Source organism: Diabrotica undecimpunctata, chromosome 11 (assembly GCF_040954645.1).
Source record: "Diabrotica undecimpunctata isolate CICGRU chromosome 11, icDiaUnde3, whole genome shotgun sequence".
Classification (NCBI taxonomy): domain Eukaryota; kingdom Metazoa; phylum Arthropoda; class Insecta; order Coleoptera; family Chrysomelidae; genus Diabrotica; species Diabrotica undecimpunctata.
In genome coordinates this window covers 7218843-7290931 of record NC_092813.1, presented here as the reverse complement: position 1 = coordinate 7290931, position 72089 = coordinate 7218843, and the positions used below count along the sequence as shown (strand labels likewise).

The 72089-nt window shown below is 34.1% G+C and overlaps 2 protein-coding genes across 2 annotated transcripts; both read right to left on the bottom strand.

Annotated features, from left to right (window-relative positions):
* Positions 1-25920: 25920 nt before the first annotated feature.
* Positions 25921-47964, bottom strand: LOC140452623 (uncharacterized). Its single transcript, XM_072546943.1, has 3 exons — positions 47712-47964; positions 47130-47591; positions 25921-30692 (listed from the first exon to the last, which is right to left on the bottom strand). Exons 1-3 carry the CDS (start codon positions 47962-47964, stop codon positions 25921-25923), a joined length of 5487 nt encoding a protein of 1828 aa, XP_072403044.1.
* Positions 47965-69953: 21989 nt separating this feature from the next.
* Positions 69954-70535, bottom strand: LOC140452622 (uncharacterized). Its single transcript, XM_072546942.1, has one exon. It carries the CDS (start codon positions 70533-70535, stop codon positions 69954-69956), a length of 582 nt encoding a protein of 193 aa, XP_072403043.1.
* Between the last annotated feature and the right edge of the window lie 1554 nt (positions 70536-72089).

Here is a 72089-nt window from a genome sequence, read left to right as displayed (position 1 = left end):
GGAGGTTTTCATTTACTTCTTCTCCTGTTTCTTGTCGTATGTTTTTGTTTCTAAGTTTATTTAAATCTAGTGACTTTCTGTGTGGTCTTCTAATCTTTTTTGGTCTCGCCTCTATCACAGTAACTACCGGGTTATGATCTGAGCCTATATCAGCTCCTGGGTACGTCTTAGTACATTTAACAGCATTATGATACTTCCTTGCTATCATAATGTAGTCTATTTGATTTCTTACTATTTTTTCTTTGGTATGTTGTGGAGATGTCCATGTATATAACCGTCGAGGAGGTAATTTGAAAAAGATATTTGTTATTACGAAGTCTTCACTTTGGCAAAATTGAATCAATCGATCTCCTCTGTCATTTCTGTTTCCAAGCCCATATTTTCCTACTTGTTCTCCTACCTTACCTTGACCCACCTTGGCATTAAGATCGCCCAATAATATGTTAATGTATGGAAAGACTGACTTAATAAGTGAAGACAAACAACCTGCAACAAAAAGGTTCAGACCTGACAGTGAAGTCGAATAAATGAACCAAATTTTAACTTAACTTAAAAAATTTATAGACAAAAAATCAAATTGTGACAATAAATTATTGCTTAAAAAAAACGCAAGGTAAAACTAGGAGTATCTTTTCATCTATTCATCATCTAGTATCCCCCACCTATGTCTTAAAAGCTTCAGATATCTGCGAAGCATTTTTCCACCTTTTTTTTTTTTAACCAGACTGGGCTATAATACGATTTACGACTATGGTATTAATTAAGGTATCTACATCGTTATAGTGCATATTACAACTCGGTACATGTTTACTTGACTTTCTATGGCTGATTTTACTTTAAAGTTTTTTCAAATGGTGCAAATTAATTGTTGGGATAAAGGCAAAATAGAAGGAAAGCGAGGAATTGGAAGAAAAAAATTGTCCTGGTTACGTAATATCAGAAACTGGACAGGACTTGGATTTGAGGAACTCTTAAGAACAGCTGAAGATAGACAAACGTTTGCCACCATAACCGCTAACCTCCATTGATGGAGACGGCACTTGAAGAAGAAGAATTGTTGGGATATTTCGGTTAAATATCAAAACTTAAGTTATAAATCCTTATCAGAGTCGTTTGCATAGTTAATCTATAAGTAAATTGGCAAATAAACATCTAGTAACCCGTTTATTTATGCATTTAACCTGAGATTTAGAATTACAAAGATGCGAAATAATTTAGTATGTGTCAGTTGCCTTAAATTTACCCACGATCTTTATTTTAAGCCAGTGAGGTACAGTCAAAATGTAAATAAAGTCATTAGAGGCCGGCGCCTGAAACTTCTCAATTACACGCAGCTAGCATGTGATTAGTTCAAAACACATTTCTAACTTAATGCTTTCGTGGTCAATTTATCTGGGGATACCTAACGTTATACCTTAATTAACTAAAACCTCCCTTAATCATTAGACGACCACTTTCATGAATAGATTTAAAATATTTTGTCCCTTTCCTATCCCCGTGGCTGCAGAGTATATACCTACAGCACATTTATATGAAATAAACTGCCTTGGATAATTTTAAAAGGTTTGTTCTTTCTATCTCATCTATCTTAGATTGCCCACGTGGCATTGAAAGGGATAAAAGTGATTTTTCGCCAACGATAATCCCAAAAATTTCGAGTTGTTGCAAAGATTAAATATTAACTGGCAACCCAAGTAATTATAACGTCAAAGCAATAAAATCCAGTGCCAAAAAGTAACATTCATTGTAAAAAAGCAACACAGCTAATAATAAAACGAAGGAATGTTATATTGGTTAAATAAACAAATAAACAAACGAAGTGTGGTACAAATATAAAGGGGTGTTGATAGGTCTCAATTAAAGCAAATAGTTGTTGGAAAGCGTAGCTAAACAAACTTTGGGGAGAAATTATTTGTAATTGAAAATAAGGGTAACATTAAGAAAAGTTAAACCTTATAAATATGACAGATTTAGGGGATACGTATTCAGATGAAGGGAAGAGAAAAGCAGTAAGTTGGGATGATGTATTCAAAAAATCCAAGAAAACAATTAGATCCCGAAAAAGGTGATGAATCAATCCCAGATATGGGATTAGCATGGCATAAGCATTAGGTTATTTAGAAGCAAAAACATATCTCGATGCTTGAGGAAAATAAACGTACCTAATGCTTTGATAAAAATTATAAAAAGTACTTACAAAGAGGTAAAAGGAAGGGTACAAATAACAAGGGAAAGATCGGAAGCATTTAATTGGAAGAGAGGTAAACAAGGAGATAGTCTCAGCCCTTTGCTATTCATAATAGTAATGAATGAATTGATAAGAAACGCTAGAGTCAGAACCAATCAACTACAGACAATAATAAGTTACCGCAGATTACAACCGGTAACAATAGAGTCCTTAATGTATGCAGATGACATATTACTAATAGCAGATTCCGAGAATAAAATGTAGAAACTAATGGATATATGGGTAGAACAAATAGAAGAACTAAAAATGGAGATAAACGAGGAAAAAAGTAAGATAATGATAATCAGTGGCAAAGGAGATAAGGAAGATAATCAAATAAAGATAAAATGTAAAAACTCAGAATTGGAAATAGTAACAACTTACGAATACCTGGGAAGTATAATAACTAATGACAGAAAAATAGACTGGGAAATAACAAATAGAGCAAAGAAATCAAACAAGTTATATTATGCATTAGCCCCAATAATGAGAAAAAGAGAACTTGCACGAGAAACAAGAATAAAAATATATAACACAATAGTGATACCGACTGTGCTGTATGCAAGTGAAAACTGGACAATTCTGGAAAAACATAAGAGCAGGATAAACGCAATGGAGATGAGACATCTAAGAAGGATAGTTGGAAAGACAAAATGGGATAGATTAAGCAACGAGACTATTAGGAGAATGGCCAACCAGGAACCGATAATGAACAAAATAGCAATGAACTGGTATGGGCGTCTGATGAGGATGCAATCCAATAGAAACAAGAAAAGTTTATGAAGCAAAAAACATCGGAAAAAGAAAAAGAGGCAGACCAAGAAAAAAATGGATACAGCAAGTAGTAGAGGCGGGAAAACTTGAACAAAAATCACTCGAGGAATTGAAAATAATGGCAGGAAACAGAAAAGAATGGAAGAGGTGGGTAAATGGAAATTAAAATAGCTAGCCCAAATCCGACACCCTGATAGGGTAAAAGGAAGGGGAGAAAAAAAGAAAGAAAAAAACATATCTCGAAGAGCAAAACTAAGGACCTACAGGACCGTAATAACGCCAATCATGACATGCTTCTGAAAGATGTGAAACTTACAGTGAATGATGTTTCTGGTGATAAAAACAAACCAAACTTTTAATATTTTAACATTAGAAAGTAAGCATTTTATTTTGTAACCTAAGATTTATACCGACCATGTAAAGCTGTAATACCAGTGAACCAACGATTCAGTTATAATTTGGATGAAAATGTGATGTATTGGGTTTTGCAAGTTTACGAATTATTGAAACAAGACAATTTTAACTGTTTTTTCGAAAAAAAAACTGTGCTGACTTGAAGAGGACTAAAAATGTTTCGAGAGGACTTTCAACTAGTTATCAGTAAACACTTATCTGGAGCCCAATAGACGAGGACGATGAAAGAGGCAAAAATAGCTGTTGGAACGTAGACAACGGTAAATCCACATAAAACCAATGCACTATAGACATATGCAGAGACCTAGAGATATTAACATCCCCCACCTTTATTAACATTCTCTAAAAGACCAGGGAACCCTAACAAGCGAACTAGATTCTATAGCAATATTACAAAAGTATTCAGGATGACGGTGGCACACAGACACTGACAATTTACTACTTAAATAGGTCAAGTTCAAGCAGAATTGATGATCAACAAACTGGAATAAGCAGTCGATGAGGCTGCTATCAGAAGTCAGTTCCATAAAACATCATTAAGCGCTTAATAAGTACACATAAATTAACTGCTGATGTGGTGAGGACTATGAAGAACCTGTCGTTGGAAGCAGAGTTAAATATGGTCATAAATGTAAAGATCATAGAGAAAGAAAGGTCGACATTTTTCTCGAATCAACATACCTTCAATATTATGATCTTGAAAATTGAGAGAATGTCTTAGAATGTAATGAGAATGTTTACCATCTGAACTTAAGCAGCATAAACACAAAATAAGAGGTAAGTCATTACTACAGTTTGTTATGGAACATGATTTATATATACTAAACTTAAAAAACAAAGAATGAAAGAAAGTACTTGATGTAACAGTAGCTACAATTCAGAGGGTTAGAGCTGTTAAATCATGGCATTTGTCATCCATAAGCCTGGATCCGAAGGAAACAAAACAGTCACTGGGAAAACAAACCCAGTCAAGTACACAGCAAAATGTATATTGGGCGGATATATTTTTACTAGCAGATATTGCGGAAAACAAGCAGGAATCAGATAAGAGTCATAACAGGCTTTCTTATTAGACATGTGTCAGTCAAAGGACAACTGTATACAACGGGACTGTTTCATGGATACAAGCTATAGACCCTATGGCAGATGACTAAACAGTCAACCATATTTTAATAGACTGCGATGGTACCCATCGTCTACACCTGTAAAAGAGAAGATATACAATAAGCGAACTAGCTGCAGCATGACCGGTTTACAACAAACGCATTCCAAAACAAAAAAATAAACTGAGGTCATATCATATGAGGTTATTATTTATTTTTACTGGAAGTAACAAGGCAAATGTCCTTCACGCAGGATGGAGCTTTGTCTCACTTTCCATTAGCTGCGAGAAATCAGTTAAAAGAAAGAAACTCTACGTACCATTTACTTTATTTTTATTTTTGAATTCCTTAGTTTATGTCAATAAAATTAACGCACCAGTCAAACTTTTTTACACTTCATTAATGGACGGTACGGTGTTACTGGTCTATTTAACAAATGCGACACTCGGCATAAGGCCGCTTTTAAGTGCATTTCGTCGCCTGTTACGTAGCGATAAAACGCGGTTTTTGTAGACGAAATACAATGGAACTTTAGTTCAACGTTTTTTGGCGCGTGTGAGATTTGTTAACTAATATATAATAAATAATAATTTGTTAAATAGATCAGTCACAACCGTACCATACAATAAGAAAGTGTGTCTTGGTAAAAAATGGATCCGTGTGTTATATAATTGGTATACAAATATAGAATTGTTCACTCAATAAATAATGCAAGACTCCCAGACTATGGTTTTTGAAATCATCTGATGATGAATGTCACAAAGATAGCCGTTTTCAATTTCGTCACTAAATAGTTCACTATTGAGATATTCAATAGCGAAAACTTAGGTCTTCACACATCGATACATGTCGGCAGGCTAGCAAAATAAGTTCCTATCAAAGCATCAGTGACAATAAATGCGTTGCATAAAAGCACTAATTTAATTCAACGCATTTATAAAATGCCTGTCGCGACAGGCGACACGTTCTCCAATTCAGAACGACATTATATTACTTGAGAACGCCGCGACACAAGTTTAGTATCAAGCGGCTCACCGCCGTTGATGCATAAAAGGGTACGTATTCACGTATAAGGGCGAAGACAGACACAGCGGTTTTCGCCGAGACGGCGGCCGATTCGTTCGCCGAATCGACAATATTCATCCATGCTTTGAATAAACTCCTTTTACCCTATGAAGGCCGATATGTAATTAAGATATGATCAGTGGGCCTCAAACAGTGGGGCGTTAATATTTAATTCCGATCGCTTGAAAAGTAAAAATATTTAATTTCCTGTATTTTATGTTCAGTAATGCTATTGGATTTTACTGTATCAAAGGCAAATAAAATGAATATAATATGTATATACAGGGCGGTTAAAAGAAGTGGGACGGAATATTTCGAATACTCGAAATTATTTGTCGACATCAAATGTTCATCAATGTCTCTATAAGTCTCTATTTTGCGTAGAGTGAAAATTATACGAATGGTTTTGCATGTAGTTAAATTGGAAAATACTTGCCAAGTTGCTGGTGTGTCCAAATTTGAATAAAATACATCCAAGCCTTTACTTTCTGCAGACACTCTATTAAATATAACCTTGAAACAAATTGGCACTAAATCACTTCCGAGTTTTCGGCAAAATAAAATGTTTAAACACGTGTAGTCCAGTAATTAATACCAAAGTTATTGAGAGTATGCAGTCCAGTAATTAGATCGAAGGTACTTTATCGTTTAACTAAAACACACCACAAAGTCCGAACTGAATTCCCGAAACACTTTTTTGTTTCTTCTTTTTAGCAAACGATTTGTCCTATTCACTGTCTGATATTTCACTAGCAGAGTCTTCACTATCTGAATTGACTATCCGAATAATTAGAGGCCGGACCTCATCTATAACTCGCTCGGTTTGAAAAGACTGAACGATTATGTCTTCCGTATGTCTAATATAATTTTGCCATTATTCTGACTTTATTTGTTCTAGCGATTCTTTCCATAAACCAAGAACGCTAGCGTCATCTTTTGTTTTGGATGCATGTTTATCATAAAATTTTTTTGGCTGTACCCCAAACTAACTCAATTGCATTATAGTGGCAATGGTAGGGCGGAAGTCGAAGAACTTCATGGCCATATTTAAGAGCCATTTGGTCAGTAACAAAATTCTTTTGAATTTTGTGCTCTCCACACCTTTGAAGTAAATCGACTATTAAAAATATGTCACTATGATAAATTTTCTTTTCTGTGAAACAACTTTATTTCTTCTTTTGTCCAGCTGCTTGAAGGAAATCTCTCTTCTACTCTTGAGTGGTAGGATGCATTATCCAAGACAATTACGGATGGTGGCTCCAATTTTTTTAACAAATTTTCTTCAAACCATTCTTCAAAAATATTTGCATCCATATTTCCATGGTTATCACCTGTATTCTTTGTGGACGAAAAAATTAAACTAGCGTCAGGAATAAAACCCTCATCATTTCCAGCATGAACTATAATTTAGCGTTTACCATTACCGGAACGACTAGAAGAATAACATTTCGTGGTGCCATCTTGCAAAGATGATTTTGACATATTTCCTTTAGCGAAAATCCAAGTTTTATCTAAAAATACAACTTGCCTCGGACTATCAGACATTTTATTGTTCATGTATTTTCTTAAAAAATGCCATCGTTTTGAAACAACATTAGAGAGTTCACACAATAGTCTTTTATTTTTTACAACACAGCACTAACTGTTACATGTTCTTTAACTTTATATATATTATACGTAATATTTTTAATTACAAGTTTAATTCACTAGTGCAAATCTAAAGTTTTTGGATGTCGACGATTTCTCTTGCTTACTTTATTTATTTCATCCTCATTTATGTTATTAATTCTTCGGAATGTCCTCTCTGAGATACCGCAAGCATCGCATGTGCGTTTCTGAACTGCAATAACAGATGTCAATGGACCCATATTATTTTTTTCCAAATTGAAATAACTTTCGACTTTCAGAACTAAACGCCTCTCAAATTACTCATTTTGCTTTAAAGTACCGCTTCACTACACTGCTATAAAAAATAGGTACTTATATACAACTACTGCACCCTAAAAAGGACGAGGGTTATACAACAGACGAAACAGTCGAACACAAATTATTTAACAGCCAATGCTAAACAAGCATAAACACTGCATTGATTGTGATTGCAAAAACCATTCGCATGTTTTAAATAAGATTTTTGCTGATTATGTATTTTGTTAAATTATTAAATAACACCATTACAACCCACGACCATCAATTAATTTTTAACGATAAACAGAAGAGAAATATGATGACGTTTGAATTTGACCTACTTTTCGATGATAGTGTCGTTAACGGAAAGATATTTTTAAACAACATGAATCATTTTCCAATGATTGTGTGGATTTAAGAAATACATTACTAAAGAAATTTTAAAAGTGTGTATGAAGGAGATTACAATTATTATGACATATGGTATTTACTCCTTATTTTTCAAATAATATGTTCTTGTAAAGGCATAACTTTGATTATTGGGAAACCTACATTATACAATACGTCAGAAGAAATTTAAAAAAACTTAACATGTAATAAATTCACTGTTTAAATAAATATTCCGCTCTCGTACTATTGCAATAAAATATTAAAACTAATAAACGATAACTTGTTGAGCAGTGCTGATTGAAACAACAGAGCAGTAAAATGTTATTCATAAAGATAGTGTAAAATATATCGCCGCTTATCTGGTCCGCTAGTAATAAAGTTGCCAGCATTTAATTGCAAAGCGGTCTTCTTATATAAATGCTGTCTTGTGCTCATATAAATTGTATTTCTTGGTTGTTGTATTAAAGATGTGTGTTAATCTTTGGAGCTCGTTTTCTGTCTCGGCGATTAATGCGGCGTCGTCTGCATAACATAATATTTAAATTTTTTTGTTCCCCATTCTGTAACCATAACCTTTACGTAATGCTTGTATTATTTCGTCCATTATTATATTAAAGAGAAGTGGGCTTAATGAGTCACCCTGTCTGACTCCGCTTTGTACTGGTCTACTATGTATTTGTTTTCCATTTATCTTTGCCCGTATTAAATTACGGAAGTAGATGTTTTCGATAGCTTGTATAATATTGCTTGGTATGTTTCTTTTGTACAGTAGGTGTAAGACGTCTTCGACTTGGATGCGATCGAAAGCCTTCGTCAGGTCTATAAAACATAGACATGCTGGTTTATTGTACTCGATGGCCTTTTCTGTGGGATAAAAAAAGGAATATCATCAATTAAAATATTTGTGGCAAAAAGGTTACCTAATGCCATCCCCTCCTTCTGAACAAAAATACATAAACTTTCACCAATTTCCACCAAAAAGCATCCGGATTATCCCTACATAAAAAATTACCTCTGGCAAAAAAATTTGTATACCTAAAGTATTATCATATTTGAGGTCATAGTCACTTGTTCTTAATTTGTTTATCGTCGCTTTCTAATGAAGATGGACTGCATAAAGTTTTGCCTTTTTATCTTTTAGAAATTATTGCTACACACTAAAGTCCTTTTAGTCCTCTATATTTTCATTCTAATTTGCGATTTAATCTTAAACTGCGATACTAGATTTGTATCTTGTTTAAACATAAACTCCCAAACTAAATAATGGTTTTTGACCAGTTATTTAGTAATTTATTTTATAGTTATGTTTCCGTGACGCTATTATAGAAATAGATATGGTTGTCAATTTTATAATCAGTTTTGACGATAATAATAACGACGCACACACAATTAATTTTATCTTATATAGTTTCTGCAGTTTAATTCCGTGATAAGGAGGAATTAACGCTGATTTAATTTTCGATTTATACAGGGTAGTATGAAATAAATTCACGCATATGGTATTTAGATATGGTAAGTTATGTTTTTTAACAAATTCAACAGTATTCTTATATATTGTATGAATCATATATGCTGGCTTTGTTTTAAATGTCTTCATATACCCTAAAAAATATTAATCTTCCCTGAAATGCTCTAGATGTAAGAACAAACAGCGTACACTCTTCACTTATAAAACCACATACCTCCTAAGGCGGGTCCATTGTATTACCCCTATCATCCGAACCAGGCCCATAAGCACCTAATGTTCGGCGTTTATGGGGTCCAGACTGTTTAGGGCTCCAATATTTGCTAGAATCAGCAGCGGCTCCAAATCTGAGTTCTTCCTGCCGTTCCGAACGTCTAATACTTTAGTACTTTGGGCGCTTCCAGAGCCTTTAGAGCAGATAGGGATGATCCTGTCTGGAAAAGTCTATTAATTATCTCTCCTGAGCATAGACCAGGATCACAAAGACGTCGTCCTAAAAGACTGATGCATGGGAGCCGAAACCCGAACTTGACTCAAATCCGTTCCTACGAGCATATGTGAAACTGGTGAGCCTGTTTGAATAAATCAGTATAGGTTTTCGTTCCACCCACTCATCATGGTTAGGAAATTAAACCAAGAAGGATGATCAGAACTCAAATTTAGAAGCCATGCTGTCCTGTAGTATAGAAAGCACGGGAGAGATCTCGATAGTCTTTGTCCAAATGTCATTCGAGAATGGGCTACTATCATGGCTTCGTACCCTAAAATAAGATGTAGTGGGGAAAGGGGTAAAATTAACAGAGTCTCAAGAGTCGCTGTGGAAGTGTTCCTCGTAGCTCTTGAAATACCAACGTATACCAACCTTGGAGGTGAGCCTACTGCGCCTTGGCCTGAGCTGAAGCTAGTTTAACCCGGGGACACTACAAAATGGCCGAATACGCCAGCACAGACTTTATCATATTGTTTTTCATATAAATCAGTTAAATTCCTCAGACCTGAATGCCATCTCTTCCCTCATGTCTTCTGCAATCTCATTTGGTGACTGTTCCTCGAAATAATGATCATATCTCAGCAAAATTGATTTTAAATAGCGAATCTACGACTAGTTTTAATACGAAGAACATCTCTGCCCGTTTGAAAATATGTAATATTTCTTGTAATTTTTAAATCTCAAATCAAATCCCCATTGGTAATGCTAATTACTAATACCAACGTTTCGTCGAAAGCAGCCTTCTCATAAAGGGAATATAGGGTCAACTGAAAGTAACTACCGAAATTTAAAAAGATCGGTACAAGAATAGTCTACCTGTCATTTATATTGTATCGAGAAAAACGAGCCATTCCAAAAATTTAGTACCTATGGGTAATTTTTGTTCTGTCTGTAAGAAAAAATTTATTATGCACGGAAGAGGTTATATCACTAACAAGCTCTTACAGGACTAATATCTCTAGAACTCGAATGGAAAAAACCGGAAGTGTCAGGATATTTGAAAGTGTCTTTATTAAGGCTCCTATTGCTCCTTAAAGGACAGAACTAGATGAGATACATTAAATAACAAAAGGAAAGAACATAGATCTGAGTGTTTCAAGCCATAGTTATGTTAAGTAATTGAATGAGTTATCAAATAATTTTTAACACGGAACTACACGGAATTTTAAAATGACGCCGCTTGTGTAGTCGTGGTGTTAGTGACCTTCCTGGAATGCTCCAAGCGGTTTTCCCCTTACCGACTGGCGTTATATTATTTTAGCTTTTATTTGGCCTTTGAGAGATACAGTTTAATATTTTTGTTTAATAAACTGTGATATTTGCAATTTCACAGTTTTAGATATTGGTGTGCTTTTTACAGTTAATAATATGGTAACTGAACCCTGTGTGTGGTTCTTTTTATAATATTTCTTAAGTCTAGTAGTTTAGTGGAAAATATAGTCACACTTACGGTGATTTTAGCGTATTTTATTTTTAGCCCTATGGACTAAAATTGAGAGCGAAGATGGGAGCGAGATGAGATTTTTATAGCAAAGTTAAAGGAGCGCAAAGTTGCTTCGAGCATTTTAGGTTTTACCGAAGACATGACTTTGGTATCCTACAGGTCCAAGCAAAACAAAATAGTTACATTATTTTCAACAATGCATTACAAAGGCGAGATTGGAAAGGGAGGTGTTGATGAGCTAAAAGGAACTTCCTCTGTGTCACGAAAAAGATGCAGATGGCCTCTAACATTATTTTTTACTCCCTTGAATATATCTGGAATAAATAGCCATATCGTTACTGACAAAAATAACAATACTCATAGTACTGGCCGAAACTTTTTGAAATCATTAGCAATGAGTCCCATTACATCGCAACTTGAACGTCGTCAATAAATGATTATTACTAGTAACTATAAGAAGTCGTATAAAAGAAATATTGGACATTCCCGAGGTATCTACGCAACATAGCCAGTATGCCGTTTCAGCCAGATGTCATTTTTGCTCGTCGAAAAATAACAGGAAAACGAAGACCCTATGCGTATGGTGTCAAAAGTATATATGCCGAGAACATACTTCCCAGCTTGGTACTGAATGCTGTGATGGGTAGCTCTTTCGGGGCGACAGACTCAGTAAAACACAGGTTGAAATAAAAAAAATAAATCTATTAATTTAGCATATATACAATAAATAAAATAAAATGAATTCTACGCCGTATATACAATAAATAAAAATGAAGTGAATTCTACGCCGCCCTCTGGGTCCCGCGATGAATGAACTCCCCGGCGAACGTCTATAAAAGAAAAAAAGAAATTAATTATTACTAATAAAGCAATGAAATAGGTGAAGTCGATCACACGCAGACTTATGCTCGCTTCCGCTTCCATTCAGCGGGAGCCCCGAACGCACTCACAAATAAAATATTCAGCTGTACAAACCCACGGTAATGTTCAATACACAGTACCGATGGGTTCCGCTTGGTTAAGGACAGAGTACGATCCTCAATACGGAAATCTCTCTGTCCGAGTTGGCTCGCAGGTTCACTACACCGGCGAGTCAGAGAGCCTAGAGCGCTAGCTACAAGACTGTCTGATTCCGCTACTCACACGCCTTAAATAGCCGTTCCGAATCCCACTTCGTCGTCTCGTTGTAGAAGTGGATGCGCAAATATTGACACTCCCACGGTTCGAACTGTTAAACGATCAGAACATCGTTACAATGCTATAAAAGCCAACAATAAATGAAAAATTGTAAATTTAGTTTAAAATAAAAGATTTTTGGTTTAGTTTTAAGTTTTGCTTGTTTTTTTTTATTAATTAAAACCAAAACTATGTATAAGGTCGATTTGATCGTGCGCTTGTTACAACGTAAGTTTTTTGGCGAGAGTAATGCGGGGTTAAAGAATATATAAGTAAAAAACATTCGAAATAAATCGACATAAAGAAAATATTTGAATATGCTCTAGAAAAATAACAGACAGATCTTTAACTCGTCAAAAATACTGACATTAATTTGTTAAAATAAAAAAAAATATTTCAAATAACCAATTCTACTGACGAGCATCTAAGTTAACTTGGGATATATGAAAAGGATGGAGGACTAACAAAGTATCCTTTATTTTGGAAATAACCGATGTTCCCGGTAATTTTCCAGAAAGGGAACTATGGCCTTAAGACCGGAAATTCCGAGAAGTATTTACTGGCCGTATAATATACCATAAGTGCGGAATATAAGCCCGTCCACATTATAAAGGATGTATTGTTGGAGCAATATTTATGGTCGGTCTTGTATTTATTCTTTATTTTGTATACATTTTGCACCATCCAGAAGGGTTTATGATTGAAAATTGCTTTTCTCTGAAAACAGCAACTATAGTCTTGTTTCTGGACCACAATACATTTTACTATTTGCAATAACAGCGTTGTATAAAGCAGAAATTCCGACAAATTATTCATTGCCCTTTGTGTTTTTATGATGAAAAGGTTCAGATTCAGTAAATTTTTTATTTTTGCTCTATCTCTAATCTAGCTTTAGAATATGTAGTACAAACTATAAACAAAGGCAATCTAAGAAGAAAAGGTCATACAAATAATCGTCTACGCAGATGATATTATTATTATTTCAAACAACAGAAATATAATGAAAGAAATGCTAGAAGAAATAAAAGAAAAAGGGGAGATAATGGGACTCAGATTAAATCAAGAAAAGACAAAAATATTATTAGGGAAAAACAGTAAAAGAAAAAAAAATCAAAATAGGAAGTTCAGAAGAAGTAGAACACTTCAAATATCTGGCAGTGACAATAAGTAAAACCGGAGACAGATACCACAAATAAAAAAAAATATTACTTTGTTTTTTTAACAAAGCTTACTTTGAAAATAAAAAAATAACTTAAAAGGCAAAATACTAAGAAAACTAAGATGAACATAAATAATACAATAATTAGACCAATCTTATTATTCGCAGCAGAAACAATAACAATGACTAAAAAAGATGAAGAAGACTTACGAATAGTGGAAAGAAAGATCATGAGAACCATACTGGGACTGAAATGAATACTAAAAGAAGACATCGTGACCAAAATAAGGCAATTTAGAACTAGATGGTTAGATCACATCTAACGAGTAGCAGATGAAGCACAGTGACATACACGATAATGGAATGGAATTCAGGAGAAAGGAAAAAAAGGAAGACCAAGATCAAAGTGTCTGCAAGAAGTTGAAGAAGTCTTACAACACGCATACGTGAGAGAATGACAACGAAAACTAGAGACAGAAAAAATGGAGAGCGATCGTTCAGAAGATAACATAAGCAATAGGGACTGATTCTTCCTATAAATAGGATCTAGAAAGCTTTTTCCACTTAACCCAACTTCAAAATGTCCAGTCATTTATATATATACATATGTACGAACCTCTGAAGAGAGCGACGAACGAAATAATAAACGTCTGGAGGAAATCGTACGGAAAGTAGTTCGTAATACGATGCCGAAGAGACGCGAAACCAGATGGTTGGAATGGTGGCGACGTAGGTCACATTCGCCGTAAATTGCAAGAAAATAATACAACAGTCAGAAAGTTTTTTTTTTTTTTGGACTGAGGTGAAAAGGTTCTAAACCGACTAGGGAAGATGTCCCTAGTACTGTTGGATTCGATCCGGGAAGGAGCACATGCTAGGACATAGCATCCAAAGTATGGATTATATGCGCCACATGCACCCCTGACCAGTCGCCTACCAACTAAAACCACCCCTTCTTCGGACAAGGCACCCCCGGACGAGTTCAATCGGTGAACGAAACATTGAGAAAGTCAGAAAGCTAGAACAGATTGAACACTGGACTGGAAAAAGTCATTCAAATGCTGATGCTCAGTCAAGACGGCCATACAGTGCAAATCGTAACCATTATCTTAAATAAGAAAAACGACTGTGCCCCGTGAGACAAACCACCGTCATTAATGATCAATGGCAGCCTCAACAGCTACAAGACGCTCAAGCAGATGATCCATGTACAAAAAGAGTATTGGATTGGATGCGTCCAAGTGAAAGACCATCTTGGCAAGACATTAGTGCATGTAGTCCAGAAGTCAAGTGTTACTGGAGCCAATGGAATTGCCTAGTGCTAAAAGATAATCTTCTGTATAGAACCTTGGAGAACGATGATGGTACAGAATCTAAGCTTCAGTTGATTGTACCTAAAAGTAAAGTGTCAGAAGTATTGCGTCATTTGCGTGACGGTGTATCAGGTGGACACTTTGGTATTACGAATACTGCAAAAGGTTCGAGAACGGTTCTATTGGGTGAACTGTAAAGATGATGTAAGAAGATGGTGCCGGAAATGTGAACTATGTGCAACGAGTAATGCTCCAGTTGGTAAAAACAGGGCACCCATGAAACAGTACAATGTTGGTAGTCCTATGGAAAAAGTAGCAATCGACATTGCAGGGCCACTTTCAGAGACGAATGATTTAAATAAATATATCTTGGTAGCCATGGTAAAGCTACTACCGTTGCAGAGGTACTTGTTAAAGAATTCTTTAGCCGATTTGGTGTTCACTTGGAAATCCACTCCGACCAAGGGCGAAACTTCGAGTCAACCCTTTTCCAAAACGTTTGTAAATTAATTGGTATCAATAAGACCAGAACGACACCCCTGCATCCTCAATCAGATAGAGGATGAACCGAACGATGGAGAAACACCTGTTCAAAGTTGTATCAGAACATCAAAGAGATTGGGACCAGCACATTCATTTATTAAGTAGTGTGCTAATTCTAGGTGTTGCGAATTCAACTATTTACAGAATAATTAAGGAATATAAGCAGACTAGAACAGTAAGGGTACAGGAGGCACTTTTCGGAGTACAGGTACTGATTCAAAGATGCAGGGACGTTAACTGCGACGTATACGCGTGCTTGATCGACTATGAAAAGGCATTTGACAGAGTTCAACATCAAAAGATGATAAACATTTTAAAAGAAGCAGACCTGGATGACAAAGACCTCAGAATAATTTCAGAACTATACTGGAATCAGACCGCATACATGAAAATTAACGGAGAAGAAACAGATCACATAAAAATACTACGCGGAGTTAGACAGGGATGTATTCTATCGCCGTTGATATTTAATATGTACTCAGAAAAAATTTTTAACGAGGCTCTTTACGGAATAGACGAAGGCATCCTTCTAAATGGTGAAAGAGTAAACAATGTTAGATATGCCGACGACACCATGGTGATAGCAGATAGTTTAGAGGGACTTCAGAGGCTAATGGACAGAATAAACGAGTACAGTCAACAGTACGGACTAAACATTAATACCCACAAAACCAAACAAATGATTGTCAGCAAGGAGAATATAAATGGGGCTCATCTATACATTAATGGGACGCAGATAGAGCGAGTAAAACAGTATTGCTACCTGGGAACTATTATAAACGAACAGTGGAGCAATGTACAGGAAATAAAGTGCCGCATAGGATAGGCAAGAACGGTCTTTAACAAAATGAGCGCCATCTTCAAAAGTCACAACATATCCCTGGATACAAAAATGAGACATTTGAGATGCTATGTTTTCTCTGTGTTGTTGTAATGGGGCGGAGGCATGGACGCTGACAGACACCACTATTAAAAAACTTGAAGCATTTGAGATGTGGCTTTATAGAAGAATGCTGAGAATATCATGGACAGCAAGGATCACGAACAAGGAAGTTCTAGAAAAAATGAAGAAGGAACCAGAGATTGTGTTTACGATCAAACGCATAAAATTGCAATATCTGGGACACGTTATGAGAAATCAGCACCGTTACTCCCTGCTGCAGTCTATATTGCAAGGTAAAGTCAAAGGTAAGCGAGGACCCGGTAGAAGGAGAATATCATGGCTGCGGAATTTAAGAACATGGTTTAAGAAAACCTCAACGGAGCTGTTTCGAGCCGCAGCGAGCAAGGTCATGATTGCCAATATGATTTCCAACATCCGAAACGGATAGGAACCAGAAGAAGAAGAAGAACAGTAAGATGTCCTAAAAATATTGGCAGTCGACCTTTTATCCTTGCAACATACGATGAAAGAGTTAAAACATCTGTACGACAGATAGTACACAGCTTCTTTTTCAATAATGAAATGCCCACTTTAAATAAAATTTTAAGTTAAAATAACAACCGCCCAGATCTTCCATTTAATTTTAGATATAATTTTTTCACGAATATATAGCTTTCGTATACGTTCGGGACGATTTTCTTCTACAATGTGATAAATAAACTCTAAAAATTCTTCAACTTCTTCATAACAATCCAACATTTTTTTATAGTAATTATAAAAACAAAATATATATTAAAAGTAAATTGGAAAAAATTATTATTCAAACATAAACAAAGTTAGGTTAGAATCGACGTATGAGGTTTTCCGATACTGATTACTGGATTACCGGAAGGCCGACATAATCAACTAAAAAAGAAGATATATTTGGTGACTTTTCTAGTAACTTTCTTGAGTGTTAATCTGTCTTTTTAGTTTACTCCTGGTTAAAAAACAAACCATAGTAACCATCTGTATAATTCTAGTGTTTCTTGTTTTTTTTTTTTCTTATTTTCTTCCGTTTTCGTCACTTTGTATCTTTCTCGTTGTCCCTTTTATCTGATTTTCTGTCCATTTACTATGTTTGTCTATTCCTTCAGAAATTGGGTGGTGCTTCTCTTATGTGTTTCCTTATTTACTTTAATCGTAAATTTCTTGTACTCTAGCTCTATCGAACCTAGACCAAGACCCCTCTACCAGATTGAAACCCGGACCCTTATTTATGTAGCCGTGTTTCCAATAATCAGAGCATTTTCCATCTCTCATTAGGCACATTTCTCCCCAGTCCAACCTTGGTAGCTATTTCCATTGTTACCCAATTAAGTGGCATTTATTTCACTACAAAATGCCCCCTCCTACTAGTCAGCAGGTCATCTTTATAGATTTGCTGATGATTTATTGGACTAGTAAGTTTTTTGTTGACGGGTTACTTTGTTTATTTAAGGCCCGCTCTTCTGCTCTTCTATACTCTATCTCCATTTATTGTTTCCTATTTTGAACTTTCTGTATCCAGCCTTCACTGCTACGTTATTTTCCTTCCTTAGCTCGCAATCACATCGGTGTTTGAACTTCTCAGTCTTATTTAAAAGCTCATCCTGTATGTATTTGATTATTTGTTCTTGATCTAAGTTTGTTTTTATTTTGGTTTTGTTTTATTTAAAATATCGTTTTTTATATTACATTTTAAGTTTCTTAGCATTACAATCTAATTAAACAGCATATTCACTTATTCAAGAGCACGAAATATAGCTTCAGATTACTTTTCCCTTAATTTTACTGTCAACTTAGGTTAGTAGACTACAATGCCATCATTATACTAAGATCTGTGGCTAATGGATTAAGTCCAAAGCCAAACTCCCCTAGACCCATACACGCTCCCTAATCTAATTATTTTTCTTGTACACATTGTAGTTGTATCTAATGGAAAATGAATAAACAAACTTTTATATTCAATAGTTTTATTACTTGCAAGTTTATTAATAAATATAACATTATTTGATCAATATTTTTGTTCAAGAAACTATATTTAAAGACAAAAAATTCGATAAAGAACTAGATATCGTTTCGTGAAAATAAGCGCCAACGCTCGAAGACCGAAGGTAAAATAAAAATGTATCAAAACAATAGTTTATCTTTATCTCTATCAAAAATATCACGTATTCAAATAAATTTAAGGTCGTATACGTGACGACGCGGCTCTAGCTAGAAACGTAGCGTTTATTGTGCAACTCCTGAAAATACGGACTTGGTTATTTTATTATAAACGTTTCGTTTCACAGCAATTGTCATTCAAATATATATTTATAATATATTATAAATTTACTGCTATGTTTACGAATGTCTCGAAGATGCTAATTTGTCCTATGAAATGTTTTTGAAAGCATTGACGTACCATAGTGACATAATATCTTGTCCAATGACTACAAAAAGAATTTGAAATAAGCCTAAAAATAGTTGGGTAACAAATAATATCCTACACGAGGAAAATGATTTGAGAAGTCTTTTTTAGCTATCAAATAATTTTAAAAATATAGACATACATTTAAAATAAGTATAAAGAAAAAAAAAACAATATTTCAAACTAGTTTAGAATGTAAGAATACTATACAACAACATCAGAAGTTTATATGGCGTACGGTTAATAAGAAAATAGGTAAGAAGGTAAAACGTAATAATTGCGACAAATTCCAACTTGATGATAAAAATATCACTAATAAATATAAGACGGCAAACGCTTTTGTAGAGCTTTTTACTACTTGGCCTAAAAATAAAATTATGAGATTTTTAAAAATACTAAATTTGATCATTATGCTACGCATCACCATCATTATCATTATCATCTGTCTAAACGTCAATTCAGTGGTTAAAAAATATATTATTCGGTATTAGGTAATAAATGAATTCTTACGTTTAACGAATATATATATATATATATATATATATATATATATATATATATATATATATATATATATGTATATATATATATATATATATATACATATATACATATATATATATATATATATATATATATATATATATATATATATATATATATATATATATATATATATATATATATATATATATATATATATATATTGTTTATTGTTATGATTCATTTTATCCACCAAAGATAAAATTAAAATTACTAAATAGACCATCTAAATAGATTTTCAAGATATCCTGGAGAGTTGTTATGCTATGTAAAAATACAAAATAATATTGGTTTGCTCTTAATATTTCAAAGTATAAAATATTAAACAAATAATTCACCTAATAAACTATAAAAGATATTTCGAAGAAATGAAAGTCCATTATCTTTGGATTACCTGTAGTAAACAAAATTTAAAGATATGCATAAATTATTTTCTTTGTAAAATATATTTGACGGAGCTTAAGTGAATTGAACAATACGACCGGGTTTTCCAAATGGACTTGTACAGTGAATAAAGACAATAGGGTAGAATTTAGAAATTGTATTTCTCCGTTAGTTCTTAAAAATTTGTAGAAACCGATTAGCATGTTAATAGTTTTTAGGAAATTTATAATTGTAGGTAAAATTGTTGTTTTTCATCTAAATGATAGATGGTAGGAAGTATGAGGAACTCTGATTGGAGGACATTGAAAAAGAGCGAGATAGCTATGTAGGAATGAGAGTTTAGCTGGATTTTTGAAGGAGAAAATAGGTTCAGTTGTTTTCCAAGGGTGCAAGGCGAAGAGTCGGTTTTCTGTGGCGGTTCCCAAGTGATAGTAAGCATTAGAAGTGAATGTTTGTGAGTTTTCGTGGACTAAGTGTATCCTGACGGAAGCTGATCCAGTAAAATATTGTAAGTCATACTTTTCTACTTATATATTCCAAGAGTCACTGTTCAGGCCGGAACGAGAGATTCAGTTTATCGAGAGGAGAAGAGGCTAGCGTCTTTTGAACGATACGTGCATCTGAAAGAGATCATTGAAGACGAGAGGCTCGCAATAATTTGTTGTAAGATTGCGGATTACCTAGGGAACTGCGAAGAATATACAGGGTGAGTCATGAGGAACTTTACATACTTCTACCATATGTAGAGTCCCTCAGGGAGCATATCATGTGGCCACTAAAAAATGTCAACTCCTCTTCTTTATTAATTAACAGGGTCATTTGTGTAAGTGACCATTTATTTCATTTTACTGTAGTGTTTATACGGCTCATTTGATTTTTTTAATTTTTGCATAATACAGTACACTACTATCAAGCATTCGACTGGTATTAGCTAAACTAAAAAATTCCAGGACTGGCTTTGGAAAAATTAATTTAGGGATTCGTATTAAATATTACACCCTGTATAAATTTTTTTTAAAATGCAATAAGTGATTTTCAAACTACATAAATAGCCAATGAAAACGACATATGCGACAATGTTGTCGCACTTTTATTAAATTTTTAGTGAACGATCAAATCTTACCAAAAATAGAACAACCATAATGAAGTATCAAATTATAAGGTATTAATTTAAACAAATGTTATAAATTTCAAACATTTTAATTAAAATGAGTTCCTACAACATAATCTAATACGTAGAAAATTAACATCTTTACTGTCACTTTGTATTATCTCTATGATAGAATCAATTGTTTTTCAATTTTAAATTTTTACTCATAGATCGTATTGGGGCATTATTTTCGATAAATAATAAATTAAATTGATTAAAAAGTCAAACCTCTTGTATGTGTTAGTTTTTGTTGATTGTAAATGATTAAAATTTTATGTCAAATAATAATACATTGCATCAACTGTACTAAATAAAAATAAATCTAAAAAAGTTTAAAAATGAAGGTTGGCGTTGACCGTTTGACGTTTCTTGATATTTTATACCCATTGTCATTATTGTCATTACCAATTGTTATTTATGTGCACAAGAATACATATTTCTTCTGTCATATCTACGTTAAGTACATTATGTTAGTTTCGGTAGAGCTTTTGTTACTTTCGTTCAAAATGCCACATCAGTTTTCGACCACAGAATATGCAGACATAATATTTGTTTATGGATTCTGTAATGGGAATGGTAGGGCTGCTAGTAGAGAATATCGCAGGAGATTTCCTAATCGTCGAACTCCCAGTCATCCAACATTTGGGTCAGTTTTTAATTATTTGCGAGAAAATGGCACTTTTCCTAGTGGAACAACAGAGCGACATGTAGATGAAGCGCAGGAAGATGACATTATGGACGCCGTTACTATGAACCCTACAATAAGCACTAGACAAGTAAGTCGAGAACTCAATGTTACTCAATCAAAAGTAAGTAGAGTCTTACAAAAAAATAATCTATACCCATATCACATTCAAATGGTTCTATATGCTGGAGATGAGATCGATAGGTTGGAATTTTGTAGATGGATTAACAATAATCGACCAACGCTATACAGGACACTATTTACAGATGAAGCCCAATTTACCAGAGACGGGATAAATAATTCACGAAATTCACATGTATGGGCAGAAGAAAATCCCCATGCTATTCGAGAACGTCGTTCTCAGTTACGGTTTTCGGTTAACGTGTGGATTGGTGTCATAAATAACCAATTAGTAGGTCCTCACTTTTTTGATGGTCCTTTAACAGGGCAGGTCTATTTGAACTTTCTACAAAATATTTTGCCGAATTTGCTTGCCAACGTGAACGTTGCTATCCGAGGGATGTATTTTCAGCATGATGGGACACCCCCACACTTTTTACTGGCAGTGAGACAACATCTCAATAATGTTTATGGCAACAGGTGGATAGGACGTGCAGGTCCTATTTCGTGGCCTTCAAGATCCCCTGATTTCAATCCCGTTGATTACCATATTTGGGGACGATTGAAGCAACTAGTTTACGCAGTGAATATTAATAACCGACAACAATTAATTGATAGAATTATACATTGTTGTAATACTATTAGAAACGATCCCCAGAGTATCCGTAATTCAATACGTTAATTAACAATTCGGCAACAAAAATGTGTACAGGCTGCAGGGTTCCATTTCGAAAATCTATTTTGAATTATTTTTATTTTGTTACCATTATTGTATCTTTTCCAGTTCTAATTTATGGGTTTATCATAACTATGTACATATTTTTAGTTTTTTTTTAAATTGTTCTTCGTTATTGTTAGTAGTTACTGTTTTTTGTTGTGCAGTGACTCAGTTTATCATTTCAATTAAAATGTTTGAAATTTATAACATTTGTTTAAATTAATACCTTATAATTTGATACTTCATTATGGTTGTTCTATTTTTGGTAAGATTTGATCGTTCACTAAAAATTTAATAAAAGTGCGACAACATTGTCGCATATGTCGTTTTCATTGGCTATTTATGTAGTTTGAAAATCACTTATTGCATTTTAAAAAAAATTTATACAGGGTGTAATATTTAATACGAATCCCTAAATTAATTTTTCCAAAGCCAGTCCTGGAATTTTTTAGTTTAGCTAATACCAGTCGAATGCTTGATAGTAGTGTACTGTATCATGCAAAAATTAAAAAAATCAAATGAGCCGTATAAACACTACAGTAAAATGAAATAAATGGTCAATTACACAAATGACCCTGTTAATTAATAAAGAAGAGGAGTTGACATTTTTTAGTGCCCACATGATATGCTCCCTGAGGGACTCTACATATGGTAGAAGTATGTAAAGTTCCTCATGACTCACCCTGTATATCCCCAAGGTTGGTAGGTTAATGGACCAAACCCCCAAGTCATACAGACCAATAAGTCTATCCTCTTTCCTAGCAAAAACGCTGGAAAGATTGATAGACAGGTATATTAGGGACGACGTGCTGATGGAGAATCCACTTAGCGATCGCCAATATGCATACCAGTCAGGAAAGTCAACTGACTTGGCGCTGGATGATCTTAACAGACTGCTCTCAAAGTCGCTAGATGACAAGGAGATAGCGGTGGCGACGTTTCTGGAAGTGGAGGGAGCGTTTAATAACGTCTCCTTCGAGTCTGTAACGGACGCGCTTAAAAGAAGAGGAGTTCCTGCCTTCATATGCGAGTGGACAAAGGCGACCTTAACAAACAGGATCATTGTGTCCTCGTTAGGTGAAGCCACTATTGAAGCGAAGGCAGGAAGCGGCTGCCCACAAGGAGGAGTTTTATCCCCATTACTGTGGGCTACGCTTATGGACGACCTACTTAATACACTGTCTAGGGAGGGTTTTTACTGTCTGGGTTATGCGGACGATTTGGTAATTGTAGTCCGAGGACGCTTTACCAAAATAATTTCGGAGAGACTTCAAGTCACTCTGAGGATGGTGGACAGCTGGTGTGAGGAAGAAGGCCTGAAGGTTAACCCTAAAAAAACATCTGTTGTTCCCTTCACCAGAAAAAGAGCACTGCAAGGCTTACAGCCACTAGTGCTCAAGGGAGTAGAAATCCCATTCACAAGTCAGGCCAAGTACTTAGGTGTAATATTCGACCAGAGGCTGACATGGAATGCACACATTCAGAAAGTCACACAGAAGGCCACTATGGCCCTGAACACATGTAGACGAATGTGTGGTAAGAATTGGGGGTTAAATCCTAAAATGAACCTCTGGTTATATACAAGGGTTATAAGGCCCATGATAACTTATGGTTCAGTGGCGTGGTGGAACAAAACGCAACAGTCCGGGGCGATTCGATTGCTCAGTAGCACACAAAGGCTTGCATGCTTGAGTGTTACAGGAGCCATGAGAACAGTCCCAACGGACGCGCTAGAAGTTCTGCTAAACCTACCACCTCTGCATATATACATACAGAGTGAAGCCAGATCAACAGTACATCGGTTGATCCAAGGCCAAGCTCCAATAAGTATGATGCAGAGAGCTGATAACTTAAGGCTTTACCAGGACATAAAGGCAGACCCCGTTCTAGGAATGCCTGTACACCGAATGGTTACGAGGTATAGTTTTAACAAAAATTTTCAAATTACAATACCAAAAAGAGAGGACTGGGAAACTGGTCCGCCGCTAACAGCAAACTCAATATGGTATACGGACGGCTCCAAAACGGAAACAGGTACGGGGGCTGGAATATATGGCATAAAACCAAGGACGAAAGTCCGGGTATGTCTAGGAACATACGCGACCGTATTTCAAGCCGAATTAGCTGCTATACACAGGTGCGCTATGGAACTAATCGGCCGAAATGTAGATAACGACTCCATCGTTATCTATTCGGATAGTCAAGCGGCTCTAAAGGCTCTCAGTTCGGTACAGGTCGATTCATGGCTGGTATGGAACTGTTTGGATGTCCTCTCACAGGTGGGAAGTCAAAACAGGTTGACACTTGCCTGGGTGCCGGGACATAAGGGTCATCGTGGCAACGAGAAGGCTGATGAATTGGCCCGAGAAGGCGCATCTACGCCACTGGTTGGTCCGGAACCCTTCTTTGGAATCGCAAATACGATAAAAAGGGCAGCCATACACAAATGGGTGCAACAGAAGTCTCTTGAGTGGTGGAACAACTCACCAGGACAGAGGCAGGCCAAACAGTTCATCAAAGGACATTCGGCTAAATTTACAGCAGACTTACTTTCGCACAGACGCAGGACTGTCAGAATGATAGTGGGTCTACTCACTGGGCACTGTAGACTCAATAAACACTTGAGTCTCATAGGCCTGACAGAAGAGGACACCTGTCGTTTCTGTCTGGAAGAAGAGGAAACCGCTCTACACGTTCTGTGCCATTGCGAAGGTCTCGCACGAATGCGGTTTCTAGAACTCGGAGAGGAAAAACCGGAAGCACCAGGCTACATGAAAAGGCCACTATCAAGGCTGTTGAGTCTCATTAAGAGGACCAAGCTAGATGAAGTACTTTAAAATAAGGGGGAAACACAATAGATCTGCAAAGGTCGCAGTGTATCAGGCTCTATTGGCCGCCCCATTTTCTACATTCTACATTGTAGCTCCGATGCCATTTCCTGTTAAGAAATAAGCTATAGGTATTTTCCAATTGCTAAAAATACCTCGAACCATTAGCACCAAAGCTTGTCCAGCCAAAACTGATTTTTTTCTATTCTTACCAATATCCTCAAAACCTTCAATAATATCCAGTTTTCTATTATATTCTATTGTTCTCTTAATGGCCATCTCATCAAATAATAAAATTGATTTTCTCTCTTTAGGAGACATGCTCTCTGCTTTAATTTTTATATTATCAAATATTTTTTTATTGAAACCGGGGTTACAGGTTGTAGCTTACGCTTGAAATGTTCTGTATTTGCTGAATTAAAATAAAATTGCACTATAAATGCTTTGTATTTATTGCATTAAAGATAGCACAATGATTTTATGTGTCTTTAGTTCTGAACGTGAACTCTGACTTCTGACTGAAGTGCGTAGCATCTATGCGCACCGAATTTAAAGTCAAGTAGGGGAGATTGGCGCGTACATGCCCCCCGCCTTGAAATACATTTCAATACATTACACAAATTATGTATATACAAATTATAAAAATAAAATCCAAATGTTATGAACTAAAGAGAATGTAATTGTAAGTCCTTAACTAAAACGAAAATTTAAATGTTCGGTAATGGCGAAATGTTTTTAACCACACGTTTGTATTCTCCGCGGGCTGTTTTCACTGTTACTACACGAGTTACACCATCTTGTCCTGGATGAATGGCTGTCACACGGCCCAATGGCCAACATAGAGGTGGAAAACGTATGTCCTTGATTAGAACTAATTGTCCTACTTGTATGTTGGGTGGAGGGTCAGAAAACCATTTCTGACGTTGCTGCAACTCTCCCATGTATTCTTTGGACCAGCGATGCCATATGTGCTGGTGCATCATTTGAAGATGTTGATATCGAGATAACCTGTTTGTAGATATGTCCGTAAGATCGGGCTCTGGTAATGATGTGAATGGTCTCCCGATAAGAAAATGAGCTGGTGTGATAGGATTAAAATCATTAGGATTGGAACTAAGAGGTGAGAGTGGTCGGGAATTTAATACTGACTCTACTTGAACTAAAAGTGTTTGAAATTCTTCGAAAATGAGTAAGTTGTTTTTCATTGTTCGTCGTAAATGAACCTTCATTGACTTTATTCCTGCCTCCCAAATTCCCCCGAAATGTGGAGAATTTGCTGAAATAAATTTCCAAGCTATTTTATCATTTGCACAAAATGAGGCTAGTTCAGTTTTGTTATTAGTTAAAAAACTTGAAATTTCATCTAACTCACTCTTGGCTCCTATAAAATTAGTGCCATTATCTGAAAATAATTGTAAAGGCCGCCCTCTTCTAGCTATAAAGCGTTTGAGGCAGGCAATGAATGCTTCGGAAGTAAGACTTGTAGCTATTTCAAGATGTATAGCCTTGGTTATAAGACATATAAAGAGGCAAACCCAAGCCTTAAACGTTTTGCACCCGCGACCCTTCCTATCCTTTAGTAAAAAGGGCCCAGCGTAGTCTACACCGGTTGAATGAAAAGGAAACGTTTGAGTAACCCGTTCCTTGGGCAGATCACCCATTGTATGGGTTTGAAAAGAAGGTTTTGCCTTGAAAAATGTTATGCAATTATGTACTGTTTTTCGAGCAATATTGCGGCCTGAAATTGGCCAAAACTTGTCCCTGATAGATGAAAGTAGATGGTTGGGACCTGAATGAAGAAGCCTCCTATGTTCATGTATAAAAAGTAATTTAGTGAAATGAGAATCCTTGGGAAATAGAATAGGATGGCGTTTTTCAAATGACCATGGGGAATGTTTGAGTCTACCTCCCACTCGCAAGATACCATTGTCATCCAAAAATGGTGAAAGAAACTTAATAGAACCCTTTCTTATTTTGCAGGATTTACTCAACAAGTTTATTTCTGAGCTGAAATGCTCAGCTTGAATTATCTTTGAAAGAATGTTTAATGCATTTGAAAGTTCTTCACTGCTCAATGGCCCATGGAACTTATCGTTACCTGGTTTAAGGTTATGAATGAAACGTAAGCAAAATGCCATAGAGCGATGAAGTCTTGAAAAATTTGAAAATCGCTCAATGTCTATTATTGAAGAAACTCTTGTCGTCATTTGTAGCACTTGGGAGGTTTTGATGTCAGGAAGTTCTGTTTTTTCGAAAGCTGAAGCAATGGGCCATTTCACCGATGAAAGTGAAAGCCAGTCTGGACCATGCCACCATAAGGTAGATGACATTAGTGAAGTTGGAGTGGCACCACGCGACAATAGATCGGCAGGGTTCGAAGACGAATTCACATGGTACCAATTTGTACATAAAGTCTTGCTCTGAATTTCAGATATCCTGTTTGCAACAAATGTTTTTAGTGAAGAAGATGACAAGTTTATCCAACCCAGGGCTATTGTGGAATCTGTCCAATGAAATATGCTGCTAAACGATACTGTGAGAGCCCTTTGAATATGATGAGACAATTTGGCGGCTATAAGAGCACCGCATAACTCCAATCGAGGAATTGTAAGAGCCTTGATTGGACTCACCTTAGATTTGGCACAAAGCAGATGAACATGAATGTTGCCTTGAAGGTCAATTGTTCGAATGTATGCGCAGGCACCATAGGCCTTCTCACTTGCATCACAAAAGGTGTGGAGTTCAGTAAGGACAGGGTTGATGCATCTTACACGTCTAGGAATTGTGAAATTATTAATATTATTAAGCTCATCGCGTAGATTTACCCATATTGTATGAATGTATGCTGGGACAGACTCATCCCAAGATAAACGTTCCATCCAGAGTTTCTGAAGAAGAATTTTTGCTATGATAACGCAAGGACGTAGTAAGCCCAATGGATCAAAAATCTGAGAGACACTGGATAGAATTAGACGTTTTGTAACAGTTTTACAGAAGCTGTCCACTAAAACCTCTGAATTGTAAGTTAGGACATCAGACGAAGATGACCAAAATATGCCTAAAGTTTTCGCATTTTCCTTGGAACCTAAGTTCAATGTGTTAAGTTGCACATTGGAATCCGCAATATGCATAAGAGCTTGAGGTTCGTTAGAGATCCACTTCCGCAGTTCGAAACAACCTTGTTTGAGGATTGAAGATACTTCCTTGCAAATATTGGACAGCTCTGTTAATGAATCAGAGCCTGTAACTAGATCGTCTACGTAGAAGTCGTTTTGGATGACCTTGGAAGAAGCTGGAGATGCACTCATATTTTCTAAAGCAAGCTGAAAAATAGATCTTATGGCTAGATATGACGCGGAAGAGGTGCCATATGTAACGGTATTTAATTGAAATTCCAAAAGAGGATCTGAAGGCTTTTCTCTCCACAAGATCTGCTGAAGATTTCTTTGTGGAGGATGAATTGAAACTTGCCGATACATTTTACATATATCAGCTGAAACGACATATTTATGTTGCCTGAAGCGAAGTAAAATGTGAAAGAGATCATTTTGAATGGTTGGTCCTACCATTTGAATGTCGTTTAATGACCAGCCTGAAGATGAGGAACAAGAACCATCGAACACAACTCGCAGTTTGGTTGTAAGTGAATCTTCCTTTAGTACTCCATGATGTGGCAAGAAGAACTGTGTTGTGTGATTCGACGTTTCTACCTGGGACATGTGTCCTAAGTCTTGATACTCTCGCATAAATGAAATGTATAGATCTCGAAATTGTACATTCCGCTGAAGTTTACGTTCTAGACTATAAAACCGTTGAAGAGCAATAGATTTTGAGTCACCTAGTCTAGAAACAGGTTCCTTCAAAGGTATTGAGACCACGAAACGACCTTCATTGTCTCTGTAATGAGTTGAAGTAAACATATGCTCACAAGATTTTTCTTCTGGAGACTGAATTAACTCAGCACACTCCTCTATTTCCCAAAAGCGAGAAAGCTGAGTTTGTATGTTTAAGTTTTGAGAATGCCTTAGAGAAGAGCTTGATTTGTCTGAAAGAAGAGGTTTTGTAAGTGGCCCACTCACTATCCAACCGAACTTAGTTTTATGAAGAAATGGACCTGAAGGTTTAAGACGAATTTGTCCTATGCATAATGTTTCCCAAAACCAATCAGCACCTATGAGAAGATCAATTTGTTTGGGAATATGAAAATCAGGATCTGCTAATTTATGACATGAAGGTATCGAAAGAGACATCGGGTCAATAGGAGCTTCAGGTACGACATCGCATATTTCTGGAGCTACTAAACAGACTAGAGGAACTGTAAATGGAGTGTTTTTAGAGAAAATCTGGATTTCACAAATGGATTGAATTGTAGATTCCACCTTAAATGCCCCTGAAATTGTAATATTTGTAGGCTTTCTCGGTAATCCAAGTTTATGACATAAATTTGAACAAATAAAGTTCGACTGGCTCCCTGGATCTAAAAGTGCTCTGCAGTCATGACGATTTCCCTTTGTATCAACAACCTCTAATAAAACAGTAGATAAAAGTACTTGTTTCGAACTTAAACTGAATGTGAAGAGAGACTGTTGTGCATGTGTCTCAGATGTAGAAGGTTTTGTATCGTGCAACAGAGAATGATGCTTCACAGTGCATTTTTTGCAATGACCAAAGTTGCAACTGTTTAATTGATGCCCACGATTTAGACAGTTAATGCACAAATTGGACTTTTTTACTAAATCGATTCGTTCAGGAACAGACAACTTTAGAAATTTTGTACATGTATAAATTTTGTGATTTGGAGCATTGCATGATGAACAGGTTTGGTTTGAAGTATGAAAACTTCTCTGAACATGAGAATTTAATCTATTACTAGATACTGTTGGTGATTTGGATGGCTGTGCCCTTATGTTTTGGGTTGAATTCGCCTCTGTATGTTTGTCCTCCATTTTTTTGAGCATTTTTGACTTTTGCTTTAAAAATGAAAGAAAAACTTCTAAATTGGGTGAATCGTTCATTGAATCTTTAGATTCCCATTCTCTAATTGTAATTGGATCAAGCTTGGTATACACTAAATATATAATTAGAGTATCCCATGACTCTGTAGGCTGTCCTAATGACCTTAAAGATCTTAAGTGCATTTTTACGTGATCTACCAAGTGGCTTAAACCTTTTGAAGATTCCCTTTTTATTGGATGAATGTCGAATAAGGCCTTGGTATGTACATGTAACAATGCCCTTTTATCTGTATATTGGTCACACAATAAATTCCAAGCTATTGGAAAATTATCATGTGTGACCTGCAAGTTTGCAATAATTTCGAATGCTTCGCCCTGTAAAGATCTCTTTAAATAATGAAACCGCTGTACATTACTAATTGAACTATTGTTATTTATCAAACTGTCAAATGAATCTCTAAATTGTAGCCAATCACCTGATTCGCCTGAAAATGTTGGCAAATTGATGGCTGGCAACTTTACTTCTGAAAAATCGAATTTATTGTTATTTGAATTCTCAATGGAACTTGCATTATCTGTGTTATTTTCCTTAATCAGGGCTTGCGTGCAAGTATCGAATAAAAATCATTTTCAAAGGTTTCGCGTGTTTTATATTCGTTTTGCAAGTCCTCTTCCTCTACCAAGCATTCAATCTCTACCTGCATAACTGAATATTCAGCTAGTAGACCTTCAATATGTACAATTCTGTTTTTTAAGTCCCTATCGTCAAATGAATCAATTTGAGACATGCATTTATTTACATATGTCTGAAAATTTGTTAAACGAGCTTTCAAACCACCTCGCTTAACACGAAGTCTTTTTAAATCTTGTGCTGATTCCATTTTTATTAAAAACAAATAAGCAAATATTAAATAAATCAACAACTGCTTTGTAAGAATGCAAATAAAACTGAACTATTTATGTATTGAATATGCCTCTTTGTAATAATATTTAATAATAGTAAAATATATCCTAAAATAATACAAGAAATAAATAATTGACTATTTGTATTAAATATGTCTGCGTAATATTTAATATGATGGTAAAATATATACCGTAAATCGTGAAATAATATGAAAACAAAGAATGCAAATTTTTAATTTTGGTATAGGAATGAAAGGTAGTAGGGAATATAGCTCTTATTGAATAAGTAATACGTTACAGTTTTGCTGCCAATATGATCGAGTGTATCGCCTTAAGTATTCTAGCGTTCTAGTCGCTGGAAGCCCAGATGAAGTTGTTGTCGTCCAGATGAATATCGATACAGCGCACCGCTCTTGAATGCTGAACCTTGAATTGGCTGATCGGCTGGAACTGGTTCTGTATATGGGTTTAAATGTCCTTATTTTTAATGGTTTTTTCGGCTTGGCGTCACTTCACAATCACTATGTATTATTGTATTTGTATTATTTATGAATTAATTAACTGTGGACGTGTGTATTATTTGAATCGAAGGACCAAATATGTAGCTTACGCTTGAAATGTTCTGTATTTGCTGAATTAAAATAAAATTGCACTATAAATGCTTTGTATTTATTGCATTAAAGATAGCACAATGATTTTATGTGTCTTTAGTTCTGAACGTGAACTCTGACTTCTGACTGAAGTGCGTAGCATCTATGCGCACCGAATTTAAAGTCAAGTAGGGGAGATTGGCGCGTACACAGGTAAAGTTTGAAATCCATGTTTTTAGTGTTGAAACCGCTGGTAAAGCAACTCCTTTTCGACGAAGAAATTTATACGTGCTAGGTCCTTTATAAAAAATCTCAATAGCCGTTTTTTTTTTTCTATTGGGGACCACTGTTGGTTTTTCTTATGCAACTGCATTCTCAGTAACGCAGCAGAAAACTGAGTTTGTGGCTTTGGTGCAGATTGTACAGGTTTTGTCCCAATTGTAACCAGTCTCTTTTTTAGTGCAGTTATTCGAGTTTTCAGAAGATTAATCCGTAGTCGAGATGCATGTAATCTCCTTTGAAGTGTATGATAATTATGAAATCTTTTTTTCTTGACCAATGGTGATAACGGCATATCTATAAGCTCATCAACAAAATCGTCAAGTTCAGAATTATCACTGTGCGAAACAGTATTTACACTTGTTGATGGTTGTTTTGCTATCGAATACGTATGAAAAACGCGTGGTGTCGTTAATGAACCTTCCTCTTCTACCTCACTATATTTTTTTGGTATAGCAGTAGCGGGTAAATATTTTGTGTTTAGATATTTTTGTTCAAAACGCTTACTGCACAGAAATTTTTTTTTTAAATCGGGTAGCTCCAGACTTTCCAATGTCGCATTACCTACAACAATATTATTATTAACACAACTGAAAAAAAAACTTTCTGCACAATAAAGTAGAAAAACAATTTAAGTTCTGTATTCAAAATTTAAATAACTTGACAGTTATGCCAATACATGTTTATATACATATATATATATATATATATATATATATATATATATATATATATATATATATATATATATATATATATATATATATATATATATATATATATATATATATATATATATATATATATATATATTGTTATGATTGTTTATTTTGAGTTCAAACTTAGTTTATTGAGCCAATAAAAAAGAATTATAACTTATTTGTTATCAAAAGTAAAATAATCCTTATATTACCTGTGTTCGATGGATTCAAAAGATTTTCTAGTTGTCTTTTATCGGGATAGAGAAGAAAGGATAAGAATACAAATATATTATGTTACAAAGATTTACGTTTCTTTATTTTATATAAACGAATAAAACAATTCTGTCGTTATCTTATCAATCAGCATACAAGAAAATAAATCAAATTATTATGATAATAAGATTATAAAGCTACATACATTTATATTACGTGAAAAACCAATTTTACTTAAAATTTTCTTTACTTGAGAAAAGAAACCACAAAACTTTAAACTTTTGATTAGCCTAACAAAACCTCAGTTTTTAAATTTGAATGCTAATGACCATGATGTCGAAACGATCCTTCACAGATATAAAATTCAATTGTACAAACACTTACAGCTTATTTTCTTCTTTAGTTGTATGTTGGAAAATACCCAGAAAAGTCCAGTCTCCTCAACGATGTGATCTCTCCTCTTTGGCACCTCGGCTCTTTCTTAACGTCTCTGCAAACCTCCTGCAGACTACACAAAAAACACCTGATTCACTTCTCCAAACTCAGCTATTTATTTATGACACCAGGACCTCCTTTTGTCAACTTGATGCCGTAAGAATACTTTCACATATACTTTGTAAAATGCCCACGGTAGATACAAGGACCTCCTTTAATCGACTTGTTATCTCCTTCTTCAAACTATTCACTTCTTTTCGTTACGCCGGTATCCAAACTCACGAACCACACCCTATCTTGAGACAAATGACTGTTTCCTTTCGATGACCAAAATATGACTAACTTCTCCTCTCTCATGATGAACAAGCTTTTCGCTTTAGTCCTATTGAGAGTGTATGCCGTGAATCTAATGAACTTTCTCTTACCCTAAGACGATAATCACTTCTACTTTCGTATGCTGCATCAACATCCGCAAATCATTTAATCCCGTTCATTATATAATTGCCACAATGCCGTCTTCTTCCACTAACAATAACCAACACCTTATCATAAAACCTATACCTTAATTAATTTGTCCACTACGTAAAAATATTGACCTCCTTCTGACTAGTTTATTTCCTCTACCTTTACTTCCCCTCTGGGCTAAAGATCTCCCTTCAATATATACCTCACTCACCATTTTTAACAAACTTGAATCTTTTAACCTTCTTATAAAGAAAGCATTTTTAGAATTTAATTCTCTATACAGATGCTTCTAAAACTACCACTCAACAGTAAAAGTAACCACTAAACATGAACTTGTAAGATCATCTCGGTTACCCTTAATATGCAACGTTTGCACAGGTGAACTATATAGTATGCAGTTGGCTTTTAAATGCATCTCCCATCAAAAGAGACATATTGCCATGTGTTCAGATCCCCTTTCATATATCCATTTAGTCAATACAATTTTCACTGGCCACCTATTAGTTCAAAACATTCATGACATATACCAAAATCTTTCTGCTTACGATGTAACAGTCTCATTCATATGGCTGCCTTCTCACACGGGAATTACTGGTAATAAAACAGCAGATCATTTTGCCAAAGAAGCTACCAACCATGAGGTGACTGAAGTCACCCCAATTCAACTAGCTAACGAATCTCGAAATTCGTTTTCAAAAAGTCAGTAGAGGATACTTAACAAAACTTATAGCAAAAAAGAGCAAAACAACTTTTCATAAACTTCAATCTTTTATTGGTCATCTCTCCCTAGACTTCATAACTAGAAGAGAAGCATCAACTATTAGAAGACTACGAATCAACTATACCAAACTTACCAACTGCAAATAATTCACCAACCTGTATAAAGCACTGGACTTGAAACCTACTCTAAGGAACTGCTTAACAACCCTACAGACATAACAAAAACTATTCAAAAAGAGAAATCATACGATTTCTACCTGACGAAATCGAATTCAAATTTTTACAACTGTGCTTTCTAAAACTTGCAAAGCAAACAGCTTTATAAAATACTTGGCAAGGGAATCTAAAATTGCATTCCACATGCCGTTCATCGTGGTTAAAATTCGTAGTGAATTCAATTTCTGGTACTTCCAAATGGAGTAAAGAAATAAATCATAATGACGGTACTATATATATATATATATATATATATATATATATATATATATATATATATATATATAATATATATATATATATATATAATATATATATATATATATATATATATATATATATATATATATATATATATATATATAAAAGTAAAAATAATGGCATGTCTCGCAAAACAGAAAACCAAGAATGGTATATCGATGGAAGGCAACCGTATATACGTATTTCTGACTATTGGTCGCCTTCATCGTCTTCAGTACGGTGCAGCCAAGTTAAAAAAGGAGCATATTTTGGAAAAGGATCACTACGGTCACTATACGGTTGCCTTCCATCGATATACCATTTTTGGTTTTGTGTTTTGCGAGACATGCCATTATTTTTATATACACTCGCATTATCCTTGTCCATTTCTATACATATATATATATATATATATATATATATATATATATATATATATATATATATATATATATATATATATATATATATATATATGTATATATATATATATATATATATAGATATATATAAGAAAAAAGAAAAAAGAAGTACTTGTGACTCGTTTGGAACAAATATATTGTTATATATTTGTTAATATATATATAATATATATATATATATATATATATATATATATATATATATATATATATATATATATATATATATGTTAGATCACTAATCACGTATTTGACTTTTTAAAAAAGAACTTTATTTGTTACAAATTAAATATTAAATAATAGTACAAAATTAAATTAATTTAAAATGACTACAATAACTGGACTGGTCGAAGTTGCAGCTAAGAGTGGTTCCGGCATCTGAAAATGGTAATTTATAGGTTTGGTATGAAATGCTGAATCGCTGTTCCCATGAATATTGGCCAACGGTTCGTACAAAGTTCTACTGCGTGCTCAGCGGTTTCTATGGGAATGGGATGATGAAATCTGAAGTCGGCGAACTTAAGCTAGTTCAAGGTTAATATTTTCTCATATAACAGCTCCCCTTATTAGTGAAAAGTCAATGCCATTGCTTTGACTTTTACAGAGTAATTGGTGTTTCTGCTTCGCTTTCTTGTTGGACATTGGGTCTTCTTCTGAAGGAGGCTAAGCCCTGAAGTTTCTGTCTAATGGAATTTCTGCGTGGTAATGAAGTTGGAGGCTGATCTTGGGACAAGGAGATTGCAATTTTTGGGAATATTTTGGTTCGGTATTTGCAGAAAAGGTATAAGATAACTAGGATAATAATCAGGGATAAGGTTGATATAGTGAATAAGGATAGATGTTCCTCAATAAATGATTGGCTCATAATATGGTCCAGTTCTTCTGAATATTGGTCCAATTTGTGTTGTGCAATATTTAAGTCATCTACGTTGATCTTACTGAGTTTTAGTGGTTTCAATTTTGAAAGGTGACTCTTTGTCTCAAAATGGTCACAGCATCTGTAGGGTACGTTAACTGGGTGACTTCTATACGTGATATTTGTATATTTCTCAATTTGGTCTCTAGCATGAATTCTGGTACTGCCGATGAATGCAATACATTCGGGAATTAATCTTAAGATTGAATTTGTTTTGATTATTTGTGTAGTGACGTCTTTTCTTGCACATTTGATTGTTACTGGTAATGGATCGGAAATGGTTAGTAACCATTAATTTTGGTCAATTTCTTGTACATTGTAACCTTGTGCCAAGAGCATGGACATCTGGCAAGTTTTTGGTAAGTTGCTGAGAGGTTTCAAAAGCTGGGCTTCACATATAGCATCTGTGTCTATGGGATACGAAAGAATGTCTGTACACATTCTTTGGTTTTGACTGATTTGTTTGCATTTTTCGGTGTCCATGGGTAAGACATATGAAATTGAATCATCATCTCGCGCTATGTATTTATGAACAGTTGAAAGTATATGATGAAAACCAGTTTGATTATCTAATATTGGTATTGAATATAATTGATACAAGGTGAATATTTCGGGATCAACTAACGGAATTTCGAGAACGAAAACAATTTTTGAATCAAGCTGATAAGCTTGCAGTTTTATTATGTCAATATACTGAGCTATATTTGACATATAAGTGGGTAGAGGCAATACGTTATTTTGTAATGACTGTGAGATTTCTTTTAATGCGTCCATTAAGTCTATGGGCGAAATAATAGAACTATGTAGAATTTGCAGGCGAGAGAATGTTATAGAATTTAGTATATCATTTAAATAATTTTCTAAAAATACGTAGCTTTCCATTAAGGACTCACATAAATCTAGTATTTGTAATTGTGCTTGGTAAAAGGATATGTTATTATTAATGTCCAGAAGTGTAGTCTCGATAGTTTTTAAGTCTTTGTTAAAAGTTTCTTCGTCTATTTGCAATTTTTGAATTTATCGTCTATTAAAATAGTATCGTCTCTGATATCGTCTATTAAAATAGTATCGTCTATTAAAATAGTTAAAACACGTATTTACGTAAATATAGCTATTTTATTAAATTAAATCAAACTCGTTCACAACCAAAGACCATTTACACCGTGGAGTAGATGGTCTTTGTTCACAACGGTCATAATTAAATCACACCAAATTATTATCTCTCGTTCCGCTGTGTTTATTTGTCATCACCGAACTACTCGTGACCATATAAGGCAATTAGTGACCCAAGCCAATCACCGTATTAGAAGTTGAGTGTGACTTCACAATGTCATAACAGAACTACCAGTATTCCATCTTAAGCTGATTAGGACATTAGGAAGTTAGTGACTTAAGCTGATCAGCGTATTAGGATAATAGTGTGACTGCAAATTGTAGTGTTGAAAGTTCTTATAACTGAAGTGGTAACAGATATTTGATTTTTTAGGAGATTTTCAATTTGAGTTTCATCGGAATTTATCTTATTTATACATTTATTAAAGTATTCGCCATCAGAGGCGTCTAAATTTCCAGTAATAGATTTCCAGATTGTTCCAATACCATTTACTAAACCGCGTTTTAGGCGTTTATTATAAGGTACTGTGTCAGAGGTTATTTCTTTATATTTTAAATTAACGGAGTTTGAGATTTGTTTTAGCAGACTAACATGTGTCTGTAGTTCGGCTTGAAAGGCAAGTTTTCTCGGTGTATCCACGTTAATAAATTTTTCTAACAGGTTTTCCAAAATTCTGTCATTATTGGATATTGTAGTTTTGATAGGTAATAATTCTTTGTAAACAAGTAAAGTCCATTTGTCATTAGATATTCGTATAGTTCCTTTTTCATGAAAAAATATTCCAATTGTGTTATTAATTGGAGTGAGGAGAATTTGGGATTGGACGATAGGAAGGAGTCCATAGAATCTGTAAAGGAAAATTATTCAAAATAAGGTTTGAGTCTGTCAAAATTTACTTTAGAGGTTTGGTTAGTTTTGGGGTTAAGGATAATTGCGGAATTTGTAAAAACTTCTTGAATTTCGAAAGGTCCATTAAAAAGATTATCCGATTTTGATTTAATTTGTGATTCTTTTACGTAAACTTTGTCACCAATTTTAAAATCAGGTCTTCGTTCTGAAATATTCTCGTCAAATCTTACTTTCGCCTTTTCTTTCTGTCTTTCTGTTTTTGCTCTGGCTACTTTGTAAAAATATTCCATGCGGTTATTCAGGTCTCGAATATATTTACTCATTAGTGTTTTTTGATTGTATAGAGTTTCTGGTGGTCGGCCTGCAGTGTGCCCAAATATAAGTTCATATGGTGTGAAACCGTGGGTCTTATTCTTTGTGTTGTTATAGCATATTATTGCATAAGGAAGTATAGTGAAGGGATGATCGTTTGGGTTCTCGGCTTGATTTGCTCTAATCATTTCTGAGAGTGTGGCATGAAACCTTTCTATAGATCCATTAGATTGTGGATGGTTAACGCTAGAAAATGTTAGTTTAATGTCGTATAATTCGCATAGATCTTTGATTATAGCATTCTCGAATTCTCGACCGCAGTCACAATGAATTCTTAGTGGTGTTCCATAGTGTTGAAAAAAGAGTAGGAGTGTCTTGACTACTGTTACTGCCTTTTTGTCTTCCAAAGGATAGGCTTGCGTGAATTTTGTCAATTCGTCACGAATAGTTAAAGCGTAGTTCCTAGTAGGGTATTCGAATATGTCCATATTTATTCTTTCGAATGGTGTTTTTGGAGTTTCTGTTATGACTAGTGGTCCACTTAAGTTTTTCCTGCAAATCTTAACTTTTTGGCAAATTTCACATGCTTTTACAAATTTCTCTACATCTTTTGTTAAATTCTTCCAATTGTATTTCTGCTTTATTCTTCTGACAGTTTCGTTTATTCCTCGATGTAAGTTGTTTTTACCGCAATGGTAATGATCTAAAATTTGAGGGATTTCGTCTTCGCTGGCTGTTTTAATTATATTTTGACAGATTCTTAATTTTAATTCTTTGTCAGCAAAAATATAAGAAAATATCTCTAGGATAGGTAGTTCGAGATTATTTTCGACGCAATATATTTTTGATTCATCGAATTGATCTTTATTTGCAAAAAGTACAAGAAACAAGTGTGATATTACTCGTTCGGGATCAAACGGTAATGGTATAATAAAATATTTTCGATCTTTTACAGTTTTGCTGTGTACAATATTAATTCTTCGGTTACTATATTCCATGTTTTCTTCGAATATGTCATTCATTATGTTCTCGTGGAGTTCTTCAAGTTTATTTTGCCAAAAAAATGTAACAATATTTTTGTTGGATTTGTCTAATAAGTCCGTATTCGATGTTTCAATTTTAGAATAATCGATTATTGACTTTGTTCTATATAGTTCGATAAACTTGTCAAGTTCTTCGGACATTTTTTTTATATTTTCTTCATCGTCGTCTTCGTTTTCTTGAGTTTCCGTGTCATTTTCATTCGATGCATGTAATGAGATTTTTGACTGAAAGTTTGCACAATCCTTGAAATGGTTAATCTTTATCCTTGAGAGGGCATCTGCATTTCTGTTTATTTTTCCTGCGCGATGTTCTATTTTATAATTGTATTCTTCGAGTTTTAGGCGCCAACGCGCTAATCGGCTTCCGGGATCTTTTATCGAGAAAAGCCATGTAAGGGGTCGATGATCGGTAATCAGGGTGAATTTTCGGCCAAAAAGATATGGTCTAAAATGTTTGACTGCCCATACGATAGCTAATAGTTCTCTCTCTATCGTCGAATATTTTGTTTCGGCACCGAATAATGTTCTGGAGGCATAAGCTATGGGTAAATCTTTTCCAATAGGGCCTTGCGATAGAACGGCTCCAATCGCGAATGCACTAGCGTCAGTTGTTAGTAAAAATGGTTCCTCAAAATTGGGATATATAAGTATTGGATCTGAAGTTAAAATATTTTTGAGTTCGTTAAAGGCTTCTTTGCAATCAGAATTAAAAATAAAAGGTACGTCTTTCTGAAGTAGTTTCGTAAGTGGTTTAGAAATTTTGGCAAAATTTGGAATAAATCTTCTATAGTAACCGGCTAAGCCTAAGAATGACTTTATTTCTTTGGTGTTCTTTAGTTCCGGGAAGTTTTTGATGCAAGATATTTTAGCTGGATTTGTTTTTACACCATTTTCTGTTACAAGGTGGCCCAAATATGCTACTTCTTTTCTTAAAAATTCGCACTTGTCTGGCTGTATTTTTAAATTCGCTTTTCGTAACCTTTTAAAAACTTCTGTTAGTCGTGACATGTGATCATGAATAGTGGGTGAGTAGATAATTATGTCATCCATATACACTAAGCATCTTTCGTTTTGTATTCCTAAGAGGATGTTGTCCATTACTCTCTGGAAAGTAGATGGAGCATTCATTAGTCCGAATGGCATGCGGACAAATTCGTAATGTCCATTTTCGACGGAAAAGGCCGTTTTCTGGATGTCTTGTGGCTCGATTTCAATCTGGTGAAATCCAGACGCTAAATCTAGTGTTGTGAAGTATTGGCATCTTCCTAGTTGGTCCAATAGTTCTGATATTTGTGGTAGAGGATAACGGTCTTGTACTGTGAGTTCGTTGAGTTTTCGATAATCAATAACAACTCGCCATTTTTGTTTTCCTGACGCATCTAATTTCTTCGGTACGACCCAGACTGGACTCGACCAGGGCGAGACACTTTTCTGGATTATTCCTTCTTCTAACATTTTATTAATTTGCGTCTTTACCTCTTCCTTATGTATTTGAGGATATCTATAGGATTTAGTGAAGATAGGTTTAGCGTTGTTTGTTTCGATTTTGTGCTTGATTTCGTTTGTGAAGGTCAGTTTGTCGCCTTCGACATAAAATATATCTGCGTATTCAGTACATATGCTGCCAAGATATAGACTAGCTATTTTCCAGCGATCGTTTACTTACAATGCTGTTTTAGTGTTTAATAGTTTAACAAAAAATTTAAGAGGTAAATCTCTTGATTTCATGAAGCGGCATTATAAGAAATTTTTACTACAATCGCAGTAACGTTATTATTATTATATAGTATATTGTTGTCGTAATTGTTACCATTAGAATTTTTAGAATTTTTTTTTTTTTGTTTTTATTTATCATTAATATCATTTATCACATAACATCACAAATTATTTTCTTTATCTTATTTTTCTAGTAGCCACATGACTATTTCTACCATTTCAATATTATATTATTATTTATGTCAATTTATAAATAATTTTTTTTTCATGTTCTACTTATTTCAAACTGATTTTGTAAACTTGAGGTTAAGTGGAGTAGCTCTAGCTAGACTTCGCCTCATGTATCTCTTGTTTGTAAATTTTTACAGACTAAATAAAGGCAATTTATTATTATTATTATATGTCTAGAATTAGTTCTTGTTCTTCGCAATTTAGATGATCAATTCTTAGTTGTTCTTTAATTATTCGTGTTCTATCTACTACGGGTTCTTCAAAATCATTTCCGTTGTAGGATAGGATTGTCTCCGAATTTTTGAAAGGTTCGATTGAAATGTCTGAAAATTCGATTGTCTTCGGCATAGCATTAGCATTTAGTACGGAAGTTAAAAATTCTCCATTTTCATCTACATGGACTAATGCATGAGGTAGTCTAACTTTTTCTATTTCTTGAGCTGATAATATGGCATCTGTATTTGATAAGTTGCATTTTAGTCTGCATATTTGTTCAGTCCGGCTGTCAATGGTAATTCTGTTTTTTCCTTTTATTCGTTTTCTCTCCGGTCTTTCAAGATTTTTGTCTTGATCTCGGGTTTTTACGATAGTATATTTTTCATTTATAGGGTTTTGATATTTTAAATTTGATTCCTGTTTAAAATCTGATTTAATTTTTATTTTAGGTTCGTTTTGTCTTGTTTCTGTAGGGTGTGTCGGTGTTTTGTCTTTAGGAGGTGTGTTTGTCTCGTGTCCTACTTTGTGAAGGGTGACCGTTTTAAAATTTGTATGCAACTGTCGGGATTTGAGATCTATTACGCATTCATAATGATCTAGAAAGTCTAGGCCTATTATGCCATCGAAATCAATGTCTAGATTGAAAATAAAGACTTTGTGAGGATTATCGGCAGTGAAGGAAATCAGGACAGATTCTATTATTAACAATTTTTGATCGGTTATACCTTGAATAGTAACGTTTTCAGGAAATCTATTATGATAATTGCGCGCTGTGTTTTCTTTGAAAACAGTGATTCCAGCACCTGTGTCGATTAAAAGTTTAAAAGTGTTGGTAGCATCGTTAATGTAATATAAATTTTTGGAACTCATTGTATGAAATGGGGTTACATGAATGTCTGTTCGGGAAAATTGAGATTCGGGTGAAAGTTGTCTAAGTTGAGTGCTTGGATTTGTTCTTGGATATTCGTAATATCCGTTGAGGGGTTCGTATGATTGGGAGGATGATTTCGATTCTGAAGTGAAAGAAAATCCTGATAATTTTGTGTGTTATTGGTTTCGTAAATGTTATCAGTTTGTGGATTATTTTCTGTATAATAATCTGTTTCATAGTTTTCATAATTATCGGTATTATAATAATTATCTGTATAGTATTCGTCTGTATAATAGTTAGTCGTCATTTCATCAGGGTATTCGTTTAAAACATGTGCTCTTTGGAAGTTTGGGTTTCTTTGAATAACAGATGGACGATTTTGATTTTGATTTTGAGATGAAAAGGAAGGTCTCTGTTGGTTGAAATTTGGATTATTGGACGAATATTGATTCCTATTAGGGTTCTGATTGTTTTGATAGTTGTTAGGTCCATTATTATATTGGTTTTGGTAACCGTGTGGCCTAGAAAAAGTTTGGTTTGGCTGTACGAAACGTGAAGAGCGGCATTCACTATTTAGATGACCAATGCGGCCACAATTTGTACATTTTGTAAACTGAGATGAGGGTCTTCTCATTGGTTGAGAGGGTTTAGGAATAGTTGATCTAGAATTAGATTTTTGTTCTTCAAAATATGACAATTGAAGTTCGCGTCTAATACGATTGCTTGCTTCAATGAGATCTTTTGGATTACTAGCCCTAATAATTTGTCCTAGACGAGGTTCTAAACCGGTTAAAAGTGTGTTTAGGGCCATGGTATCGATTAAGTCACATTGGGCAGTTTTTTGATCTGGGGATAAATTTGCTACTTGGATCGAGGCGTGCATTTTTGCATTCAGAACTTGTAAACGGTTAAAGAAAGTTAGAGGAGATTCGTTAGATAGTTGTCTTAGTCTTTGTAAGTCTTGTATTAAGGAGGTCAGGTCTCTACTGTCTCCGAAATGTAGATTTAGTTATTGTTTTATTTCTGTATAAGAAATTGGTTTTCTAGAATTAATAAGCTGTGCAGCTTTACCTTTGAGTTTATTTTTTACGTGAATCGTTAATAGAACGCGCTGATCGCCTGTGGCCATTTTAAAAGCACAGTCGCACGCATCTAAAAATGTAGAAAGAGAAATCGGATCGCCTTCAAATTCTGGGATAATAGAAAATATTTCCGAAAGCTTGTATGGTTCGATTTCTTGTTGAGTCTGGGAACGTGTCTCAGGCATTTTTCGAGATATTTTTAAACGAAAATGAAAAATAGAAGTATGGAGAAATATAAAATGTATCAGTATATAAGGGAGGAAAAGAAAAAATGTGGTGGTATATAAAGGGCAAAAATGTATCAATATAGAAATATCAAATAATATATCAACAAAAATGTACCAAATAAAAATATATCAAGAAAAATATACCAAAATATAGCAAGTAAAAAAAGATATGTCAATAAAATATCAGTATAAAATAGTATGTAAAGAAATATCAATAATTTCAAATATTAGATAATCAACTTGTATTTTTTTTTATGTATCTTGATTAATTGACTTGCAGTATAGTCAATTTCGTAAATTATTATAACAAAATTATTAACGAGATGATTCAAAATCCACTTACATAAAGAAGAACATCGGGACGCCTTGTTCTCTCTGCTCAGCTACCAGGGGCTTCACTAGGTGTTCCTTCCGTAGATTACAGGAGTGAGGTTGTTCGGAGATGCTTTCTTCTTTAAGGGTCGTCTTGTTCTCTCTGCTCGGCTACCAGGGGCTTCACTAGGTGTTCCTTCCGTAGGTCACAGGAGTGAGGACTTCCGTAGATTCTTTGTTCCGTTAAGGGATGAGAATCCGCCGCTGCCAGTGAGTATACACGTGTTCTAGCAACGTTAACCGGATCCTACTGACTTTGCGCCAATTGTTAGATCACTAATCACGTATTTGACTTTTTAAAAAAGAACTTTATTTGTTACAAATTAAATATTAAATAATAGTACAAAATTAAATTAATTTAAAATGACTACAATAACTGGACTGGTCGAAGTTGCAGCTAAGAGTGGTTCCGGCATCTGAAAATGGTAATTTATAGGTTTGGTATGAAATGCTGAATCGCTGTTCCCATGAATATTGGCCAACAATTCGTACAAAGTTCTACTGCGTTCTCAGCGGTTTCTATGGGAATGGGATGATGAAATCTGAAGTCGGCGAACTTAAGCTAGTTCAAGGTTAATATTTTCTCATATAACATATATATATATATATATATATATATATATATATATATATATATATATATATTGTGATATTTAAAGTCTTGGTGCGCCAAGCAATAATTAGCTAATTAATTTTTTTTGATTAATTAAAATTATTTAAATGATATGATTATGACTCTATCACAATTTTTAATTCTTTTATCTCAGGGTTAAATTCGTGCTTCAATATCTATGCTATTACATGTGAAAGGTAAGGTCCAGAGAATACCGGAATAATAAAAAACACATATGATCTAACACTATATATTGAAATAAAAATAATGAAATAATTCACACTCAAAAGTTTTCAATAAACAAATCTCATATAAGGATTCTCAAAATTTTGTTCTCCGTACGTGAACAATCAAAATTAATGGTACAAACAATATTAATTGAAATCTCAAAATCCCAAACTATTCTAACTCTCCTAATCAAATATTTATATCCTTTCCAAATTACGCGTAAAAATTGTGTTATCAATAAAAAAAAAACTGCAGAAACAAAATATCTCTCTCTGATGATGAGTGGTCCAAATCCTTGTTCCTTGTATACTATATTATCTCCTCTCAACCGCTCCCTATGTAATCAGCAATCGTACAACAGATTGTTGCAAGTATATCGTCCTTAATGATCTCCTTCAAAAGCACAAATCATTCAAATTATGATAGCCTTTCTCCTCTCGATAAACTGAATCTCTCGTTGGCCCGAGTGAAAAATGACTCTTGGAATATCTTCTCTTTACGATAAACTGAATCTCTCGTTGGCCTGAACAGTGACTCTTGGAATATAAGTAGGAAAATATGACTTACAATATTTTGCTGCTCCAGCTTCTGTCAGATACACTAACTCCACAAAAACTCACTAACATTCAACACTACTGCTTGATACTTCTCAGGAACCGCCAGAGAACAATCCTTGTTCCTCTTACAGATTTGGAAAACCAACTAACTATATCTTTTTTCTCTCCTCAATCTCGCTAAACTTTCTCCCACACACTTATCCCACCTTTTTCAATCTCCGCCAATCACAACTCGTCACAATTCCCCCATTTCTTCATTTCGATAACAAACAAATTTTTACCTATAATTATAAATTTCCTAAAACTTATTTACAAATAATATTTTTCTATAAATCTTAAAAACTAACAAAAACCTCTTTCTATAATCCTCTATTGTCTTTAATCACTGCACTAATGTATTTGTAAAAACCCGTTTCAATTTGTCTTTTGTTTCACTTAAACTTATGCGGGTCAACTGAAGTATTACAAAGAAATAATTTATGTAAAGCTTACTTTTTGTTTAGTACAGATAATCCAAGAATTTAATTTTTTTTTTAATTTTAACTTTCCTTCTTAGAAATGTTTGTTGGTTATACTTTCTGAATTATTTTAATTTTTTGTTGAACTTTGAAATATTTTAAACAAACCAATATTTTCTTGATTTTACATATCATAACAATATCGCACCTCTGTTGCAATACCGCCATAAGTAAAAATTGGTAAATTTTACAGGAGAGCAGTTTAAAGTTTTACTGTTCAATAAAACAACTTGTATAGAAACTAAAAAACGTATATTGTTTTATTTTTGTTGATACATTGCATTCTTTATAATCTTATTGTGACTGTAGAAATACAAAACAAGCAGTAACTGATTAAATTATTATAATTTTGAATATTTTAATAATTAAATATGAGATGTGGCAGTCTTGCATCACGGAATGGAGTACGTTTTAGTTAGACGTAACTTAAAACCGACGATTGCTACATACAAAACTGCAATAAAGTTTTGTTTTACACCAGAATAGATTGTCAAAAAAAATTACTAATTTCACAAAAAGTTAAATAATTGTAAACGTAATATTAATTATGAAAATATAAAAATTGATTGATAAAAATTAGTATTATAGAATTATTAGAAATAATTAACTATGCCCAATTAATCTATTTTTTATCTACAGTTCAAGCTTTAAGATTTCAGGCTGTAATAAAAAGGATGGTAGCTCTTTGGTATGACATTGGATTCACAGAGGGAAACTAAATCTTTTTTTTTTCAGCAGAAATTTTTGGTGGAGTAACAAAAGCTTTTTTTAGTACAACATTATTTGAACCACGCCGAATAACTACTGTTTTAAAGGACTCGTTTTCATCATACGTATACTTATATTGAAAACTAGTAGACTGTTCCTTTGTAAGACGCAATATTTTTATATCGTTCCATCTAACTTTATTACCACAGACATCGACATTATAATTAGTTCCATATTGTTGGGATAGATCTTTTAAGTCTACAATATCTGCTGTTTCCATCTCCGTAACAGAATATGGGTGCCCAGTTTTTTTTGCCGTTTGAATTACAGTTACCCACTGTGCAGGAATGTATATGGGTCCAGATTTTAGGGTTCTTTTCTTTTGTTTTTCTACAACGGATTGCATGCTGTCTCCTTCATTCTGTCCATGTCCTACAGCGAAATATTTGTGGGTAATAGATGGTATATCATACTTTCCTACACAAAATATATACAAAGCTAATATCAGTCTGTTCTTATTCTGACCGATACAGTTATCCGAATAGAACACAACATCTTGACCACGACTGTGTTCTGATAAAAACTTCATCACAGAACTTCCAATTTCGTTAGATCCTCTATGTGCTACTGACTCACTCCAAAAATAGCAATAACCGTTCATGGTTCCTACATTATATATTGTAATATTATAAGAAGATAATCGACGTTTATAATAAAAAATTGAAATTTCCCCAACATGAGATGGCAAAACAGCTTGAAGGTCATAACAAGCCATAACGATTTTACCCTGTTTAGCTTCTAAAGCATCTTTTTCCTTTTCTTTTGGAGAATCATTTTTTAATTTTATATGTTGCTCATAATTTTCTTTCAAGTCATCTTTACATTCTGCGTTTTTGTAGACTGTGCAGATCGAGCACTGATCTTTTTTTGGCACGAAAAAACCGATATTAAATTCCGTATTAAAAATTTTCGTATATAAATGTATATTTGCTACCTCTCTACCCTCCTTTTCACATCTCTCTCTGTACAATTTATGCATTGATGCAAGGTTTAGCCCTCCATCGATATATTCCCGCGACGTTTGGGCCCCTTAAATAGTGAGACTCTATCCTAGGGATACTATTAATATGATCAAGTATATCATTTTTAATTTCTGCTGCAACTGTTTTGTGATTTTGATGTTTCCCTCTGAAATCGTGTTCAATTATAGAATTTTTACATTTATCTCTAACACTACGAATGAACCTGTATGTCAAATGTGCTCATAAACATTTTTTTGCAGATTCTAATTTTTACACTATTAACAGTAACATAATAAGCTGAGTTTAATTGTCTTGGTGTACTACAACCTAAATATCGATACTTCGGTTCAATTGAAACCATACAGTCTTGCAAATAATACCTTTGTTGTGTTACATCTCCAATTTGCCAGAATTGACACAGTAACATCTGCCTATCAACGTCAGATAATTTATCTCTACACTTCATAGAACATTTGTCATTACATGGTGGTTTCAGAGAACGTGCAGGAACATTATTACCTTTTGCGTTAGTATATTCCTTGCCTGTATTTCGAAGTCTTTTTCTCATATTTCGTGTCCACTGATCCTTGTTCAACAGTCGCTTCTTTCCACGTTTAACACCATCTGAAACAGCAGTCGATAAAGTCAAACAGAAAAAGCCAAAAGCTTGTGGATAATAAGATGGCATTGAGTGAAAAATAAAAGTATGAACTTACCTGTCTTAACTTGTTCTGATTTTTCTGGTAACAAATTTGTGATTAACAATTCCTGTTCTGATGTGACAGGTTCCAATGTGTGATCAGCATTTGCTTGGTTGTCTGAATCAGTATCTGATAACTCCCTTTCTGATTCTAAAGGTCCCAACGTACAATCAACATGTGGATCATCAATCGCTTGATGATCAGAATCAGTATTTGCTAACTTTAGTTCTGATGATAATATAGGTTTCCATAACATCTCATCGTATGTCTCAACTACATCGCTATCTGGGATATCTCTGTCGTTCGATGTAAAAATAGGCACCCCCAATTCTGTTTCTGTTGTGATTCCTATATCTAAATCCACACAATTACAATCAGAGGAGGGACAATCTTGAATTACATCTAATAATACCTTAGAGCTATTATTAATATTTTCTATGATCACATCCTGCAAACCAGAAATGAATAAGAATTAATAACACAAACGCGTTTCAAATAGATACCGGGTTAGCGTAATATAAAAATGTATACTAAAACACCTTACAAACAAGTAATTCACAAATAACGGCAGGTAGTAAAAGATTTTTAAAATTTTTGTTAGGTTAGAAACACTTACATACCTCTACACTATTATTAAGGCTCCTATATTCATCAGTTTCTTGTAAAACAAGATTTAACATTATTTTTCCTCTTGAATATCCACTCATTTTTTCTAAAATCACTGTACTTTACTAAACAATGGGTTATAAAACACCGAAAAACACTAAAATAAAGTACACGTTCACGCTAAAAAAACGGAAATGAGACTGAATATAATCCAAACGACTGATGCAATACCGCCATAAGTAAAATGTGGCGGCATTGTAGTCGACTAGACTGATATCTCCTTGTGCAATACTGCCGCAATTCATAATGTGGTAGTATTGCAGGTTGTGATTTTAATATTTTTAAAATGTCATAAAGACACTTTATATTATACTGTGGACATTTATTGAATTTTCATTTGTGGCAGTTTTGCACCACATAAATTGACGTTTTTGTAGATGTTCTAGACCAAAAAACCGAAATTCAATTTTTCGGAGTTGTGGCGGTATTGCAACAGAGGTGCGATATATTATATATATATATATATATATATATATATATATATATATATATATATATATATATATATACAGTGTGGAAACCACTTATGGAATAAAATTAAATTTAAATGTGTGCTTTTTAAACATAAATTTAAATGTGTGCTTTTTAAACATAAACTTAAATGTACAGGGTGATCCACGCAAGTCTGGCATAGTACATAATCCTTATTTTTAATGAAACACCCTGTATATTTTTATGTTTTTAAAAGATTCTTAACAACCTGATTTCAACGAACTATATCATGTAGGGTCTATGATGAATAATACAAGGTGAAATTTTGAAATTAATAATTTATCACGTGTTATGGTATTATTTTGAATTAGCTAAATACAGACAATACACTTCTAGTCTAAGTGTCAGTATATTGGGGAAAATTTCTGTTTAGTAACCGTGTTAACATTTTTTGTCATGAATAGGTAAAAACTGTCTAGATAGTCTCCTAATTAAACTAAATTGATAAATAATGCGGATTGTTATTAATCAGTTGTTGGTGTTTTGACATTTTACATTAAAATAATAAATTCCTAATTAAAAACTAATTTCTTGCAGAAATAAAAATAAAATATTTAATTGAGACCCACCGAATTGAGATTTTAATGATGATCGGTTACGGGGAGAATTGTAAAAGTCAAGCTGAAGTAGCAAACTTATTTAATCAGAAGTATCCTCAGTTGCCTAATATTGTACAAGATACTGTGTCTAAAATTTATGCACAATTCAGAGAACTTGGACCATGTCAAACCATTAAAAAGAAAACCGAACTTCATTGAAGATGAGGTGAAAGTGGATATTCTGTTAAGTGTCGCAGAGAATCCAACGTCAAGTTCACGTCAAATTGCACATCAAAATAATTTGAGTCACACAACTGTCCTAAGGTGTCTCCATGAAGAAAAACCTCATCCATATAAATTGACTTTTGTGCAGGAGATAACAGAAGACGATCCAGATCGTAGAATGGATTTCATGGAGTTATAGAGAGTGGGTCAGGTTTTTTAATTGGAATGATTATAGAATTGCGCCAAACATCTGGGAATTTTTGTGTGTTTCAGATAAGGTTATAAATTTCGAGAAGTTTGGAGAGGCATGTATTAGAGAGATTTTTTAAAAATATATAAGGGATATCATAGGGATCATCAGCAGATTTTGTACATGAAAACAAGGTAAATTTCAGTTTATTTAGGGTAAACGAGGCGTTCATAAACGTGACATCGTGTGGAGTTGACGAGATGGTGGAGAAAGATTGAGCGCGTAAAGAACTGGGAGTAAAAGCGATATTACTTATATTAAATCTGTCTTCAACCCAATTAGCGAGTGTGTCGGAAATAAATTGACTGTCAGAGATAACTGTGTTGTTAAAGATGATAGGAGAAATAGTTAGGATATAGGAATGAAGAATGAATAAATTCATAGGATGAAGGTTATTTTTATTGCCTTGGATTTGTGAAACAGTTTTTTTTATAAATGAGTGGAGTTTGCATTGTGTGTTAGGGTGGAAGTGTAATTTTGCCAAGAGGATGTTTTGCTTTGCTTAATAAGAAATTTGGCTTTAGCTTTAAGTTTTTTGTGTATTAGAAGATTTTCCTGGGTTTTGTTTCACCGATATTTATTTAAAGCAATCTTGGATAAACGGATGGCATTATTTCAATCAGAGTTCGACCATAGTACCATTTTGTGAGTAGAAGAGATGGTTTTTTTTTACCGATATGTGATTTGGCAGCAGTAAGTAAGCATTCGTATAACAAATTTAGAATAATGTTAATATCCTCTGAAATAGCTAAGGAAGATAATAATATTTCGATTTTAAAATTAAATTTTAACCAATTAGTGTTTTTAAAGTTCCAGAAACTTCTAGTAGTGGTTTGCTCATTGGAGGAGCTGGATATGATGATAGAAAAGTGGTTGCTGTCATGTAGGCCATTAAAAACTTCTTAGGAGAGGGAAGGTAAAATTTTTGAGTTACAAAGGATAAGATCAATGACTGAAAATGATCCTGAGGAGACGTTAAAATGGTTATTAAGTCTAGTATTTAACAAAAATGTGTCTGAACAATTTAAGATGTTTTTAATAACTTTAATAACTAGGAAAACTCCTAGATATATGTCTATTTATCATCTGACGTTCCGTATTTTTTAGGGACTGTTCGATTAGTGAATGCGGAATGGAAGGAGATGCATTTGAAATAAGGATTCTTTTGGTCGCAGAAAGAAGCCTGCAGAAAAAGGATGACGGTGGAATTAATTATGACGTTCGGTGTATTAGTTGATCAACGATGTCGGTAGAAGTGAGGAAAATGCAGATTCGATTACTCGAAATGCAAGATGTAAAATATTTTTTGGATAAACTATTTCACCAATTTCTTTAATATATTCAAATAAAACAGTATTCAAAATGGAGTGCATGACAATAATTTGTTCCCTTTTAGAAAATGAACAGGAAGGAGGTCTAGAGACTGCGGTAACGACATATGATTTTGGGTTAAAATTGGAGTTGTTTTGTGTAAATATTTAATTGCTGTTCATGATGTGTAGTCCTGGTTACCCAGACCGTAACACAATACCTAAATGTGAGTATCTAATGGACCCTCTCCCAAACTGGAAAGAAAGAAAAAAAGGATCTCACCTATTTGGATTTTCACTGGTTTTCTTTAATTACTCCAATATAGCCACAAATAAATTCGACTATTAAAATATTAATCCAAATTTGATACTCGTTTTCTTATCACATTGTCATTAAAGAACTTCGCTTCGTATTGTTAACTCTTCGATGAATTAATTTATCTGTTTAACACTGTTTAAATCTTTAAAATCCGCGAGGAACTTAAAAAGGGTGTTTAACCTTTGACAGTTATTTGACGTTATTTGAATCGATTATTTGAAGCTTTATTTATAACGTTCAACATTTTATTAAACTTACTATTAAAAAAACAGTTTGAAAAATTGCTTTTTAGCTTCTAAACATTTATACTACTTTTGGTATTTTTCATGTCATACGGCTGTACGCAGGCTCAATAAAAAGCTGGTGTAAAAGCACAACTGAAAAAAACGGCTTTCCATAACCAATAACAAGAAACAAGCTGAGATATTGCAGCGGACAGATCTCCCTTGCATTTTTCTGTGGCGATATTTTACGAGTACCATTATTTTAATGTTTCAAAACTAATTTACTTCTTCACTGTGTATGCCATTTATAAATCGAATTAAAAAATTTAGATATTTTTTTACAATGTGTTCAATTTTCAACTGTTAATGTTAATAAACAATGAAAATATTTGCAATTTCTTAAACAAGAAAAAAAATACTATTTGATTTCCTCTGGGTCGTAGAAGGTTTTGGTTTTTTTAAATGTTTTTTTATTAGCTTTATATTGAGCCCGCATACAAGTGTATGGCATAAAAATGTGAGTGTTATTAGAAATTTTTATATGCTAAAAATTTGTTATTCTTCAAACTGATTTTTACAAACAAATTTAATATAATCTTGAAGTTTTTTTTTTAATAATTTAAAACGATGCCATAAAAAATAGATTGCTATTTACAAAATAACCCTAGAGTGACTGTTTAGACAAGTACAGTTGTTTAAATAATCGGTCTCCTGGATAAACAAATTGAATAACTCATAAACTATATGGTCGTTCTTTATGACATTTAGCACACTTTAAAAACTCATTAACTGCCATAATTTTAAATAGTTGTACTACATGTCGTTATGCAAAAAAGAAAGTTATTAACAATTATGAATAATACTTTTAAATTAAGGGTTTTTAAAATATCTCGGTCAAGTCTTTACGTATTTTAATTTTAAAAATCTCAATATTAGAGAAAATGTTATGATCTATAACTTTTATTTTAACCATATATCTCTAACATGTATAAGAAACGTTTTATGCGCAAAAACTTTTTTTACTTTTTACGATTGTTTAATAAAAAAGCAAAGCAAAATTAGCTGAAGTCTTCACATAATTGTCATTAGCTAACCCTTATATATATATATATATATATATATATATATATATATATATATATATATATATATATATATATATATATATATATATATATCTTTTAGAGACTTTAAATATCTGTTTAGATTTTTTCAGCTTTTTTAGAGTTGTAGATCATAAAAAGTTATGTAATTTTTGAGAGTATCCAAATTAAAATACATGAAAGTTAAGATATTAACCGAAACAGTTGCGTAGTTTTTTTTTTGCGCAAAGACATGTAACATAGCTCCTTGAAATAATGCTAAATATCAATCATAGCAAATAGTTTATAGGTTATTTAATCTGTTTATAAACATTTATAATAACTAATAACTTTGATATCGTTTATGCCACAAACTTATATAGATGCTCAATGAAAAACTGGTGAAAAACACACTTTCTAAAAAAAACAGAATCTTCTATGACCATTACAAGCCAAGAGAGCATTTTATATTTAAAACCAAAGCATTTTATTCTTAAAATCATACTTCCATTGTCTATTAACAATAAGAGCTGAAAATTGAAGGGACTCTAAATGAAGAACTGAATTGTGAACCGTTAAAATGACGGTATTTGTAAAATACCGGTTCGGAAAAGTAGAATGGAGAACCATCTGAGCTCGTTTTTTTTTAGATTTGAATTTTTAAATGGGAATAAGCCACAATTAAAGGTTAAAATACGTTTATTGACGTTTCAATTTCCACTTCGGAAATCGTTATCAAAATACAAACATTAGTAATTAATTAAACAAACTAATGTTTGTATTTTCACAAGAAAATACCTTCAGAACAATATTAAGAAATAGTTACATTACATACCATTATGCAAAAACAAAGTTATTAAAATTTATAAATTTCTGCAAAATCAAGGGTTTTTTGCAACTATTTTAGTGAATTCTTTATATATTTTAATTTATAAACTCGCAAATGGAAGAACTTTTTGAGATCTAAAATTTTTATTTTAACTATTTTTCTCTAAACTGGATAAAAAACGTTTTATAGGCAAAATAATGACCTCTCACTTTTTAAAATTGTTTAAACAAAAACAAACCAAAATCACCTGTATGTCTTTACAGATTTATTATTAACTAACCCTCATATATCTTTTAGAACCTTCAAATATCTGTATAAGATTTTTACGTTAAATCAATGATTTTTTCCCAGATGGACTGGTGTATAAATTAGTTCTCCGATAAAGATGAAGTTATTTTTACTTTTCTATACAGTAACTAAAAATAGCTAAAGAAATACATATTTAAATATCTAATGCTTTGTTTATGTTTATTAACTTGATATTTATTCACTAATTTGTTTTTCCGAAGTTTATTATATCATAATTATAATAACAACGAAAACGTAAAATTCAAATTAATGCATCTCGAATATGACTCGTGCACCCTGGCGATAATAAAAAATGAGGAATGAAAAAAAAAAACAAACATTTTTTCAAGTTAATTACGTAACGGAAACGGTGTAAAATACGAGAATATAAAAAAAGTTTCTATTTACTTACCAGAGTGTATATCCATGTTTGACAAGCCGAAGGATTTTTTGTCGGAAATCTAAACATTCTTAAACCATTAATTTTGTATGGTGATAAACCACATTTGTTATAACAACAAATATTTCCAGCCATCTGTAAAAAACCATTTATTTATTATGGAAGTAACATTATTTTAATTTAAAATCACTTTCTTTCAAATATTATCGAATGTATGTATTATCCGGTAACATTTATTTCTAAATACCTAATTTTGTTTATTTCTCATACAAATGTTTTTTTATGTTTTAAACACATATGATTAAAATGTTTTACTTACCTCGGACCAAATTTTTGTAATACACTTCCTTCTCCTACACTTCTAAAATATTTAAATTCTTTAAACTTATTTAGATATATTAGGAAGATTTAAAAGCCACAGTATTTTTATATACAATTTTAGTTGACACGATATACCTATTTACTAGTTGATAGTAAATCTAGTGATCTATTTTATATGAATAATGATTCATAGTCTGTTTTTTGTAACATTTTTATTTGTAAGTAAACCTGTTGCTACTATGTCAGTGAAATATTGCAACGCTGGTGAATTTAATTCAGGGGATCAAAAATGGACGTTTAGTTTAGTCTTTAACTTTTTCACATGGCACCATCTAGTATAACATATATCAAACAAACAATGGTATATTAAAATCTATTGAGACAGAAAGAGTGGTGACATCTAGTGACTGTCTCAATTAGAATCAAACAAATTTATACATTGCGTTGGCTAACTAGTCCTATTTAAACAATGATATAGGCCCATCTCTTCAACAATATATATTTTTAATTCTCCCAAGGGTTTTATCTACAAAAGTATACAATAAGTAGAGACTGGATTATATGCTCTAAAAAATGGTTAACATATGCATGCAACATGTACTTAAAAAGTAACCAAATATACCTTTATTATATGCAATATGCATTTATATATGCACTTTAAAAAAAACATTTTTTAATTTTTAGGGCTTGAGATTTTGTGAGAAATAAAATTATAGTAAAACTTAGAGAGTGTTTATTTATTACTACATTTAATAAAAAATGTAAATGAAAATTCACAAGAAAATGTCCTCGTTCTTGCTGTTACAGTATATAATCATAAAATGTTCAATATTTTCAAGAGGAATATTATGCCTTCTATCAGTTAATATGTGTTTATATGAGGAACATCACAGGATCTAGTTGGCGCAAATTTAAAATTTGACAATAGCGAGGGATCCATATTAATAACTTTGTTAAAGCTTCCATTGATTATGTTATTTATTGATCGCAATAAAGAAAAGCCTTCATTTCGGTTTAAAACTTCACTAAATTTATCTTAAATTTTTTTTCCAATTGTCCCTGAAAGGTTTAACATTCTTTCTTTGACAGAATCAACAATGCAAATACTATCATTTAAAGATAATTTTTGACTCTCTAGTTTTGTAGTTGAGTTTAGAATTATGTCAAAATTTGCTTTTATATAGGACAGTTCATTCTAAACAGAATTCTCACTAAAAATATTTTGACATTTCTGAACAGCAATACAACAAGAAGGATCTAAATTTGATATTTTTTATATCAATATAATTATTTGCAAGAAATATGGCACTATTCAACCACGTCCCCCATCTAGTCAACACTAGTTCCGGTGGCAAAGGGATATCAGAAAGCATTTCCCTATATAATTCTACTCGCAATGGTGCTTTTAAAAATACTTTCTTTACATTGTTGAATTAAGTGTTTACATTTAGAAACTCGAGTCTAACTTTCTCTGTCACCCTGTTTAAACCATGCGCTAAGCATGTACAATGAATCAAATTCGGAAAAAAGTCTTAAGACTAGTAACAGCTTTAACCATGTAGGAAGCGGCATGGCTAACTAGTAGCAAAATTTTTTCAGAAGGTACTTCATTCGGTAAAAAGAAATTTGATCAGATAAAAGGCATATATCGAGCACAGTTTAATTAAATCTTGCCCAAGTACTTTCGATCCCTAGATCATCTTCAGGGGCATCTGAAATAAGCCAAGAAACGTTTTTTTATAACCAAAGAAATTGATTAACTTCGATAAAAACTCGAAGTTTTATGGTTGAAAAAAGTTTTTTATATGATTAACGTTTATAGACTTACTTCGTCAATTGTGGCCTATCCGGCAAGAACAAGATGTCATAAACATATAAATGTACATTACACTACACTACAAATGGACAAACAAACACTTTAAAATAATTTAAGGAAGGCTACATTACTTGAAGAAGCCGGAGACAGAATGGCTCCTGATCTAACGGAAATGTTGGGGTGACATGTGACAAATGACAACTTGGATGGGCAGTCACAATCATAGATATGTGATCTGCACCTTTTACAATTCTATGAAACTAAGTATTGACCAAAAGTCCAACTGACACTACTATAGGAGGTCACTGATGAAATATAAAATTATATAGAATATTTTTTTTTTAAGTAGATTGAATAATCCAGATCTCACACTCAAACATGTCTGTAATAATTAAGGTGTTAGTTTGAGAGCAACTGAAATAGACGAAAAGTAAGAATGCAAGAAGCGGACTAAACAATATGTTAAACAGTGGGTGGTTGACTACAATAAAATGGTCTACCAAGCACTATCTGTAATGTAGAAAGGAAGAGATCTGACTATGTAATTAAAATACTAATAATTGAAAATCAAAATGGAAAGCAAAGTATATAAATGGGGTGTAATCCAAGTAGTTCAGTTGAACCCACAGTCAATGGTATAACTATAAAATTACTATGGATGTGCTCAGTGCAGGAAGTCTAAACAATCGAGCTGGGTCCCCTACGAGGTGAAGCTGTAATAAAGTTTTTAAAAATAGGTTTAAATTTAGTACAATTTAAATTAATTTGAGTATTAAGACAGTGAGAGTTTTCATTTGTTTCCCTTGTAATTTCCAAATCTTCCAATAAATCCAACTCCATATAGTTTTTCTTTCTACTAATGTCATGTAAGATAGATGAACCAGTGTTGATGTTAAAATTGTGTTTACTGGATAATAAGTGTTGACCAAAACTTGAAGAGTTTGGTCTTTTCAAATGTTCTGAAACTCTAGTGGATAACTTTCTAATGGTTCTACCTACATAAGAGGCATCACAATCATCACATTTTAATTTGTAAATACCACTTTTGTCAAGTGTGTTCATCCTATCTTTGGTGTTGATTAAGAAGGAACCTAAGGTGTTGTGTGACTTGAAGGAAATTTTGATGTTATCGATTGTAGAACTAAAAAGTTTAGATATTTTATTGGAAATGCTGCTAATGTAGGTGAAGGAGAAATATCTGGTGTTATTTGAAGCAGTAGGTTGAAGAAAACATTGTGATGAATATGTAAGCTTTTCTGCAATTTTTAGTTTAGCTCTAATAAGAAGCTTATAGATAATGTTAGGATCATAACCATTATTGAAAGCAATTTGTTTAAGAGTATTAAGTTCTGAATTAAAATTATCATTAGAAAGTGGAAATTTGAGTAACCTATGAATGTAACTGTTGAAAGCAGCCATTTTATGTTGGGTTGGATGATTAGATGTATCATGTATAACATGATCTGTTTGGGTAGGTTTTCTGTAAATATTGTACTCTAAAGAATCTTTATTACGGGAAATAGTCATATCCAAGAAGTTCAACTTTTTATCAGATTCTGGTTCCAGAGTAAAAGAGATGTTAAGATGGAGGTTATTAAGATCATCCAGAATCTGTAAAGCATCATCTTGGGTTCCCTGTATGAGAGCTATACAATCGTCTTGCTTTACAGATTCTGGATGATCTTAATAACCTCCATCCCAACATCTCTTTTACTCTGGAACCAGAATCTGATAAAAAGTTGAACTTCTTCAGTTTTTCATTGAGCATCTATATAAGTTTGTGGCATAAACGATATCAAAGTTATTAGTTATTATAAATGTTTATAAACAGATTAAATAACCTATAAACTATTTGCTATGATTGATATTTAGCATTATTTCAAGGAGCTATGTTACATGTCTTTGCGCAAAAAAAAACTACGCAACTGTTTCGGTTAATATCTTAACTTTCATGTATTTTAATTTGGATACTCTCAAAAATTACATAACTTTTTATGATCTACAACTCTAAAAAAGCTGAAAAAATCTAAACAGATATTTAAAGTCTGTAAAAGATATATATATATATATATATATATATATATATATATATATATATATATATAAGGGTTAGCTAATGACAATTATGTGAAGACTTCAGCTAATTTTGCTTTGCTTTTTTATTAAACAATCGTAAAAAGTAAAAAAAGTTTTTGCGCATAAAACGTTTCTTATACATGTTAGAGATATATGGTTAAAATAAAAGTTATAGATCATAAAATTTTCTCTAATATTGAGATTTTTAAAATTAAAATACGTAAAGAATTGACCGAGATATTTTAAAAACCCTTAATTTAAAAGTATTATTCATAAATGTTAATAACTTTCTTTTTTGCATAACGACATGTAGTACAACTATTTAAAATTATGGCAGTTAATGAGTTTTTAAAGTGTGCTAAATGTCATAAAGAACGACCATATAGTTTATGAGTTATTCAATTTGTTTATCCAGGAGACCGATTATTTAAACAACTGTACTTGTCTAAACAGTCACTCTAGGGTTATTTTGTAAATAGCAATCTATTTTTTATGGCGTCGTTTTAAATTATTAAAAAAAAAAAACTTCAAGATTATATTAAATTTGTTTGTAAAAATCAGTTTGAAGAATAACAAATTTTTAGCATATAAAAATTTTTAATAACACTCACATTTTTATGCCATACACTTGTATGCGGGCTCAATATAAAGCTAATAAAAAAACATTTTAAAAAACCAAAACCTTCTACGACCCAGAGGAAATCAAATAGTATTTTTTTTCTTGTTTAAGAAATTGCAAATATTTTCATTGTTTATTAACATTAACAGTTGAAAATTGAACACATTGTAAAAAAATATCTAAATTTTATAATTCGATTTATAATGAAGAAGTAAATTAGTTTTGAAACATTAAAATAATGGTACTCGTAAAATATCGCCACAGAAAAATGCAAGGGAGATCTGTCCGCTGCAATATCTCAGGTTATTGGTTATGGAAAGCCGTTTTTTTTCAGTTGTGCTTTTACACCAGCTTTTTATTGAGCCTGCGTACAGCCGTATGACATGAAAAATACCAAAAGTAGTATAAATGTATAGAAGCTAAAAAGCAATTTTTCAAACTGTTTTTTTAATAGTAAGTTTAATAAAATGTTGAAGGTTATAAATAAAGCTTCAAATAATCGATTCAAAAAACGTCAAATAACTGTCAAAGGTTAAACACCCTTTTTAAGTTCCTCGCGGATTTTAAAGATTTAAACAGTGTTAAACAGATAAATTAATTTATCGAAGAGTTAACAATACGAAGCGAAGTTCTTTAATCACAATGTGATAAAACGAGTATCAAATTTGGATTAATATTTCAATAGTCGAATTTATTTGTGGCTATATTGGTGTAATTAAAGAAAACCAGTGAAAATCCAAATAGGTGAGATCCTTTTTTTCTTTCTTTCCAGTTTGGGAGAGGGTCCATTAGATACTCACATTTAGGTATTGTGTTACGGTCTGGGTAACCAGGACTACACATCATGAACAGCAATTAAATATTTACACAAAACAACTCCAATTTTAACCCAAAATCATATGTCGTTACCGCAGTCTCTAGACCTCCTTCCTGTTCATTTTCTAAAAGGGAACAAATTATTGTCATGCACTCCATTTTGAATACTGTTTTATTTGAATATATTAAAGAAATTGGTGAAATAGTTTATCCAAAAAATATTTTACATCTTGCATTTCGAGTAATCGAATCTGCATTTTCCTCACTTCTACCGACATCGTTGATCAACTAATACACCGAACGTCATAATTAATTCCACCGTCATCCTTTTTCTGCAGGCTTCTTTCTGCGACCAAAAGAATCCTTATTTCAAATGCATCTCCTTCCATTCCGCATTCACTAATCGAACAGTCCCTAAAAAATACGGAACGTCAGATGATAAATAGACATATATCTAGGAGTTTTCCTAGTTATTAAAGTTATTAAAAACATCTTAAATTGTTCAGACACATTTCTGTTAAATACTAGACTTAATAACCATTTTAACGTCTCCTCAGGATCATTTTCAGTCATTTATCTTATCCTTTGTAACTCCAAAATTTTACCTTCCCTCTCCTAAGAAGTTTTTAATGGCCTACATGACAGCAACCACTTTTCTATCATCATATCCAGCTCCTCCAATAAGCAAACCACTACTAGAAGTTTCTGGAACTTTAAAAACACTAATTGGTTAAAATTTAATTTTAAAATTGAAATATTATTATCTTCCTTAGCTATTTCAGAGGATATTAACATTATTCTAAATTTGTTATACGAATGCTTACTTACTGCTGCCAAATCACATATCGGTAAAAAAAACCATCTCTTCTACTAACAAAATGGTACTATGGTCGAACTCTGATTGAAATAATGCCATCCGTTTATCCAAGATTGCTTTAAATAAATATCGGTGAAACAAAACCCAGGAAAATCTTCTAATACACAAACAACTTAAAGCTAAAGCCAAATTTCTTATTAAGCAAAGCAAAACATCCTCTTGGCAAAATTACACTTCCACCCTAACACACAATGCAAACTCCACTCATTTATAAAAAAAACTGTTTCACAAATCCAAGGCAATAAAAATAACCTTCATCCTATGAATTTATTCATCCTTCATTCCTATATCCTAACTATTGCTCCTATCATCTTTAACAACACAGTTATCTCTGACAGTCAATTTATTTCCGACACACTCGCTAATTGGGTTGAAGACAGATTCAATAAAAGTAATATCGCTTTTACTCCCAGTTCTTTACGCGCTCAATCTTTCTCCACCATCTCGTCAACTCCACACGATGTCACGTTTATGAACGCCTCGTTTACCCTAAATAAACTAAAATTTACCTTGTTTTTATGTACAAAATCTGCTGATGATCCCTATGATATCCCTTATATATTTTTAAAAAATCTCTCTAATACATGCCTCTCCAAACTTCTCGAAATTTATAACCTTATCTGAAACACACAAAAATTCCCAGATGTTTGGCGCAATTCTATAATCATTCCAATTAAAAAACCTGACCCACTCTCTATAACTCCATGAAATCCATTCTACGATCTGGATCGTCTTCTGTTATCTCCTGCACAAAAGTCAATTTATATGGATGAGGTTTTTCTTCATGGAGACACCTTAGGACAGTTGTGTGACTCAAATTATTTTGATGTGCAATTTGACGTGAACTTGACGTTGGATTCTCTGCGACACTTAACAGAATATCCACTTTCACCTCATTTTTAATGAAGTTCGGTTTTCTTTTTAATGGTTTGACATGGTCCAAGTTCTCTGAATTGTGCATAAATTTTAGACACAGTATCTTGTACAATATTAGGCAACTGAGGATACTTCTGATTAAATAAGTTTGCTACTTCAACTTGACTTTTACAATTCTCCCCGTAACCGATCATCATTAAAATCTCAATTCGGTGGGTCTCAATTAAATATTTTATTTTTATTTCTGCAAGAAATTAGTTTTTAATTAGGAATTTATTATTTTAATGTAAAATGTCAAAACACCAACAACTGATTAATAACAATCCGCATTATTTATCAATTTAGTTTAATTAGGAGACTATCTAGACAGTTTTTACCTATTCATGACAAAAAATGTTAACACGGTTACTAAACAGAAATTTTCCCCAATATACTGACACTTAGACTAGAAGTGTATTGTCTGTATTTAGCTAATTCAAAATAATACCATAACACGTGATAAATTATTAATTTCAAAATTTCACCTTGTATTATTCATCATAGACCCTACATGATTTAGTTCGTTGAAATCAGGTTGTTAAGAATCTTTTAAAAACATAAAAATATACAGGGTGTTTCATTAAAAATAAGGATTATGTACTATGCCAGACTTGCGTGGATCACCCTGTACATTTAAGTTTATGTTTAAAAAGCACACATTTAAATTTAATTTTATTCCATAAGTGGTTTCCACACTGTATATATATATATATATATATATATATATATATATATATATATATGTATAGAAATGGACAAGGATAATGCGAGTGTATATAAAAATAATGGCATGTCTCGCAAAACAGAAAACCAAAAATGGTATATCGATGGAAGTCAACCGTATAGTGACCGTAGTGATCCTTTTCCAAAATATGCTCCTTTTTTAACTTGGCTGCACCGTACTGAAGACGATGAAGGCGACCAATAGTCAGAAATACGTATATACGGTTGCCTTCCATCGATATACCATTCTTGGTTTTCTGTTTTACGAGACATGCCATTATTTTTACTTTTATATATATATATATATATATATATATATATATATATATATATATATATACATATATATATATATATATATATATATATATATATATATATATATATATATACATATATATATATATATATATATATATATATATATATATATATATATATATATATATATATATATATATATAGTACCGTCATTATGATTTATTTCTTTACTCCATTTGGAAGTACCAGAAATTGAATTCACTACGAATTTTAACCACGATGAACGGCATGTGGAATGCAATTTTAGATTCCCTTGCCAAATATTTTATAAAGCTGTTTGCTTTGCAAGTTTTAGAAAGCACAGTGGTAAAAATTTGAATTCGATTTCGTCAGGTAGAAATCGTATGATTTCTCTTTTTGAATAGTTTTTGTTATGTCTGTAGGGTTGTTAAGCAGTTCCTTAGAGTAGGTTTCAAGTCCAGTGCTTTATACAGGTTGGTGAATTATTTGCAGTTGGTAAGTTTGGTATAGTTGATTCGTAGTCTTCTAATAGTTGATGCTTCTCTTCTAGTTATGAAGTCTAGGGAGAGATGACCAATAAAAGATTGAAGTTTATGAAAAGTTGTTTTGCTCTTTTTTGCTATAAGTTTTGTTAAGTATCCTCTACTGACTTTTTGAAAACGAATTTCGAGATTCGTTAGCTAGTTGAATTGGGGTGACTTCAGTCACCTCATGGTTGGTAGCTTCTTTGGCAAAATGATCTGCTGTTTTATTACCAGTAATTCCCGTGTGAGAAGGCAGCCATATGAATGAGACTGTTACATCGTAAGCAGAAAGATTTTGGTATATGTCATGAATGTTTTGAACTAATAGGTGGCCAGTGAAAATTGTATTGACTAAATGGATATATGAAAGGGGATCTGAACACATGGCAATATGTCTCTTTTGATGGGAGATGCATTTAAAAGCCAACTGCATACTATATAGTTCACCTGTGCAAACGTTGCATATTAAGGGTAACCGAGATGATCTTACAAGTTCATGTTTAGTGGTTACTTTTACTGTTGAGTGGTAGTTTTAGAAGCATCTGTATAGAGAATTAAATTCTAAAAATGCTTTCTTTATAAGAAGGTTAAAAGATTCAAGTTTGTTAAAAATGGTGAGTGAGGTATATATTGAAGGGAGATCTTTAGCCCAGAGGGGAAGTAAAGGTAGAGGAAATAAACTAGTCAGAAGGAGGTCAATATTTTTACGTAGTGGACAAATTAATTAAGGTATAGGTTTTATGATAAGGTGTTGGTTATTGTTAGTGGAAGAAGACGGCATTGTGGCAATTATATAATGAACGGGATTAAATGATTTGCGGATGTTGATGCAGCATACGAAAGTAGAAGTGATTATCGTCTTAGGGTAAGAGAAAGTTCATTAGATTCACGGCATACACTCTCAATAGGACTAAAGCGAAAAGCTTGTTCATCATGAGAGAGGAGAAGTTAGTCATATTTTGGTCATCGAAAGGAAACCGTCGTTTGTCTCAAGATAGGGTGTGGTTCGTGAGTTTGGATACCGGCGTAACGAAAAGAAGTGAATAGTTTGAAGAAGGAGATAACAAGTCGATTAAAGGAGGTCCTTGTATCTACCGTGGGCATTTTATAAAGTATATGTGAAAGTATTCTTACGGCATCAAGTTGACAAAAGGAGGTCCTGGTGTCATAAATAAATAGCTGAGTTTGGAGAAGTGAATCAGGTGTTTTTTGTGTAGTCTGCAGGAGGTTTGCAGAGACGTTAAGAAAGAGTTGAGGTGCCAAAGAGGAGAGATCACATCGTTGAGGAGACTGGACTTTTCTGGGTATTTTCCAACATACAACTAAAGAAGAAAATAAGCTGTAAGTGTTTGTATAATTGAATTTTATATCTGTGAAGGATCGTTTCGACATCATGGTCATTAGCATTCAAATTTAAAAACTGAGGTTTTGTTAGGCTAATCAAAAGTTTAAAGTTTTGTGGTTTCTTTTCTCAAGTAAAGAAAATTTTAAGTAAAATTGGTTTTTCACGTAATATAAATGTATGTAGCTTTATAATCTTATTATCATAATAATTTGATTTATTTTCTTGTATGCTGATTGATAAGATAACGACAGAATTGTTTTATTCGTTTATATAAAATAAAGAAACGTAAATCTTTGTAACATAATATATTTGTATTCTTATCCTTTCTTTTCTATCCCGATAAAAGACAACTAGAAAATCTTTTGAATCCATCGAACACAGGTAATATAAGGATTATTTTACTTTTGATAACAAATAAGTTATAATTCTTTTTTATTGGCTCAATAAACTAAGTTTGAACTCAAAATAAACAATCATAACAATATATATATATATATATATATATATATATATATATATATATATATATATATATATATATATATATATATATATATATATATATATATATAAATATATATATATATATATATATATATATATATATATATATATATATAAATATAAATATATATATATATATATCTATATATATATATATATATATATATATATATATATATATATATATATATATATATATATAGATATATAAACATATATTGGCATAACTGTCAAGTTATTTAAATTTTGAATACAGAACTTAAATTGTTTTTCTACTTTATTGTGCAGAAAGTTTTTTTTTTCAGTTGTGTTAATAATAATATTGTTGTAGGTAATGCGACATTGGAAAGTCTGGAGCTACCCGATTAAAAAAAAAAATTCTGTGCAGTAAGCATTTTGAACAAAAATATCTAAACACAAAATATTTACCCGCTACTGCTATACCAAAAAAATATAGTGAGGTAGAAGAGGAAGGTTCATTAACGACACCACGCGTTTTTCATACGTATTCGATAGCAAAACAACCATCAACAAGTGCCAATACTGTTTCGCACAGTGATAATTCTGAACTTGACGATTTTGTTGATGAGCTTATAGATATGCCGTTATCACCATTGGTCAAGAAAAAAAGATTTCATAATTATCATACACTTTAAAGGAGATTACATGCATCTCGACTACGGATTAATCTTCTGAAAACTCGAATAACAGCACTAAAAAAGAGACTGGTTAAAATTGGGACAAAACCTGTACAATCTGCACCAAAGCCACAAACTCAGTTTTCTGCTGCGTTACTGAGAATGCAGTTGCATAAGAAAAACCAACAGTGGTCCCCAATAGAAAAAAAAACGGCTATTGAGATTTTTTACAAAGGACCTAGCACGTATAAATTTCTTCGTCGAAAAGGAGTTGCTTTACCAGCGGTTTCAACACTAAAAACATGGATTTCAAACTTTACCTGTAACCCCGGTTTCAATAAAAAAATATTTGATAATATAAAAATTAAAGCAGAGAGCATGTCTCCTAAAGAGAGAAAATCAATTTTATTATTTGATGAGATGGCCATTAAGAGAACAATAGAATATAATAGAAAACTGGATATTATTGAAGGTTTTGAGGATATTGGTAAGAATAGAAAAAAATCAGTTTTGGCTGGACAAGCTTTGGTGCTAATGGTTCGAGGTATTTTTAGCAATTGGAAAATACCTATAGCTTATTTCTTAACAGGAAATGGCATCGAAGCTACAATGTAGAATGTAGAAAATGGGGCGGCCAATAGAGCCTGATACACTGCGACTTTTGCAGATCTATTGTGTTTCCCCCTTATTTTAAAGCACTTCATCTAGCTTGGTCCTCTAAATGAGACTCAACAGCCTTGATAGTGGCCTTTTCATGTAGCCTGGTGCTTCCGGTTTTTCCTCTCCGAGTTCTAGAAACCGCATTCGTGCGAGACCTTCGCAATGGCACAGAACGTGTAGAGCGGTTTCCTCTTCTTCCAGACAGAAACGACAGGTGTCCTCTTCTGTCAGGCCTATGAGACTCAAGTGTTTATTGAGTCTACAGTGCCCAGTGAGCAGACCCACTATCATTCTGACAGTCCTGCGTCTGTGCGAAAGTAAGTCTGCTGTAAATTTAGCCGAATGTCCTTTGATGAACTGTTTGGCCTGCCTCTGTCCTGGTGAGTTGTTCCACCACTCAAGAGACTTCTGTTGCACCCATTTGTGTATGGCTGCCCTTTTTATCGTATTTGCGATTCCAAAGAAGGGTTCCGGACCAACCAGTGGCGTAGATGCGCCTTCTCGGGCCAATTCATCAGCCTTCTCGTTGCCACGATGACCCTTATGTCCCGGCACCCAGGCAAGTGTCAACCTGTTTTGACTTCCCACCTGAGAGAGGACATCCAAACAGTTCCATACCAGCCATGAATCGACCTGTACCGAACTGAGAGCCTTTAGAGCCGCTTGACTATCCGAATAGATAACGATGGAGTCGTTATCTACATTTCGGCCGATTAGTTCCATAGCGCACCTGTGTATAGCAGCTAATTCGGCTTGAAATACGGTCGCGTATGTTCCTAGACATACCCGGACTTTCGTCCTTGGTTTTATGCCATATATTTCAGCCCCCGTACCTGTTTCCGTTTTGGAGCCGTCCGTATACCATATTGAGTTTGCTGTTAGCGGCGGACCAGTTTCCCAGTCCTCTCTTTTTGGTATTGTAATTTGAAAATTTTTGTTAAAACTATACCTCGTAACCATTCGGTGTACAGGCATTCTTAGAACGGGGTCTGCCTTTATGTCCTGGTAAAGCCTTAAGTTATCAGCTCTCTGCATCATACTTATTGGAGCTTGGCCTTGGATCAACCGATGTACTGTTGATCTGGCTTCACTCTGTATGTATATATGCAGAGGTGGTAGGTTTAGCAGAACTTCTAGCGCGTCCGTTGGGGCTGTTCTCATGGCTCCTGTAACACTCAAGCATGCAAGCCTTTGTGTGCTACTGAGCAATCGAATCGCCCCGGACTGTTGCGTTTTGTTCCACCACGCCACTGAACCATAAGTTATCATGGGCCTTATAACCCTTGTATATAACCAGAGGTTCATTTTAGGATTTAACCCCCAATTCTTACCACACATTCGTCTACATGTGTTCAGGGCCATAGTGGCCTTCTGTGTGACTTTCTGAATGTGTGCATTCCATGTCAGCCTCTGGTCGAATATTACACCTAAGTACTTGGCCTGACTTGTAAATGGAATTTCTACTCCCTTGAGCACTAGTGGCTGTAAGCCTTGCAGTGCTCTTTTTCTGGTGAAGGGAACAACAGATGTTTTTTTAGGGTTAACCTTCAGGCCTTCTTCCTCACACCAGCTGTCCACCATCCTCAGAGCGACTTGAAGTCTCTCCGAAATTATTTTGGTAAAGCGTCCTCGGACTACAATTACCAAATCGTCCGCATAACCCAGACAGTAAAAACCCTCCCTGGACAGTGTATTAAGTAGGTCGTCCATAAGCGTAGCCCACAGTAATGGGGATAAAACTCCTCCTTGTGGGCAGCCGCTTCCTGCCTTCGCTTCAATAGTGGCTTCACCTAACGAGGACACAATGATCCTGTTTGTTAAGGTCGCCTTTGTCCACTCGCATATGAAGGCAGGAACTCCTCTTCTTTTAAGCGCGTCCGTTACAGACTCGAAGGAGACGTTATTAAACGCTCCCTCCACTTCCAGAAACGTCGCCACCGCTATCTCCTTGTCATCTAGCGACTTTGAGAGCAGTCTGTTAAGATCATCCAGCGCCAAGTCAGTTGACTTTCCTGACTGGTATGCATATTGGCGATCGCTAAGTGGATTCTCCATCAGCACGTCGTCCCTAATATACCTGTCTATCAATCTTTCCAGCGTTTTTGCTAGGAAAGAGGATAGACTTATTGGTCTGTATGACTTGGGGGTTTGGTCCATTACCCTACCAACCTTGGGGATATATGTGACTTTCACCCTTCGCCATGCGGTTGGAATATATCTCCATGCCAAACTAGCTTTGAAGATCTTTGTTAGATGCAGGATGATCACATCCTGTCCCTTCTGTAGCAAGGCTGGATAAATCCCGTCCATTCCAGGTGATTTGTATGGCTGGAATTTATTGATGGCCCACCTGATTTTTTCCGGTCTCGTGATGTCGGTAGCTAATTTCCAGTCCGCCTTAGTAGGCCTCACCGTTTCGACTGTCAGTTCGAGATCTTCCGTATCTTTTATGGTGCCGATTCCTCCCTCAAGAGACTTCTCGAGTGAGCCTCTATAGCCTTCCCAATCCGTCTCTCTCGGGTTCCTGAACCTTTCCACCATTCGAGTCGAAGTAATTAAATCAAATCAAATGTGCCTATGGTCGGAACATGAAGGTTCCTCTGACACATGCCAATTCTTTATAGTATCGTACGTTTTTTCACTGCAAAGTGTTACATCTAAGACTTCTTTGCGCGTGGCCGTAACGAAGGTAGGTTTATTTCCTATATTGGCTATTTCTAAACCCATGCTTAAGATGAACTGTAGTAAAGACTCACCTCGACTGTTGATGTTCGTACTCCCCCATGCCAGATGGTGGGCATTGGCATCACATCCCAGTATTAGATGAAGGTTCTCCCTTCGACTGTAGGTTATAACGTCCTCTACTATGCCTGGGCGGAAGACCTTCTCTCCAGCGAAGTAGGCAGAACAGACCAACCATCTTTTACTACCTTTCTCGGTGGAAGCGGTTGAAATACCTGTAACAAAGTCTCCGGAGCAAAGATCCGGAATCAGTGTACAGTTTACTTCGTTACCATATACAATGCATGCTCGAGGTGTCTCTCCTTTCGCATCGTATAGTAACTTACCTTGTTGCGGCTTCAAGCCTGCAATCTTCCCTCCGTGGAGCCATGGTTCCTGCAGTAGGGCCAAGTCCAGGCCTTCCATGTCAAACCTTCTGCACAAAACCGCCGACGCAGCTTTAGCATGATGAAGGTTGACCTGCAGGACCTTTACTCTGCCTTCCTCTAAACTGAAGGCTAACTTTCGGGTTTTCCCGTGTCCTCTACCCCTTCCATGGGAGCGGCCACCCGCTCAGTGGCTTCTAGCCTTCTGGGCGGGTTTGTAGCACTCCCCTGAAAGTCGGTACGGACTTCTTTCGGGATTATTCCTTCTTTAGCTCCTTCCCTCGACTTATCATCCTTAGGGCGAGCCTTGTGTTTGGTCGAAGTGTTAACCTTCTTTGGCGCTGCTTTAGAGCTTTGCCGAGGTTGCGGCAGTTACGCCTTGCAACCCCGATGGTCCGGCCTCTGCAACCTTCCTAATGTACCCATCATCCTTGACACGGAATTTAATTCTTCCGATGCCAAAATAAGGACACATTTGAAGTTTGTTGAGTTCCTCAAAGGACTCTTTGTCCATTGAGAGGACCCATACCTGCCCTTTTTCTGCAGGTGTTTTGCCCAAAACGGTCCATATAAGGGTGTTGAGCTTTCGGTTGCTGACCCTTAATCGATTCAGCACACTTTCCGCCTCCAACCTCTTTCCGTCCTCGTCTGGGATATAGACAGTGCAAGAACACGGCCTCTCGACTTCACTCTCGTCCTTAGCCTGGAGGCTTGCACCTTCCCAAGGCTTCAGAGTGGGAGTAGTGTCCCTGAGCCATTGTGCGCGTGCACTATCCGCGCACGTCATTACCAGGTAACCGGGCTTGAACGTGCTCTTTAGGAGCCTGATTTGCGGCCCTTCTTCTGGCGTTCTCTCCAGAGCGTCCAAGATGGATGTTTGCACTGCCTTAAGCTTTGTGGGTTCCATCCTGACTCCAGCGAAGCCATCACATACTACAGCCACCTTTGCCGAGCAAAGGGCTTGTGTAAAAGTCATTTCTGACTTCCTCGGCCTCTTTTTGGCTTCCGCTGGTGGCGTACTGTGGTCTGACCTTTGTCGCTTCTTTGTAGACTTTTGCGTAGCCATTTCCAGCTTTTGCTCCGCCTTCTCTTTAGACTTAGGGGGATTGTCCTTTTGTCGTTCAAGCACCTTGGTGCGGTTGGCCTTGATCACCGAGCGCTTGGCTTCAATGTAATCCTGGCCTTTTCCCACCAGATCCCTTACTTTCTTCTTGGAGGCCCCGGCCAGCCTGGCCTTAATAACCTCCTCGTCTGTCATTAGATATACCTCCTCTAGGGAGGTGACTCTAACCGCCTTCCTTTTGGTCGGCTTCGCTATCTGTATAGTAGTGCCTTCAGGGCTTTCTACTACGGGTTGTTCGGGAATATTGGTTTCCATATTATTTTCCATATTATTCCCACGAGTAGCTAGGGAATTGCAGTCCACTCGAGCAGAGCCCCGCATGCCCGAGTAAGGCTAATTACTGTGAGGTGTCGCCTGGTTCCTTACAGGAATCGCTCTCGACCAACTACGCATGGCCATTCATCCTTCGCCGCGATGTCTTCCAGCTTGAATTGCGGATTTTTTAAAAGCTGGTTTTCTCCATCTGGACTC

Excerpts from the sequence above, each read along its gene's own strand:
- LOC140452623 (XM_072546943.1), bottom strand. The coding sequence starts at position 47,964 with ATGCATAAATTGTACAGAGAGAGATGTGAAAAGGAGGGTAGAGAGGTA. Across the intron at positions 47,592-47,711 it reads TGCTTTAGAAGCTAAACAGG|GAACCATGAACGGTTATTGC; the intron begins GTAAAATCGTTA and ends TATATAATGTAG. Across the intron at positions 30,693-47,129 it reads TTATAATGTCGATGTCTGTG|AAGTAAAGTTGCCAGCCATC; the intron begins GTAATAAAGTTA and ends TCGATTTTTCAG.
- LOC140452622 (XM_072546942.1), bottom strand. The coding sequence starts at position 70,535 with ATGGAAGGCCTGGACTTGGCCCTACTGCAGGAACCATGGCTCCACGGA.